Raw genomic sequence first — 72,089 nt, 5'->3', positions numbered from 1 at the left:
CTTTTTTTTTTTGGAAATTAATCTTTCTATCATCCAATCATCTTTTCAGCGAATTCGTTTTTATCTATGTTAAAAATATTAAACAAGTTTTTCATTTTTAAAAATTATATTTATTAGAAATCCAACATCAGTTGAAAATTATATAAATTTATAATAATATAAGTAGTTACAAATTTCACCTTACAACTTATCACGTCGAGGTTTTACATGAGACTAGACATTAATTACTGGTCTAACAATCGGTGAAATTATATGTTCAACAAATAGAAAATTTTTAGACAACAGACTTTGATATCATATTAAAAAATGTGCTTTCAGTTTAATTTAATTTTATAAAATCGAATTGTAAAGTGAAATTTGTACTCACTTTTTTTTTTATATATATATATATATATATATTATGAAATTGTCTTATCTCTAGTCGATATAGAACTTCTACCTATACATGTGATTGATTTTATTAAATGATTTTGTGTTTGATTAAGTCCGGATGCTGCAAGCCCCCGACAGAGTGTGGTTACAAATATGAGAACGAGACGGTGTGGAGCTCAGAAGGAGGAGTTGTGGGAAGCAACAACACAGATTGCAGAAAGTGGAGCAATGACCAAAACTTGCTTTGCTATGACTGTGACTCGTGCAAAGCTGGTGTGTTGGCTACACTGAAGAAAACTTGGAGGAGGGTCTCTGTAATCAACATCGTTGTGTTACTTTTCCTTTTCCTTATTTTCATAGTTGCTTATGCAGCCTACAAGAACAACCGCAGAATAGATAACTGTCAACCCTGCGGTGAAACCAAGATCATCAAGTTGCGACCCTAGCACCCTTTCTTATCTTACTATTTTGCATTTCTATCCCCGAGCCTTTTATGTACCTTTTATGCAATTGTTTTATTTTGTGCCTCCTTAAAAATACCCACTCCATTTTGTAATTTGTTGAAATTAAGAGTATTATGTGTTTGTAAGTTTTGTACCGAAAAAATGTTGGAAACAATTTAAATCTCAATTAACTTAGGTACGATAAAATTAAACATTATATAAGATAAAAATTTATAACATTTATTATTGTAATGTTTTTGGTTAAAAGAATTTTAAGCATTATTAATAAAACAATATTAATTTAGTATCTGAATGATATTCTAAAAAAACAACTAAATTAATGATAATTATGTTAAAACTAAGTGTTTTACAAAAATATGTCTGAAAATTTTAGCAGCACCATTGGAGAGTTCTTGCTGAACTGCAGTGGGTTTGGGATGTTTAATTGACACCTACATATGTCTGATATGGTTGCATTGTCTAAGCTAAAAAGGAAAGTGTATCCGAGAGATGAGGTAGTACTGTCAAATTTGATAACTCAAGAAACATACGTGGCCTGTTATTAATTTTTTATATGTATTTAATTTTTTTGAATAAAAATTAATATATCGATATCGTTGTATTTTAAAAAAATAAAATATGAATTTTTATTAATTATAATAATATAGGCTACAATAATTTGAGAAAAATCTCTTATGAGACATGGCCCTTCTTTTTTATATTTGTAATTTTAGTTTACACGTTTTTTATATTTGTAATTTTAGTGTACACGTTTTTAATATTTGTAATTTTCGTTCGAACACTGCATATACAAACGATGCGTGAAGACAAGTGGTACAAAACAATAATATATGTTTTTTAGATAAATATTAATTATTTACGAAAATTTACATTTCTTTTTCCGGTGTCGTAAATTCCCCCTGCTATACTTTATATCACTAAGAAGAGTTAATTTCAAATAACTGACAAAATCATAATTTGATTTTTCTTTAATGAAACACATATGTTCAATCAATTGTAATTTAAATAAGGGTTAAATATATTTTTGGTTTTAAGTGAAAATTGTAATTAGTTTTTATCGAAGTTTTGTTCAATTTAATCTTCCAACTTCACAACCGTGTGAATTTAGTCATTTCAAACAAATTAGCAAATTTTGTTAAATTTATTTAATGTTTTAAACGCATTTCATAATAGCATTTGAGATTTTTACACCTTTTATTAACTAAGAAAAAAATAATAAAACACATTTGAAATGTCAAATAAATTTAACAAAATATGATTAAAAGACTAAATTCATGCAATTTTGAAATTAAAGAACTAAATTAGGTCAAAGTTTTAAAAAAAACGTATACCAATTCTTATAAAAAAATAAGAGATCAATAACATATTTAACCTTTTAAATAAAAAAAAAATCTAAAAATCAAACGACTTTCATACATAACATTTGAATATACATTATCCGCTAAGCTTTTTATACTGTCTTTTTAAAATACACCTAAATTTTTTTATATAATATCTTTAAAATATATCGATATTTATTTTAAAATTTTAAAATATATTAAAAAGATTTTAAGTACTAATGTAATTTTAATACTGAATAGCCAAAGAACCCGCACGGTATATGGGACACAACTTCTTTAGTATTATAATTTTACTCTTTAATAAATAAAAAAATTATTTATTTAATAAAGTAAATGCTTAAACAATTTCGTTTATTTAAAAATAACTAAATATTTTTTCTTTTTAAAAATACCAATAACGTACAACTTTTACATTACTTTTAAAAAAACTATATTATTTTAACAACTTTTAATATCATTCTTTATGACCTGAAAATTATATTATTTTAATATATTAAAAATCTAAATACACGCGTTAGTGATGTGTTTTTGTGAGTATATACAAAAGTATTATATAACCACCATCCCAAAATTAGACTTAATTGAAGAAATCACATGACAGAGAGTAATTAAGGGAGAAAACACTTCAAAATTCAAAGATTTGACAAAAATGTGATTTGCATCTTTGACTTAATTGTTTCTACACCACTACTGGAGTAATGATACGAAAATTATTTAGAATACTTCAAAATTCTTTTTTCCCCATCCAAATTTAATATTATTTTTGTTAATCTATCCGAAACTACATGTACAATATCAATAAAATAAGCAATTTGTTTTGCATATAAAAATTAATTTTAATATATTCAAAAAATTAAATATATTTTTAGTTTGTCAATAAAATTAAAATTTATCTTTTGTTTTAAATTTTTATATATTTTAATTTCTAAACTTTAAAAATTAGTTTATATAATATTTTAATTCAATAAAATTATTATTTTTAGTTTATTTAACAATTTCACACATTAACATTTTTGAGTCTAACCGTATCAAATAATATATATAACCCAAATATTAGTTTGAACTATAATTTTAAAAAATTATTTAAAGTTTGAGAACCAAACTTGTCTTAATATTTTTAATATGAATAAATTTTAATTTTGGGTTAAAATATAGGAAACAAATTCTATTTAAAAATATTAAAATTAATATATTTTAAAATATTTATTACTCAAAATTTCAACATAATAATCATGCCATAAATCTTTGATTGATATTTAATTTCATTTTAAAAGTATTCCAACTTAGTTATATTTGTAAAATTTTATTAATATAATATATTTTTTTTAAAGTGTAATAGATTGTAAAATAACGGTAAAACAAATTTGTTTCCTTAAACTGCATTTACAAATCTGGTTCTTTTGGACAATGTCTTAAGTTGCCCAAGGTGAACAATTAGTACAAAACACAAAAAGAAAAAATAATAATATTTTGATGTGATTCTCCTTTTGTATTGGGAGCGAACCCTACAGAGGCATTTGAGAAAGGTGACGGGGACGGAGGAGCATCTTCCACCCATAAAAAAGAGCACTGAAACCCTAAACCCACTCTGTTTCAGTTTCAGTTTCAGTTTCTTCTTCAACAATGCCAATGGCCTATTGCATATCGCACTTCCCCAAGCTTCTACTCCTCCCTTCTCTTCCACACTCCCCGTCGCGTTCCTCCGCTCTCCTCCCGCCGCCCAAACCTCTGCCCCAAAACCACGCCGTTCCCAAAACCCTACGCGCATGCCCCTCCTCGCGCGTGAAACCAACGCCTCCGGTTCGATGCTCAAACATCGCCGTTGCAGAACCCGCCCCCAAAGTCGGGAAGCGAACCGATATCAAGAAGATCCTAATTCTCGGCGCGGGTCCCATCGTAATCGGCCAAGCGTGCGAGTTCGACTACTCCGGGACCCAAGCGTGTAAGGCCTTGCGCGAAGAAGGTTACGAGGTGGTTCTCATAAACTCCAATCCTGCCACAATCATGACTGATCCTGAAACCGCCGACCGCACCTACATCACTCCCATGACGCCGGAGCTTGTCGAGAGCGTTCTCGAGTCCGAGCGCCCCGACGCGCTCCTCCCCACCATGGGCGGCCAGACCGCACTCAACCTTGCCGTCGCCCTCGCCGAGAGCGGCGCGCTCGAGAAATACGGCGTTGAACTCATCGGCGCGAAGCTCGACGCAATCAAAAAGGCTGAGGATAGAGAGCTCTTCAAACAGGCCATGACGAACATCGGAATTAAGACCCCTCCCTCCGGCATTGGCACCACGCTCGAGGAGTGCCTCAACATTGCCAACGAAATCGGAGAGTACCCGCTCATCGTGCGGCCGGCGTTCACCCTCGGTGGCACCGGCGGCGGAATCGCGTACAACCGTGAGGATTTGTTGGAGATTTGCAAGGCTGGGCTTGCTGCTAGCTTGACCACCCAGGTTTTGATTGAGAAGTCTCTGCTCGGGTGGAAGGAGTATGAGCTTGAGGTTATGAGGGATTTGGCTGACAACGTTGTTATCATTTGTTCTATTGAGAATATTGATCCCATGGGGGTTCACACCGGCGATTCGATTACGGTTGCCCCGGCGCAGACTCTGACGGATAAGGAGTACCAGCGGCTGAGGGATTATTCAATTGCTATAATTAGAGAGATTGGAGTGGAGTGTGGCGGGTCTAATGTTCAGTTTGCGGTTAATCCTGTGGATGGTGAGGTGATGGTCATTGAGATGAACCCCAGAGTTTCCAGGTCTTCAGCTTTGGCGTCTAAGGCTACTGGATTTCCCATTGCAAAGATGGCGGCGAAGTTGTCTGTGGGGTATTCTTTGGATCAAATTCCAAATGATATTACAAAGAAGACACCTGCTAGCTTTGAGCCATCTATTGATTACGTCGTTACTAAGGTAAGCAACTTGGTTGTTGATGTGGCCATCATCAAATATAAATATTCACCAATGTGGCTTGGCGGTATGTTTTTTTTTTTTTTTTTTTAAATTCTATTCAGGTGATGAGTCAACTGCTCATGTAATTAAAATCTGTCGAGTTTATAATATTTAACATTAATGTTATGGAGCAGGACATGTGAGTATTTACACAATGTGTCAATGACAATGTATAATTTCAAATTTGTATTTTGTTTGCAACATTTTCGGAAACAAATTGGATTTACTTCTGTCATGTGATTTTATGGTGCAGATTCCTCGGTTTGCTTTTGAGAAGTTTCCTGGTTCTCAGCCAATATTGACGACACAGATGAAATCTGTTGGAGAGGCAATGGCAGTAGGGAGAACCTTCCAAGAGTCATTTCAGAAAGCAGTACGCTCTCTAGAATATGGATACGCCGGATGGGGGTGTGCCCAGGTGAAGGAGTTGAACTATGACTTGGAGCAGTTGAAGTATAACCTCCGAGTTCCTAACCCAGAGCGCATCCATGCCATCTATGCTGCAATGAAACGAGGGATGCAGATTGACGAAATCTTTGAGCTCAGTTACATTGACAAGTGGTTTCTCACACAGCTCAAGGAGCTGGTTGACGTGGAAAATTTCTTGCTGTCATACAATTTGTCTGATTTGACATATGTTGATTTCTTTGAGGTGAAGAAAAGAGGGTTTAGTGATAAGCAGATAGCATTTGCTACTAAATCTTCTGAGAAAGAAGTACGCAATAGGCGATTGTCTCTGGGTGTTACCCCGGCATATAAGCGAGTTGATACATGTGCAGCAGAATTTGAGGCTAATACTCCTTATATGTATTCTTCTTATGATTTTGAATGTGAATCGGCTCCCACTACAAGAAAGAAGGTCTTAATTTTGGGTGGAGGACCAAACAGAATTGGTCAAGGGATTGAGTTTGATTACTGTTGTTGTCATGCATCTTTTGCTCTTCAGGTTTGTTTTCTTCTCCTTTTTATTAATTGAATTAGATTCCAGGGCTTTTTGCTTTGAACAGTTTTGGCTAGGGTGCGAATGGTGCTGATGCTACTTTATAGTGATCCAATTCTGATATTCAGCCTTAATGATGAAATGTTGATTTTAGAACTTAAGTTGTGTCCCTGTCTAAGAGATCAGCTTGGTGTTTGCTTTGAAATCATTCAACCCGTTGTTTTGTTAACAGTCAAGCTATGTGGTTATTCTGATTTTTATGCAGTCGCCACTCTCTTAACATATTTCACTTTTGTCTATTTTGTAGGATGCAGGATATGAGACAATCATGGTGAACTCAAACCCAGAGACAGTCTCCACAGACTATGACACTAGTGACCGTCTATACTTTGAACCCTTGACTGTTGAAGATGTTTTGAACATTATTGATTTGGAAAGGCCTGATGGTATCATTGTACAATTTGGAGGTCAAACACCATTGAAGTTATCTCTCCCCATACAACAATACCTAGATGAACAAAAGCCTGCATGTGCCAGTGGTGTTGGTCATGTACGTATTTGGGGAACATCTCCTGATTCCATAGATATTGCCGAGGACAGAGAGAGGTTCAATGTGATGCTTCATGATCTAAAGATTGAACACCCTAAAGGTGGAATAGCTAGGAGTGAAACTGATGCCCTTGCCATTGCAGCTGACATTGGATATCCAGTTGTTGTTCGCCCTTCTTATGTTTTGGGTGGTCGAGCAATGGAGATTGTGTACAGCGATGATAAACTGGTGACATACCTTGAAAATGCCGTTGAGGTGGATCCAGAACGCCCTGTATTAATTGACAAATATTTGTCTGATGCCTGTGAGATTGATGTCGATGCACTGGCCGACTCACAAGGCAATGTGGTCATTGGTGGGATAATGGAGCACATTGAACAGGCTGGGATACATTCTGGTGACTCTGCCTGCTCTATTCCAACCCGAACCGTTCCATCAACTTGCTTGGAGACAATCAGGTCGTGGACAGTAAACTTGGCAAAACAATTGAGTGTATGTGGGCTCATGAATTGTCAGTATGCAATAACTCCATCAGGGGATGTATTTTTGCTTGAGGCCAACCCTCGAGCTTCTCGTACAGTTCCATTTGTATCAAAAGCAATTGGCCATCCATTGGCTAAATATGCTTCCCTTGTCATGTCTGGAAAGACTCTCCATGATTTACAGTTTACAAAAGAGGTCATACCTAAATATGTGTCAGTCAAGGAAGCAGTTCTTCCTTTCTCAAAGTTCCCAGGCTGTGATGTGTTTTTAAGTCCCGAGATGCGAAGTACCGGTGAGGTTATGGGTATTGACCCTTCATATAATGTTGCATTTGCGAAAGCTCAAATTGCTGCTGGGCAGAAGCTACCACTTTCTGGTACTGTGTTCCTTAGCTTGAACGACTTAACAAAGCCACATCTTCAGAAGATAGCAAAGGCTTTCGTTGAGAATGGTTTTCGGATTGTTGCTACCAGTGGAACCGCTCATGTTCTTAAATTAGCTAACATCCCTGCGGAGCCAGTGCTGAAGTTGCACGAAGGGAGGCCTCATGCTGGTGACATGATAGCCAATGGAGACATTCAACTGATGGTGGTAACCAGCTCAGACGATGCACTTGATCGTATAGATGGTCTGGCCCTGAGAAGGATGGCTTTGGATTACAAGGTTCCTATCGTCACAACAGTTAATGGAGCCCTGGCAACCGCTGAAGCAATACAAAGCTTGAAGGCCAACTCCATCAAAATGATCGCACTTCAGGACTTCATTGACGGTGAATTTAAACAGTGAGGAAGTTTTTGCGTTCAGCTTCTTTTCTCTCGCAAATGGTTAGACGATAGACACCAGTAAGCAAACACCTAAGCACCTGTGTTTTAACTCTGTATTTAGTACTACTCATTTATGCTAGTCTTGTGTCTACGCAAGCTCAACTATTTCCTCTGTTTTCTGAGATAATAAATTAAACAGTATTTGGGATGTGGCATCGTTTTAGATTGCTCTCCCTCATTAAAGCATATAGCCATATCGTTAATTGGTTTTGTATATTGACTCCTTATACTTGGGCTATTGCAGCATCACGTTAGACTGTACAACTTGCTAGATTTGGAAGTGCAGAAGAATTGCTTGGGATGCTTTCATTTGTTGAGTGAAATTGTCAAAAATATCGAAGGTCATGTAGTCTGTGTCCCGACTCTTGATTTAAAGTGTAGAAGATTTTGTAGTATTTGGATTTTTTAAAGCTTAATAATTATTCTCATTTTTATTATCATACTTCATTTTCAAAATCAAATATCTTAACAAATCAATTCAAACAAGCTGGTGCTTAGATTTGCGTCACACTGCATAGGAAGGTCTCATTATTCGAATGCGTGATAGTGCTTGCTTTTTATACTAGGGCCAGTAAGAGAAGTGAATTTAGTCCATATATTTACAAATATTAATTTGGGCGTGCAATATTTTCTAATATTTGATATAATCTTATTTTGAAAGTATTTTCTGAACGCGAGCTTTGTTAAAATTATCTGAGTTTAACTTTTCTGTATAATATGAAGTTTTCGTACTGTTAATAAAAAAATGTTCTGTTGCGTGACATTAACTAACGTAATTGTAATAGAAGTTCAATTTTTAATGAAGTTCTTGTGTAACTGAGTGGGTTTTCCACACTTAACTGTGGAATTGTATCGGATAAAATGATGAAATAATTGCACGCATGCGTAATAAAGTATATCAAAGTATATTTTAGCGACTGCAGTTTGTATCAAAGTATATCCTTCCCATAGAAACTAAACCATAATATCTTAGAACTTATCAAAGCATAACTATGAATAATAAAGATATTCGATATTAAAAACTATGGTTTAAATGTCACTCCATTTTGGGTCATAGATATTAACCAAACCAATACTATTATTATATTCACTTTTATAAGCTGACGAAAACTCACTCAATAACTGTGTATCCATATTCAACTGATTTCATCTTCGTTGTCGATAAAATTAGAAAATTGAGAAAACACTGAGATTGCAACCCTTGTTTTGGTTATGTTGTCAACTATGTTTTGGTTCTGTCGATGACATGCACATGTATCTGTTTGCTCCAAACAAATGCACAATAACGTTGTTGAGTTTTGATTTTTACGCTGTTGGTTCTCACTTTTCATGTAAGTGAGGCTTCCAAGCTCCAATAAATAAAGTATTTTGATTTGAAAATGGAGGAGAAAAATTGACCTCTAAAAACGTGTCGAAGGGCGAAGAAAATTAAGTAGCATGGTCCTTTATTCTAGATAAAATGAATTAATCATATACCTGGTTTCCACCTGCAATTTGTCAGCTTTTATCGACGGTCTAAGTGCGCAATCCTTATGAATTTGGAAAACCTTTCTAACTTTTTCTCTTTTACTAATACCAATAATTTCATAAATTGTATTCACAATTAATATTAAGTTAAAAATAGTTTGGACTCATTGTAAGCTTAATTAACTTATTCATTTAAAGTTTATTATATTAAAATTCCTTATTTGTTGGATTATCTTATTATTAGAATGTTATTGGACTATTTATAAATATTTAGTCTTATACTTTATATATATATATATATATATATATATATATATATATATATATTTGTGTAAAGGATGTATTAAAAATTTGAAATCAATTTATATTATGAAAATGAGTATAAATGTCTTCTTAGTTCATAGCATAGAGTTAGATTTAAATTTACCTATTAAACATATAATAAATTTATGTTTTTTAAAATGAATTTCTTTAATTTTTTTAATTGAATATTCAATTTTTTAATATTTTTATTTAAATATTTATATCCAACTATGACTTTCATGTTATCAGTATTATGTAAATTTCATAAATAAAATTGCTCTATCAGTATTATGTAATTTTGGATTAATATTTATGTACTAGTCTTGAAATTAACGCTGAGTTTTGAAAAATTAAATTAGTTCGATATTTTTAATAAAAACCAGCATAATTCTTATTATTAACACACTTATAAAAGAAAAATAAAATATAAGATAACCTCCTTCATTTTGAAATCAGTTTTATTTATGAACAATTACAATTTTTCATTTGCATTTTTGAATTACGATCTTTCAATTTACACTTTAACGATTTACGTTTATTCTTAATCGGGAGGATAAAGATAAAGTGAAAGAATAAATGACTGAACAAGTAGAAATAACATAATATATTTTTGTAATAATGTTACAATTTTCATATTCATTAACTATTTTTTGAGAATTTAGATTCAATGCTTGTACAATGTCTTTTAATAAATCAAATATATAGCAAACTTAATATTTTCAATTTGATTTAAAATGTTTGAGTGTTTTATGTGTGGATCAATGCCACCAAAATCTTAAAATCACTGGATTCTTGGGTTATATTGACTATAAAAACAATTCATGCATTTTTAAAAAAAATCTTATTTTTGGTATTTTTGGTTGTTAATGATGGAATAGTAAAGAAATAAAAACAAAAATAAAGTGAAGAATGATAGATGAAAAAGAAAATGATGAGAAATGACTTGTAGGAATGCAAATTGTAGAAAAGTAATTTATCAACGATATAATCCAAATTGCTTCAATCCGCATTCATTTTGTTATTTCTTCTTGATTGTGACTTTTTAGGTGTGTTTAAAAGTGTATATACAATTTGGTTTACATTTGATCTATTTATTCGTATTTCTCCCCTATTTTGATAGTTATTTCACATAACAAAATAAAATAAAAAAAAAAAATGCATGAATTGAAATAACTATCCTAAAATTATCCGTTCTGTGTTGCCTGTAAGTACTGCAACAGTTATTACACATAAACCCCCTCTGAAATTGGCTTCAATTATTAGTTTCGATTACTTTTATTTGCTTCGATTTAGTCTCTTTTAATATCTTTTACTCTAACCAATTTATATTTCAACAATATCCTTTTCTCGATTCTTTTAGCAGAGGGTATCAAACACATTATTATTGGATATATTCTCTTGAAAAAAAAGTGTCGTTGAAGAGTTCTCTTTTAACTAAACCAATTCAATTTAATTGAAGGGAAGGGAAGGGAAGAGAAAAAGAGAAAATGATGAATGATAATAAATGGAAGTAATAAAGAAAATTGGAAGGACTAATGGTATAATTAATAGTAACAACCAACATTCAATATCATTGATTTCTATATATTCCTTGCAGGAAAGGACAAGTGATGATGGTCATTCCCTCCTTCATCAACAACCTCAACAACTTTGCAATTTTCAACTCATGTTTTACAACAAAACATAATTAAAACACATGTTTATCATAAACAACAAACACATCCACATAAACAGCCTAATAAAGATCACACCAACATCGTTTCGTTTCGTTTCATGTATCCCAAAACCAAACAAAAACCAATCACATCAACAACAACAACGAAACCCTTCATATTTCATATATGGTAGTTTTAAAATATTGAATTTCTTTTCTTCCATTGCGGGGTTATAATCTTGTATTGTATTGAGTTGTGTAACTTAGATAAATTTGGTTGTGTGACATGACATGTGATTAGTTATTTATAGCTATTCTCTAATGTATAAATTCTTCACATAAAAAGAAAGGAAAATTTGTCTTGAGTTTATAAAGCATGAATTTTTAAGTGATATATCACCTAAATATTTAAAAGGTTTTACTTCTATATTTAAAAATAAAAATGAGAAAATAGAAGAATCTTTTGATATTAAGTTTAGGAAAAAGTATTGATGTTACATAGGGATGGATAATAATCATGTCCACGTAGATATTGTCTGAATTCATTCCGAATTTTTTGAATTGAATACGCAGATGTACATATTTTCATCATAATACACGTCCTATTTAAATTATTAAAATATTTACAAATAATTAAGTAACCATATATATATATATATATATATATATTTTATTTTTTATTTCTTCTAATTATTTGATTTGACATAAAATTATTTGCATCTCCAATATATTTTTCATCTTATCATAACCTTTATGTAATTATGTATGTAAATTAAAAAAAAAATATGTCTCACATTTGAATATTTTTATTATTTTTTAATATTTTTATTTATTGTATATTTTTCTTTCACGTGAGAATGTTTAATACTCTCAATTTAAGTATTTAATATCATAAACCTTTCATTTACTAGACAATATAAACAAAAAAATATCTTTACTTATTATTATTAATTTTTGTTCATTTGAAGAATTCTTTTGTTTTACTAAAAAAATTTTGTTATTTCTACACCATTTAGTACCTATGTTGAAATTTGAAAAGTTTTGTCTTAGATCTCTGAGATATATTTCATCTTATCATACCCTTAATTATACATTTGTTTTTCTCTGTGCAATTTATTTTAATAGTCTCTCAAATTGTTTATAAGACCCACATTTATTAATTTTTTAATATTTTTATTTGTTGTTTATTTTCATCATGTATAATACTATTTTCATATATTTTATCTAATTATTTTTTAATTTCTAACTCATTATCAATCATACTGTAATTTTTTCACTGTAATTGTACAAATAATTTTTATTTACTACAATATAAAAATTTAATGTAATTGTCATGAATATTTTTTATCACCATCCAACATATATTTCAGTTCAAAAGATACAAGATCTATAATAAAATTTTATTATTATGTTTATTATTTGTTCTTTGCGCATTTTGATCAAGTGATGTATTATAACTTTTATTAGTGTATAAAAAAAAGATTTATTAAAATTTAAAAAATTGAAGTAAACAAACATTTAAAATATATTTTTATTTGAATATTTGTTTTTTTTTAAAATATTTTTTAAATTTTATCAACTAGATTTCATTAATGTTTGCAAATTTAATAAATGTTTTAGTTATGATGAAATTTTATTTAATATTCTAATCTAAAATGTGAACAATTATAATTTATTTTAAAGTATTTGATATCAAATAAACAATCATCCTCATAATATTGAATATTTGATAATATTATGTTTCATTTACCATAATTTCTTATTATTTTATAAAAATTAATTAAAATTAATATTGAAGTAATAAGAAAACAGGTATGAGTATGAATACGAGATTATACCCGTTACTCGGTGTGGATGAAAATTGAACAAAAAATTGATACATGTTGGCTTTATGTATGAGAATGAGGATAATTTGTTCCAAGAAGATAAATATGAGATAATGAAACTCATTCCCTCTTCGCTCCGTTGTTGTTCCTAACTAGGGATGTCAAAAAAATTCATACCTGTGGGTATCCGCGGATAAAACCTGCAACGGGTATAAAACGAATATTAAAAATGGATACCTGCTACCCGCGGGTACAAATATTTTTGATACCCACATGTTAACGGGGCAGATACGGGTATCATAGTATTCGTACCCGTGGATATCCGTACCCGCTAAACTTACACCTCTTGACATTTTTCTCTTTCTTTTCTTTGAAATTTGGCATATACATCAAACCTTATATAGACAATGATGTTTATGGTATGCTTGTTGTCAAATGATGGAATAAAAATAAGAATATTTGGCATGTGACAATTGAGGTTTATTATTTTCTTATTTTGTTTATTTTGTAACAACCAATCGGAGAGAGTGAGTTTGTTAATGAAAACACTAATTAAAGAATTTTCATTGGGTTGAACGTCATTTTATATCTACTTTTACAACTATTTGGACTTGTATCAACTTGAGTTTACTTGAACGTTATTTAAAATTTATGACAATAATGTATTTTATTTAAATTTATGATTAAATATTTATTTTTTAAATAATTTTGCAAATACCCGTGGATATAAAAAAAAAATAGACGGATACTCGCACAATAGATATCCGACATATATGGATACGGATACGAGACAAATATTTATCCAGCGGATAGGATACGTGGGAGCTATTACCTGTACCCTACCCGCCCCGTTGACATCCCTTCTAACTCTATAAAATTAGAAAATAAGTGATAAGTCATCAAATTTATAGTCACATAATAAAATCAAATCAAGATTTTTATAACAACTCAAAAAGTTACGGCGAAAATAACAATCAATTATATATAAGATTTTATTAATTTTATATTAATTATTGATAAGTAATATTTAATATTTAATAGTAATTAACTTTCTCTACTTTAGTTCATATTATATGAATCATAATTAAAAATTAAAAATTAAAAATTAAAAAAAAAACTAAAATTTACATTAACCTCTTCTCAATCATATCCTAAATCTACCTGTCAAACCATTCTCGACTATTTTTCATTTGTTTACAATAATTATAATTAATATTTTGTTTTAATTTTATAAATGGATAAAGTTCTATTGAATCATTTGTTTTAAGGTAAAATTCATTTTTTGAGTTTAAATTATTCTCATTTCGTGGATCAACATTATCTTAGTTATAATGGATAATATAATTTTGTTCTTGTCACGGTGATATGTTGTTTTGCGATTCTGATTCCTGTAGATAAATTGTGATATATATATTTTTTCATGAATTAGTTTGGTTAAATTATATTATAATTTATTGACTTAAAGTCTTCAATTAGTTTGTATGCATTATATTGACTAATTGTGTTATTGCTTCAATTAGGTTGGACCGGTATTTAGTTTTATTATAAGAAAATGATTTTTGCTTGACAAATTTTATTGTTTGTTATTTTTAAACCTTGATCCAATCCAATTTAACGTAATGAATTTTTATTAAATTGAGTGATAGTTTGTCTAAATGTGACTCAACAAAGCTCCTATACACCCCCTAATAAATATACATTTTTTCTAATTTATTTGAAACTATGTTGTTAAATTTTTGCTTGTGAATTTATTTTTCTATTCAAAATTGTATTTTAACTATGAATTAATTTATCATGAAAATTTTTAAAACTGAAATTATTAAATCTCGTTGTTTTGAAGTTTCTTTATAATTTTATATATTATTCCTTTATTATATAAAATATTTTATTGTATTGCTCGGTTCCAGTGGTGATTTAAAACTTTAATTAATTGTATACATTTAAAAGTGAAATATTAATCTCTTGGTAAGTCTAGTGTTTCAGTCATTTATAAAACGTATTTTTAAAATATCAAAGAATAGTTAAAATTTGATTTAAAAGAGTAAAATGTGTAAATATATGTTGTTAAGTATTCTGAATTATGTCCAAATATACTTCCATAAATCATTAGAGAAGATACTACAAAAAAAAAAATGAAAAATAAGACAGTCGATTTATTTCTGTAGATAATTGATTATTTTATTCTTCCAAAACTTATTTGTAAATCAAGAATACACCTATAATATTCTGAAAAACAATTGATTATCTCAGGTTAAACAATTTAATATTCTTATAAATAATGTGAAAAACCAATCATCCTTAGAAATATTTGATTGCTCTTAAAATTAATTATCACTATAAATAATTTATTATTGTTAGTATCATGCAAAGAAATAAATAAAAAAACTTAAAATAAAAAAATAGAAAAACACATAAATGAAAACTTAAAAAGAATTATATAATAAATAAAATTAAATATATACAACATAAATAACATGTAAAAGTACCATCAAATATCTGAAAAACATTTAATCATTAATTTATAGCATTAATATTTTGTGTTAGAATGGTATAATTGAATTTAGATTTAATTATGCCTTTGGTCCCCATTTTGGAGTCAAAATCTCATAATGGTATCCAAATTTTTAAAAGTCTCAAATTGGTCCATTTTTTTGGTTAAAACGTCTCACGTTTATCCTTTCCGTTAAGTTAAGGTTGACGCCGTTAGAGGGAGTGCCACGTGTCAGTTCCTCGATTTTTTGAATTTTTTATTTTTTATTTTGAATTTTTTTTTTAAATTGCCACGTGTTAAGCTGTCATCGTGCCACATGGCAGTGACAGGGTGACGTGGCAGGGACAGTGACACGTGTCAGTATTATGCCAGGTGTCATTCCCATAGTCTCAATTTGGTCCCTTTATTTTAATTTGTCTCAATTTAGTCCCAATTTTTGTAAAAATTAGCAATTTTGTCCCTATTCAAATTGAAACAAAAATTAATTTTATATAAATATTATACAAATATTTTTATTAAATTTGATATTTTTATTATATATTTTTAACATAGCTAAGTTTATTTAAAATTATGTTTCACATTCAACTTTACTTAAAATTGTTTTCAAATTTTAAATTTATATGTGTTTTATTGTTACATGAACTAGTTAATTTATGAATTTTTTTTCTATTAACATTATTTTCTATTAACAACTTTTAAACCATTTTAAATAAAGTTCAATGTAAAATATTAATTAAATGAACTTAATTTGGTTAAAAATATTTACTTGAAATATCAAGTTTGATGGAAATATTTGTGTACATTTATATAGAAATTAAATTTGATTTCAATTTGGAGAGGGACAAAATTGCTCATTTTTACAAAAATTGAGACTAAATTAAAATAAAGGGACCAAATTGAGCCTAAGGATATGACACCTGGCGTAATACTGACACGTGTCACTGTCACTGTCACATACTCTGTCACTGCCACGTGGCACGATGATAGTTTGACACGTGACAATTTTTTTTTATTTTTTTAAAAATATCCAAAAAAAAATTAAAATAAAAAAAATTCAAAAATAATAAAAAATTCAAAAAATTGAGAAACTGACACGTGACACTCTCTCTAACGGTGTCAACCTTGACTTAATGGAAAGGGCAAACGTGAGACGTTTTAATAAAAAAGGAGACCAATTTGAGACTTTTAAAAATTTGGATACCATTTTGAGATTTTGACTCCAAAATGGGACCAAAAACATAATTAAACCTTGAATTTAACACCTGCATGAACCCTTAAAACACTAAAAGAAATCCTCAATTAGAAATCAATATTAAAAATAAGAATATTTAGTTATTATAATAGTCAATTTAAATATCAATTTACAAAATAAAAAATTATTGGTTACTAAAATAATTAATGTTATAAATAAAAAAATTATAATTAATCATTAATTAATTAAAAATTAATTTAGAAACTAAATCATTTTGATAGATAAAATTTAGATAAATAATTTTTAGTGACTAACTTTCTTTAGTAATCAAAACCACGATAATTAATTTTAAAGATCAATTTAATTATCAATTTTAAATTTTTATTCATAATAGTGGTTTTTTTAATAATCAATTATTTAGTAAATTAGTATCTAAAAATTAATTAATATAATTACTAATAATCATTATTACTAAAATTTGTCACTTTTAAGAAGTTTTCCTGTATTCAAAGTTATTTATCAAAAATAATTTAAAATAAAAACACTTTATTGTACAAAATATTTAGACTATATTAAATATCTTACTTTTTTTAATATAAGTAGTGTGAATGACCTAACGGTTTAATCACTTTTTTAAACCTAATGCCTCTGTTCGGTCCCATTCTTTTCTAAAAATGACGTAAAGTGAAGTTTATGTATGCTCTACCACAGGGCTACTACGATTCAATGGGAAACAAAAAATCTTAAAAATTACAAAAGTCCAACTATTTCCACTGCAAACTTCAAACCTCAACTTTATTTTTTTCCCCCAACGCGTGGAAAACTTGATCCTTTCGAGATAACTATTGTTTTAGAACTAATTTCCAGTATTGGATAATGTCTGCTACAACAACCAATTCTTATTCATTTTAAGAATCATTACTTGATTATTAATCTATCATTAACCTAAAAAATTCAATTACTTAATCACGAACGGTTCGAAGAATGTAATGTGAGCATAATGCATTAAAGTTACAAACTTTTCTGTAAGAAATGTTTAACTACATTAATTCTTAATCTTATCATCATGCACACATTGTATGTAAAAGGACTTAATTAATGATGGATATAGCAGAAAAGTCCACTGCAAAACCCGGGAAAAATTTAGGCATAAACGGAGCAAAATTCAATGATTTGAAAAGGTGGAACTTAATGGCAAAAAACTTTGATTATAACAAGTTTATCTTTTTTCCCTTGTGTTCAACGAGCTGAACGGTCCTCCACCAACCTTGCCCCACCCATTACATCTCGTGCAAACATGCAGACACAGACATGTATACATAAATTTCTGCAAACAAAACAAAACAAACACTTGGTTTTTGTTTGGTTTGGTTTGGTTTCTTACACAGACTTTCGTGAATAAATTATAAAACGCCATCGTCATTAGGTGTTAGTTAAGAAAGTAGATAGCACGGTCTCACCGTGGTGGCAGCAACCCCAATAACTCTGTCCAAACGCACCGTTTCTGTCCAAATCACTGCCACTTGTCACCACCAACACAAACACCCGCGTATTTCTTACGTCATTATTACGTAGGATACTGTATTTAAACTGAATTTTGGTATGCACTTTAGTAACAATGGTGTGGGCCATGTGCATGTTGTCCTGAACTAGAATTCTAGAACTCAAAAACTGGACCCCTAAGTGCTGACCGGCACACACATTCCAGAGAATGTGATTATTTATACCGTTTCATTGAACGCGTCAATGGGGTTAACTGTGTAAAGTGTTAATTTTATCCAGCATTTGGTTCAGAAATTTACATGGGTAGTGCAGACCAGGTGTTTGTCAAAATGTATGCATGCATTTTGTTGAATATAATGGTTTAAATGAAATAATAACTAATGAAAAGAAGACGTGTGGCACGTATTAATGAGCAATTACTGCGTGGTTTAAGCAGTTTAATTGGAGTATGACTTTTTTTGCGTTGGAAAGAAGTACCATGACTACTGACTAGGGTCCAAAAAAGCTGGAGGGTGAATAAGACATGACTGTCACCCTTTCTTTTTTCTTTTACTCATCAGGAAAAGTCACTTTACTAGACCTAAGCAAGTTAGGCATAATATAATGTTTTTTTCTATGGAAAATATGTGCTAGAATTGCTTCCATGTGGAAGGGTCTAGGTCTAACTTAACTTGCATTGCAGTGATTGTTATTATTATTATTATTATTACTTGATGGTGTTAAAGTGAAAGGAAATGAAAAAAAAAAGGAAGGAACAAGCAGAATATATAAAAAACGGTTTTGTCAAACTTGGTAAGAGTTTTCATACAATAAGCCAAAGGAGGCATCATAATCGCAACACCTAACAAGAGAAGTGAGAAAAGAAGAGAGAGCGCAGCCAGTTTTAACGAATTTCATACGCTCTTGCTATCTATAAAACCCAAGTTTTGGCTCCCAAACAACCCCACGCTTCTTCACTCTTTGTCCCTCAAACACACCAAGTAGAAGCCAAACACAAGACAACAAAATATTCAGGGTCAGCAATGGAGAGTGACGCAAACACCCTCTCTTCCTCTCCCACATTCTCTCACTCCTCCAATACCCTTTCTTCTTCTTCCCCTCCCCAACTTGTCATGACCCCTTGTGCTGCATGCAAAATCCTTAGGCGAAGATGTGCTGAGAAATGTGTGTTGGCACCTTATTTCCCTCCCACCGAACCCGCCAAGTTCACCACTGCTCACAGAGTCTTCGGTGCCAGCAATATAATCAAGTTCTTACAGGTAAATAAGTGAATTTTAACCCTAACTCAACTAGTTAATTTCGACTTTCAACACATTTACACCAAGACATATACATATCTAATAGATAACGGATAGAACAATAAATCGAACAAATAATATTTTTAGCATATGTTCTAATTCATAGTTCTGATACTATGTTAGGAAACAGATTTTTATACACCTTAATGCATTGTATTGAGGATTGAAGAACTAAATTGATGACATTGTTGTTTTGGTTGGATTTGCAGGAACTTCCGGAGTGTCAGAGAGCTGATGCAGTGGCGAGCATGGTTTACGAGGCTGGTGCAAGAATAAGAGACCCTGTATATGGAAGTGCAGGTGCAATTTGCCAGCTCCAAAAGCAAGTGAATGAACTTCAAGCACAGTTAGCAAAGGCACAAGCTGAGGTTGTAAACATGCAATTCCAACAAGCCAATCTCGTGGCTCTAATTTGCATGGAAATGTCACAGACTCCACAGGAATCACCCCAACAATCCGTCGACAATTTCATCACAAGTCCTTCCCACAGCAGTGGCTATCAGAACAATCTCAGTTTCTTTGAGGATAACACCAACCTAAACTCTCTATGGGAGCCTCTTTGGACATGATTATCATGAACCAGATTTATACTAGACATTTCATAAATGTTCCCATGACATTCTCCTAAGGAGAGGTTCAAGGAATCAAGTAGAACTAATAAATTATAAAAGTAACTTTGGCAGCTATAACTCATGGGTAGGAAGATTTTGGAGAAATTAATGGTCTTGCTTTGCACAATGTTGGCAAAGTGATGGTTTTTTTTGAAACATGTAATGGTTTCAATATTGAAGAAAACAGGGGAAGTGTTATGCTTTCGTGTGTTTGTATGCACTGGTATTTTAAATCTGGAACACTTTTTTTGGTCACCTACCATAATCATTCAAAAATTGATCTCTCTCATGAATGGTTAGTTCCATGTCAAAGCAACTTTTGACCTTATGACTTTGGATTCGTTATGGTTCTACCAAAACAAAAAAATTCCTTTGTGGATATAATGTCAATCAAAACACAAATCTAGGCAATATCAAGATGGAAGACCGAACAACCACAATGCAAGAAGACAATTATTACGTTAATTAACAGTGATTTGCAACTTTATTTGACCTCTTCGACCATATTTCAATAAACTTGCTATATTAAATGAGTGATTTTTCAGAAGGGATAAACCAGAGAGGTTTAAATGAGTTAAATTTGATTGATAGATCCTTTCAATATTATTGTGTTGAGTTAAGTTGTTCAACTCTTAAACTTACATAATCCACCAACTTGGTGAATGAAAGACAAGTTGGATTGCATTGACTCGTTCGGTTGAGATTTTATTGTTAGATGTTTTAATTTTTAATGGATTGTTTGGTTATAATAATATTTTTTTTACACAGTTTGGTTAATCACTGACAATTTTTATTTATTTATTTTGCATTATTTACAGAGAAAATCCATCCCAAGAGAATTTAAGGATTTGATGGTTTAATCGTGGTATCATGTTTAGTTATGATTTATACCATTATGTTAGACTTTGACAGTATGATAAGGAGGGAAGTTTAAGCTTAACTCAATTTTACAAAATCAATTTATAAAATAAGATTTATAACTAATTTATATATTATGAAATTGTTTTATCTTAAAAAAATGTTGTTATAAATGGACAAAAAAGAGTAATATTGGTAAGAAGCATCGGAAGAAGGCAAAGGTGTGAGAAGAATAATGAAAAGATGTTTGTGGGTTATGATGGCATGTGTGTGTCTCCCATAAACGCGTTTTGGGGGCTATAATTTAAATCATGTGCTGCCCACGTGAGGTGATATTTATAAAGCAACCCAACCATACAACATTGTCAGCTGTCGGCAACTTATTGATGTGTGTGTCACTCCGGGCATCGTCGATCGTTTGGAGTGTGTGCCATCAACATTTGCTTTTTATTGACTCAAAGTGGAGACACACTCACACTACATCTGTTAAATAGTCAATTTTTAATGGTTAGCGTAAAAGTTTTTGTTTTTCCAAAACTCATTTCTTCATAAACAAACCGAACCATAAACCCTGCATGACGACAATACTATCTGCATCATATTTCCATAAGCCTGGTTTACGTCAAGTACAAGTGTCCGGTTATATGTCAAAGTAATGTAAAATTGATTTTTTATAAAAACAGAAGGAGTAGTACGTGTTTGATTTGCACGATCAATTAAAAGGAATAAGATTCATGTTAAATGAAAACCAACTAATTATTACTTTTACATTAAAAAATTAATTCGATCGAAATCAATTCTCCGACATCGAACCAAACACGTAATATTCTAAAAACTATATGTTTTTCATCACAGCCCGTGGTTTTGTCAGTTGACTCAAACGTGAGAGGTTTTACTTTTTTTCTAATTCCTGAGGAACATGAGGTGCGTCCTTTCAGTGATGTACATATTTTAATGAATGCTAACCAAATTAAGTAAACAACTTGGTTCAATTCAATAACATATCTATTAACGAAAAGTTTCTTTATCCATTTGTTTCCTGCGCAGCATTGTTAAAAGAATAAAAAGAAATGGTCATGAAGAAACAATGAAATAATATAGAAGAAGTAGTGGCATTAGGTTGAGTCTGAATGATATTGAGGTGTGTGTGTGTGTGTAAATGGAAAGAAAGAAAGCATGCACAGAGTTTGAAACCGCCAAGACGACGAAATTCCAGAAGTGAATATTTTGTTCACACATGAGTGAGATTGGTTGAAGAAATTGAAATGGTTAATTAAACTTGTATTGAATTGCATGCAGAGAAGAGAATGTGTGGTGGTTGTTGCAGAAAGGAAGATTATTAATGATATTCATATTTGGTTGTTCAGGTGGGAACGAAGACTTGGGAAAAGGGAAACAGATAATGCCATGTTTTCATCTTTTTCTCTTTAATTAATTTGCCTTTAGTTTTTGACGCGTATCTATGGATCTACCACCCACTTTTTTATTGCAATAATCAATACGCAGTCTTTTCATATATCCGTTTTCATATATATCTTCACTTTTTTTCATAAGTTCTTTATAGCTCCTAAAGGTATAAGCCATAGAACACCATCCATAAATAATGAAAAAAAGTTATTATACACTATTTCACAATCATTTGATAATTTGTACAAAAATAAAATAATTTTAATAAAAGTTAACTTATATATTTTTAAAAAAAAGAGAAAATAAATCGTTATGAAAAGTAGTATGAAATGGTAGTAAAAAAAAATGATATCAAAATACCAATGTCCATAAATAATCTCCACTTAGGTTACATTTGGACCACCCTTCTAACTCCAAATTTTACTTTAAACTTTTAAAAAATAAGATATATAGAAAAGAAAATAATTTTTTAATAATTAAATTTTAATATCATTCTCTTATAACATGATATAACATTTTTTAAGATGATTTTCTATTTTGTCATTTTTTTATTATTTTTTATATTCTAAAACCACTTAAAAAATATTACTTCAAATTATATAAAAAAGTTGTCAAAATATCATTATTCATATATAAATTTAGTTTGTCTTCAACCCAATTTCTCTTTCAAAACTTTAGATGGAAGAAAACTTTACAAAGTTTATTGTAATCGATCGATTTACTTTTTATCATTCATTGTTTTTGTTTCCAGAACGATATCAATATTTTTCTGAAAGGAAATATTGAAAATGTATTTTCTTCTTCTCTTTCTTGTAGGAATGTTTATATGACTTGAAATTAGAATTGTATTTTTTTTTTCTGGGTCAACAAGACTCCAAATTGTTTGACTCTGGTGGAAACATAATTAATATGTTATGATTTTTGAAGTTGTACATTTCAATTCTATTAAGTATGAAATAAATGTAACATTTGCTATTAAAATGTTGGCACAACTGGTTAATCTTTTGACAAGCCCATTTTATTTTACTTTGTATGTATGAACAATAATTGACTTGGGGTGTTTATTTTGTACATGTTAAACTCTCTTTTAAATAGTTTATTTAAAAAAAAAAAACATTAAGTATGAAAGTTAAAACTTATATTTAATATAATGATTGATGATATGATATTATTTTAACACATTTAAATTAAAATAACATCCATTTGTATTTTGGAAAATCTTGAAGGTTCCAAAAAAATTATAAAACGAAAAAAAAAAGTTAAGCTCTTATTATTTTCAATGTATTTCAAAAATATATTTGTAAGTAAAGAAATAAAACTGAAAATATTATTAATGAAACTCATTTTAGTGATAGATCATATTGGATAAACCTTCCATTGTTACTCTAAGAATATTGATTAACAAAATGCTATTTTTTGACATTAAAAACAATTGTTTTGTCTTTCTATTTAGAAGTTTACAATAAGAATAATTTATCTTTTACATTACACATTGAGAATTTAACTTTGTTAAACTGTTCATATAAGTATTTTTTGTTATCATTGTCAGATATATCTTCTCCTTTGTTAATTGTATCAATTGACTCCAGTACCTACCAATTTTTTCTCATTCATCTACAAATTGATTAAATCATTTAATTACTAATATATATATATATATATATATATATATATATTATACACACAATTTTTTATTAAAATTATTATTTTTTATATATACCAATATAATATTACACTTTTTAAAATATAATATTAATATAAGTATTGTTTACAAAATATAACATCAATAATCATGATATACCATTATAATTTGATAATATTTTTTATGTAACTTAACTTAATTTATATATAAATTATTCAAAATGCAGCATTTAATAAAATTAATATTAATTTAATTTATGCTCTTCTTTGTAAAACAAACAGAAGATTGTTTTAATCTGCGATAAATACTTCAGTCAATACTTCAGTCAAATTAATGTTATATACGGTGCTAAGAATTATAATTGTAAATTTGTATGAAAATAATTCTAGACTTCAAAAAGTTGAGGTAGTTATGTTAGCATCATCGAGGTCAAAAGGTCAATGATATACTTACATGGAAACAGATAATTTTTATTTTAAGTTAAATTATGTTTTTTTTTTTCTATTCGTGTCGGAAAATATCAATTAAGTATTTTTATGTATCTTAATTTGGATAGTATTTTAAAAAAATTGATGTAATTAGTTTTTTTTTTGTCAATACCATGTCAACAATGTTAAAGAGATGTTATATGTGAAAATTCATAGTTTTTTTAATTTATAAAAGAAATTAAAATTTTTTAGGTGTCAAGTTCACGTCGTAAGTGACAAGTGACAGTGTGATGTGATAGTGACAGTATTATGTCGTCATAGCATTAGTTTCAATTTGATCCATCTTTTTTTATTTTGTCTTAATTTAGTCTTAATAAAAATTGAACAATTTCATCTATTTTCAAATTAAAACAAATTTAATTTTTATATAGATAATATAAAAATATATTTATTAAATTTAATATTTTTAACAATATTAATTTTTATTTAAATTTTTATTTTACATTAAATTTTATTTAAAATTATTTTAAAGATGTTAATACTAAGTAATGTTAATGAAAAAATAATTTAAAATTAATTTCAACTAATATGAAAAATGTTTATCAATTGCATTTCATAAAATAAAATAAATTTATCAGCTCTTTCAACTCTTCTAAAATTTATATTTTATATTGAACTTTATTTGTATTAATATTTTATTACATTATACACTAATATTATTTTTTTTGAATTTTTATTTTAAATAATTGTAGATTTTTAAAATGTATAAAATTCAATAATTTATATACAAGTTTTTGAGTTTGTTTAAAAATAATAACTATATGAATTCAAATGTAAAATTTTAAATAATTTAAATTTTTTTTATAACATTTTAAATAAATAAATTTGAAAATTGAAATTTTTTTTAATTAAAGTTCAGTATGAAATATAAATTTAAATAAACTTAATGTTGTTAAAAATATTTAATAAACATGTTAATTTTAATGAAAATATTTATATAAAAATTAAATTTGGTTTCAATTTGGAAGGGGTGACATTTTTTTCTAAAAAAAAAGACATAAATTGAGATAAATTAAAAATACAATAACCAAATTGAAACGGACTCAAAGAGTAACATCTAGCGTGACAATGTCATGTGACATTTTCACTGTCACGTCATATTATCAGTGTCACTTGACAGAATATTAGCTTGACACATGAGAATTTTTTTAATAAAAAAATAAAATTAAAAAAATTACTAACACGTCTTTAATGTTGTTAGTACACTACTAACAAAAATAACCTAATTGAATCAAGTTTTTCAAAATATGAACCAAATTAAAACCCGTGTTTGGACTAAATTGATTTCCACAAAAAATAACGAGCAAAGCATAATTTATCTTTTGAAAATAAGTTGACAATTAAAATGAATGGGGATAAAGAGGTATTTTCACAAAATAAATAAACATGAGAGCTTAACCATCCAGATCGTTGGCCCATAACTTTGGCCAATTTCTTTTCAACATCCATACTTTCTTCTGCACCTTTCCTTTTTTCACGCATAACGAAACTGCACATTATAATATCCATTATAATTCAGGAATACTTTTTATTGTGTAATTTTAAATTTAAAAAAGTAATTTTGATTGTACAACTTAAAATTTATTATAAATTATATAATTTGAAATATATTTATGTTTTGATCCCAAATTTATCGACGGTCATTGTTAGGATCAATTATTGTGTATTTGAAGTATTGTCCGTTTTTGAAACTTGAAATATCAGTCACGATTTTATTTTTAAAAGACATTGAATATTTAAATTCCTTTTAAAATTGATTTCTAAACTATACGAGACTAATAGGTGTATGAAAACAATTTAAAAATTTAAAAATATACTCTAAATTACATAAGAAATACGCTAGATAGTATAATTTATAATATATTATTAAATTGTACAGTCTAACAATACATTGTGGATTGTATAACTTTAAATATATTATCTGAAAGTATATTTAAGATCGTATAATTTAAAATATATATTTGAATTGTATAATATGAGAATATATTTCAGATTATATAAATTATAATACACAATTTAAAAATATGAAAATTTGAAAAGTATTTTCATATCTAAAAATATATTATAGATTACGTAATCTTCAATTTGGAAATGTATTTTATATTATATATTTTTAGAATACATTTATAAATTATGCAATCCGAACATAATTATAGAGTATACTATTCAAAATGCATTTTCGAATTCAATGATGTGATTGTATTAACTGAAATATGTTTATAAAGGCTGCAATATGAAAATATGAGTTATGTGCGTAGTTTAAACTTTTCTAACACCTCATGGAGGTTATCTAATTTTTTGTTATATTATTTGATAAAAGAAATATAATGTTTTGAACAAAAATTGAGAAACTAACCTATGTACACTGACTAATCACTAATTTTTAATTAATTTGAATAAGTTTTTTTTTTTTGTGTAATACCAAAATAATTATACACAGTTTACACATTTAGCTTAAATATCTATAATATTCAATAAAGGTTGGATTGTGTTATCTCAAATATGTTTCTAAATTCCACAATTTGAAAACTTGAATTATGGGTAATTTAGATTTTTCCAAATACCTCATTGGAGGTACACGAAGAAAGCATAGGATGGATGGAGAAATTATCTAACTTTTTTTGTCATATTAATAAAAAAATAATAATGTTCTCAACAAAAAGATTGAGAATTTAACCTATATACACTTGCTAATCACTAATTTTAGAGTGGATCAGAATAATTTATTTTTCTTTGTTTTGTGTAACACTAAAAATAATTATATATTCAATAAGAGATTTGTATTGTCAAAGTAATTCAAAATGTTAACATACGCATGCATACATTTTTTTTTTTCATACAAACAGTTAATTCATTCGCTAGTGTATATTTTCTTTTCTTTCTTGTAGGAATTGAAATATAGTTTGAAATTAGAATCGTATTTTCTTTTTTCTCACTCAACAAGATTCCAAATTGTTGACTTTGCGTGGAAACCCAATTAATATATTGTGAATTTTGAAGATGTACATTGTTTCTATTCAATTAAGTATAAAATCAGTGTAACAATTGTTATTTTGACAAACCCATCTTGTTATACTTTGTATATATGAACAATGATTGACGTGCGGAATTTATATCTTAAACTCTCTTTTTAATAGTCTATACGAATAGGAAGTTAATAATTGAGGTTAATTATTTTATAAATTTTGTTACGGATTAATTTGTAATTTTTTTTACTTTTATATTTGATGTCTCTCTTTTTTGTACCTCCATCTCTTACTCTCTTCCTCTTTCTATCTCAATTTTCATCATCAATCTCTTATTATTCTTAAAAATAAATTACGCTAAGACAAGATTGAGGAGTTAAGAAACATTTTGGACTAAATAATTTTTCTTTTGAGTAAATTCATTTTATACCCCATTTTTTTTGAAGCAATATGTTTTATTTGTTAGAGATTATAAAATCATGCTCTAATTGTTTATCAAACTCTTTTTTGTGTAAATAAAGCTATTTTAGGCATTGAAGTTAGGTAAGGAAAAAGAAATATTAATAATATATTTTAAGGTAAATGATACTAATCATTTAGCAGTTGTTAATTTTCTTAAAATATTGAGTCTTGGTTTTAAGATTTAATCGGGGATATTTATAATTTTATCATTTCCTACAAAAGACGGAGGCTGAATTTTGAGCAAGCACTATAATCATCTATATTGAAAGGGATATTGCAACAAATTTTAATTCTGATTAAATTATTGAAGATTTTAAGTTATTAAAAGAGCATAAAAGTAACTTTTTGCTTGTTTAAATATATTATTGTTGATGATAAACTTTATGTACACTTTCATATATATATATATATATATATATATATATATATATATATATATATATATATATATATATATATATATATATATATATATATTATTCATATGTTTTGGATTATAATATCATGTGTGATTGTTTTGAACAGAGAAAATGATGTCACAAAATGAAAACTTTTTTGAATTAGAAAAAATAATTTATATATAAAAAAGAAAATGTGTCCCCCTAAAATTTGTGTCCAAGTTCTGTCACTACACAAAAGTATTTTTTATTATGCTAAGTTTTTGCAATTCGGTCAGGCTATGTTGTTTGTAATTTGTGGTTTGATAGTAATTTTGTATTTTTGTGGTTTTGGTTTGTATTTGGAGTTTAACATCATTTTGGATTGTATTAAAGTTTATTTATATTTTAATCATTTTTTTTTCTGAGCGAAGAAAAAAAAATTAATTTTTTTTAATTAAGTGATCCAATGAGTCAATCCGCTTAATCCACAAACCCGTAGTGGGGCAAGTCGAGTTCGAATATTTTTGACTCACTAACAAATGAGTCAGGTTGGATCAACTCATTAAGTTACCAATTCATGATGGCTGGAACAAAACAAGTCGAGTGGCCCAAGCCGAGTGGCCCGTTTTGACATTTCTAAATAAATCTTCTACTGGTACTCTAAAAATATTAATTAATAAAAATCTTTTTTATTTTTTTTAATTTGTCTTTTTATTTAGAGGTTGAAAATAAGATTACTTATTACCTTTTTAATTACTCATTTCGAATTCAATTTTGTTAAATTATTCATATATATATATATATATATATATATATATATATATATATATATATATATATTTGTCTAAATATATATGTCTAAATATACTCATGATCATACACTTTCAAAACTGTCACAAGTTTCCGTCCCTCTAAAAACCTAAAAGATTTGATGGTCATCACAAATATCCTTCATCCAAGATTTAATTTTAGTTAAATAGGACATCAAATGATGTCGAAGTTCAGTTACCATTACTGGTTGATCTATCAATGTTGTTACTTTATCTGTCAATGTTTTTACTTGACCATTCACTGTTGTTACTTGACTATTCAAGAACTCAATTTCCAGTGCGTAACATAATTATATAGGAGGTATAGACAGAGAATGTTTTGGGGTATTCAAGAACTCATTGTCTGAGAGGTTGAAACAAGAACTGTCTAAGAGGTTATGAGAAACATTAACATGAACAATCTAAGAGATTGAAAAGGTTATAGTAGAAACAATCACAGAGGATGAAGGAACATCAGGGGAACTAAGAGAATCAAAAATCTGTTGTCTCTTAGACGTTAATATCTCCAACTCATCCATCCTTTTGTACTCCCTAATTTGTAATGGTAATACTTTCCACTTTTTAACCTCTCATAATTTTAAAAATAAGGTTTCATTTTTTAATTTCTTAAATTTTTAGATTAGTAGTGTTAGTTCTAATCTTTAAAATTTTCATTCCAATTTTAAACTAATTGTAACATTAAATAAAAAATATTTAATAAATATTTTAATTTTAATAAAAAAATTATAACATTTATATAAAAATTAAATTTGATCTCAATTTGGAGAGAGACAAAATTGTTCCATTTAGAAAAAATGGATTAAATTAAATAAAAATAACTAATATAAAGACCAAACTGAATATAAAACGTTAATTTTGACATATGACATACTACTAGGTTGACATATAAATCTTTTTTCAAAAATTAAAAATAATTAAAAAATAAAATAAAATAAAAATAAATAATAAAAAAATCCGGAAGTGTGTAATTTAAAGTATAATATTAATATAAGTGATAAGATTACGTTGTTATTGTTTAACAAAATGTAACATCAATGATCATGATGATATAACATTATAGATTGATAGTTGGTGGTATAATCTATTTTATTTCATATATAAAATATTAAAATTATAAGAGTTTTAGTAAAAGTTATATAAATTTAATTTGATTCCTCTTCTTTATAAAATATAATGAAAGTTTTTTATTCTTCGATGAATACTTGATAAGAAAATTATCAAACACAACCCAGATCATGACATTACTTTATTAAGAATTATAATTTTCAAAATTATTGTATCAAAATAATTATAGACTCCAAAAAGTTGACTCTAGCTATGCGTAATCATCAAACCAGAGAAAGACCTTTGTTTGGGGAAAAAGAGGATTTTTTTCTCGAAATAAATAAACAAGGGCTTAACCACCCCCCAATATTGGCCCAATACTTTGGTAAATTTTTTCAACACCCATACTTTCCAAAAGATCAAATTATAATTATCCATATTTAGAGTCTGCATGTCTAATTAAAAACGATCAGAATGATCATATTTATATATACATGATTGGCCTAATATTCTCTTAAATAAATATTTCCCTAGCTGCAATAAATGTCTCAACAATATATTCCTCTACAAAGAATTTTATTATTTTGTATTGCTTCATGTATCCATTTCAATATTTTAATATTGAAGGCCTGTTAAAAGCAGAGATTTTCAAGCATAGACTATGTCTGTCCTTCATCGAATTTTTTTCTCAACTTAAACATACGTCTACTATATATATATATATATACCTGATACATGGTCAGAAAATTCATTCAGACCCTACATGGCCGACACGTGTCTCGTGCATATCTCTCTCTCTATAAATTCTCTTCATCAAGCAATCACAATGCATCCAAAAGAACTCACTGAGGTTGATTAACAATGGGAAGCAGTGCGACCCTTTTGGTGTTATTGTTCGTTCTTGGTAATGGCGTGGCAGTAACAATGGGGCGGTTCTTGAGAACAGAGGTGGAAGTCATAGAAGAGGATCTTGACGAAGAGTTCTTCTTCATGAAGAAATCGGAGATCGTGGTCAACACCAGCGCTGGGAAGATTGAAGTGTTTCATGGAGTTCCCGAGAGGAAATTGCAGATTGCTATCGCTACTATGGACCAATGTCCCTTCTGATTCATCACTACGTTGTTGCCACTAGAGTCATGTACGTGCGTTCAGGTATCGTTATATATATATATATATGCTACCATGCATGCATACATTTTAGACTGCATGAAATTTGAATAAGAGCTTCTCAAATTGTGTAATCATTGTGAAGTTGTTTCACTCGTTTGGGAATTTGAGAATTTGGATTAAGTTGGTGATTGGTTTCAGGAGAAGCAAATTTGGGATTCATATACAAAAACAACCAGAGGCTGACGCAAATGCGTCTGAGGGAGGGAGATGTATACCAAATTCCAGTTGGTTGTACATTCTATATAGCGAACGAGGAAAGTGATCAAAAGCTTGAAATTATCAGCGGCATTGAACCCTTAGAAGGCTTCAGAGATGATGTTTTACAGGTACATGGCCTCATAATAATGAAAAGCTTTCTGGTTTTTTATAAAGAAAAAAATATGCAACTGATTTTACTCTGATAAATCTTCCTACTTTATGTGTTGCCTGCAGTCTATCTATATTGGAGGAGGAGCAAATTCAGGATTTTCTGGATTCAAGGAAGAAATCCTTGGAGCTGCTTTTAACGTAAGTTAAGAACTTTATTGGTTACCAAACAATTTAGAGAACATGCACAACAAAAACAACACAAAAAAACTTAATAAAGAATCTAAACTCTGCACACACAACACCACATAACATAAACAATTCTTTGATAAACTCACGTATAGGTATCACAAAAAGAGTTGGGAACAATCTTCAACGACCAACGGATCAGACTGATTGTGCCTTTGCAAGGTTCACATGCCACAGGCACATGGAGCAAGTTCCTTGAGCTTAAGGAGGAAGAAAAACTGCAACAGCTACGGGAGATGGTGCAGCAAGGACAAGAAAACGAAGAAGTGGAGAAGGAGGATGAGGAATCTGGTGATGATGAAGAAGAGCAGCAACAAACAAGTTGGCCATGGAGGAAGCTCTTCAAATCTGTATTCGGGGAAGAAATGAAGAACACGAGGGAGAAGATTACTGAAGACCCCCCTCGCTCTTACAACCTTGATAAGAGAAAACCAGATTTTGAAAACAAATATGGTTGGAGGGTTGCTGTAGATGGCTCTCGGTATCATCCACTCAAAAGTTCAGGCATTGGCATCTATCATGAGTATCTCTCAGCTGTATGTATATTTTGTAACGATGAATTAAGCTTATGAAATGTATTATGAAGAAGAAAACTTTGTTGCAACATATTTTTTTGTTGGTATACATGGCAGGGATCAATGATGGCACCCCGTGTGAATCCAATGGCAACGGAATATGGCATAGTGGTAAATGGTTCTGGTAGGGTTCAAGTTCTGTTTCCAAACGGAAGCAATGCAATGGACACTAACATCACAAAAGGTGATGTGTTCTTCATTACAAGTAACTTTCCCTACTGCGAAATAGCACACAAGGGTGAATCACTAGAGCTCTTGGGGTTCACCACCTCGGCTCAGAGGAATAGGCCAGTGGTTCTGGTGGGTGCCAGGTCGGTCGTAAGGACCATGGAGGGACCCGAGCTTGCAACTTCGTTTGGGGTGAGTGAAGAGGAGATGAAGCACTTGGTTAGGGCACAACACGAATCTGTGATTCTACCAACTCCGTGACCTGCACCTGCACATGAGGAAGTGGATGCAATTCTAAAGCTTGCAAAGGAATGAAATGGTTATAATAGTTTGTATTTGGTCCAACTTCCAAAGAAATAAAACTTATTAAACTTGAGACTTAAGAAGATAATTCTCCAATCAACGATACAACAATTTTCACTCTGACTCATGAAATTGAAGGTGGAAGGTGGAGAAAACTACAATGTCGAGAGCTAAGTGAAAGACCTCTTGTCCACTGGTCAGCAGAGGAATGTGGTTGTGAGAAACTTCCTTATCACAATTTGGAGCACCAACCTTCCCTCCTCGTGCATAAGTCAATTGCCAGTTTAACAGGCGCTCTGAAATCTTCTGCTTTTGGTTTTGAGTGTCTAAATCGTAATTGAAGTGATTGTGCACTCAATGAATCTCAGTATACACACCCACACTACACACACAAGCTATCACCCACAAACAACTTTAAAATTTTGAGTTACAAGCAAAACTCAAACTGCATAAGACAACTACAAATAATACAACCATTAAGACTAAAAAAATGAAAGTTATTTAATTCTCTACTTGACCATGGGAATGCAGAAAAATTAATTATGATATAAAACATGCATGAAACACAAAAACTATCTTCATAACATATAAAAATTGAGCAAGTAACAGAGCATCACCTTTCATAAAATTTTTACAAGTAACACAATATCAGCACTAAAGCCAATACGTACAAACTTAAAAAAAAAAAAAAAAAAAACAAATTTAAAAATGACATGAAACCATAAACCATAAATTTCAGAAATTTCATATTAACCTATTACGAAGTTGTACCCACGAACAACAGAAACAAACTTTCGGATAAATATGGTGTGAAGAATCAACAATAGAATGAACACATCAGAAACTTCCCTTCAAAATGCAAACTCTAAGTGAAAATTTGAACAAATTTTCCTCACCTGCGACAAAGAAATACATGTGTTACCATCGCTGCTGCACAACAATCACATAAGACACACTGTCACTGATGCTGCACAAAGAAAGAATAATGGAAGGTGGGCGCCTTTCTCCTTTCGCCGGTCATTCTAGCAACAATAACGGTGGAGCGAAAATAGCTGGAAGGGGGAACGAATGAGAGAAGACAAACACTCTCGACCATTTCTGCAGAACGGAGGAGAGAAGAAAGGTGAGAAGAAAAGGAAAAAAAATAAAAAATTCTTTTCACATCATTTGATCATAATAGGATAAAATAGTTTTAATAAAAATTAACTTTTATATCTTAAAAAAAAATAGTTATGAAAAGTAATGTGAAATGATAGTAAAAAAAAATGGTATTAAAATATCAGTGTAAAAAAAAACTAGGTTAGATTTCAAAATAGGGTGACTTTCTCCTTTCTATCTTGCCATGTAGACAAAGAAAATTTAATTCAAAATTCAATTTACAATGGCCACCAAGCACGATGGTCAAGTAGTAAGTTGTAAAAAAGGTTTTTTTTTTTATTTATTTCGGGATTCATTTAAATTTAAATTTATAAAAATGAGTCTGTTAAATGTGTGTAAAATAGGATCAAGTTGTCATGGTGGAGGACGACATTAAAGGTGAAGTCGTACTCCACCATGCTGATTTCTTTTTCTTTTTTCCAAAAAACAATATTGTGCTTAGGGAAGCCAGCTTTTATTCACTTTAAAAGTGAAGTCTCTTGAACATGACGACTTCACTTTTTAGTTTTTTTTTTAAATTCAGTTTTATATTTGGTTTTAAAATATATTATTTAGTTATTTTTAAATATTTGTCTATAGTAAAAATATAAAAAAAATTGTTTTAAGAAATTCTAAAATACTTAATTTTTAAACTTTAATACAAAATTAAAAAGATAAAATGATACAAATTAAAAAATATTAAAAAATCCTTCAATAATTATATTTGAAAATTTAATCTGTTTAGGGTTTTTTTTTTATTTGTGTTTTAGTTAGTCTACTAACTATCAAATAAAAAGTATCATTTAATAAAATACTAAGCTTGTAAAATCAAACAAATTTAAAGTTTAATGTTAAAAAAATTGAAAAGTGAAGTCGTCATGCATAAGGACGACTTTACTTTTGAAGCGAAAAGAAACCGGTCTCTCACAATACAGTTTTGCTTTTTGAAAAAAAAAATAAAGAAATCGGCATGGTGGAGGACGACTTCACCTTTAATGTCGTCCTCCACCATAACGACTTGACCCTATTTTACAAAAAAAAGTTAAACGAACCCATTTTTACAAACTTAAGTTTAAATGGACCCCGAAATACAAAAAAAAAAAAAAACTAAAAAAGGTGTTATTAATATATCATTGTCCTAAAAATGTCACCAAAAGTTCCATCGTTCTTAAAACTCGGTTTTCTATTGAGCGAAATGGGTACTTTAAAAAAATGCGGTAAGTCGTGTTTTAAGAAAACGACTTAAGCATTGAATTTGAAAGAAGTTATTTTTCTTAAAACGACTTTTGATAATGACTTTCGAAATTAGAAGTCGTCTACTCCGTGACTTTTGTGTAAATATATGTTACCAAAGTTGTGTGACTTGAATTATGTTATGCGATCATCGATAATTCAGTTTGTGTTACGTATTTATGTCTGACACTTATCCATATCCAATATTTCAGGATACTTTATTGATATTTATCAATGAAATATCTAATATATAAACCAATAATGTTTTTATGATGAAAATAATTTTTAAATTTTTATGTTGAAAATAGTTAAAAAATTTGATTTTAATTTGGATTTACACAAGAATAATCATATATTTCTCATGTTTTTAAAAAAATTGTATATTTTTCAATATGCGTATATCACGTGTTGTGTCCTATTATTTTAAAAATTAGCGTATCGACGTATTAGATACATGTCGTAATGTCATATCTGATACACGTATCATATATGTGCATCATAATCAATCATAAATCTTATATACTATAAGAATGACTTTTTGTGTAAATTATTTTGAACCAAGATTGTGATAGTAACAAACGAATTGTGATTGTGTCCTTTACAATTGAAAGTCATTTTAAGTGCACGTGACTTTCATGAAATAGAGTTTGCACCGAAGTAGGCCTCATGATAATTGTGTTTGTAAATATATATTGTCTAGAATTCAATTTGAAGGATTTAAAGAACAAATGGTTTTTGGGTGTCTTAGAGGAAGTTGACATGGTGCTTGGATTTTTGTGAGCATCTATAGTTCAAAGTTTTTCATATTTTTTTTTAAAGAAATCATTTTGTTGTTAATTTAACTTTAATTTATATAAAACAGTATAAATGGTTTAATATTTACCTCCATATATTTATTTATTTATTTTCATAATAAATATATTTTGTCTAAGTTTGGTAAGTGTCACCATGTAATATATTCACATGTTCAAGTAGTTATTTGATCCTTATATATATAGCCTACTCAAGAGTAAAGCGAGTAAAGCACTAGTTTTAGCCTCAAGGATAACAAAGACCTCATCAATTTTTTTTTACTACTAATATTTCTCTATTAAATTAATTATAAAATTATGTTTAAGAAAAAAATGCCTCAAATTTTGTTAGTAGTAATTCATATACCTTTATTAAACTAATTATAAAATTATGTTTAAGATAAAAAAGGTCTCAAAAAAATATTTTATTACTAATATAGCTCTATTAAATTAATTATAAGTTTATATTTAGGAATAAAATTTAGTTAAATTATTATTAGTGTATGTTTATTTTTATTGGTAGTAAAAATGACAATTAATGAGTTAAAACATTAAATTATAATTTTGTTTACAAGAAAGATGATGATTAATTATCTTTATTCTCTTATAATCAATCTTGATTCTATTTTCTTCTTTTATGTCTCTATGACTTCTCTTACCCCTCCTTACTTTATTTTCTTTTCTCTAGGAGTCATTTTCTTACGGTTTTGGCAGATTACATCTCATAAATCTCTTAGACCTCATGTTGTCCGTGTATACAAATTTTTTCATCCTCATTTATGGTTAGTATGTTTTTTCTTTTGCTCTATGTTGTTATTTTTATTCTATTTTGGATTTGTATTAGAATTAGAAATGAGTTTTTTTTTTCAGTTTTGTTTTTTGTTACTTTTAGATTTCCAGGTTTTGAGAGTATTTTTTGCATATATATTGAGGAAGAACTGATTTTTTTTACAAAACTTTTAATTATATTATGGTTTAGTCTTTTGTGGATAATAGATTCATTGGAACATAATTTAAAGTTGAGTTTTCTATAAAAAGAGAATTCAAGTTTTAATATGTTTTTTCTTTCTATTTGTGTTGTTGTTATTTTTATTCTATTTTGGATTTGTATTAGGATTGAAAATGTGTTTTTTTTGCCTAATTTTTTCCAGTCATTTTAGATTTACGAGTTCCGAAAGTTATTTTTTTGCATATATCTTGATGAAAAACTGAATTTTTTTACAAAACTAATAATTAAATTATGGTTTGGTCTTTTGGTGGATAATAGATTAATTGGAGCATAATTCAAAGTTGAATTTTTTGTAGAAAGATAATTCAAGTTTAGGAAAAAAAAATACTTAGTATCAAGTTGAGAAGAGCAATATTTTTTGTTTTATTTTTATTAATGATTAATCTTAAAATAAACAACTTTGCAGTATGGTACAAAAGTTTAATATCCGTTGGGTTTGGGTATGGAGATGAGGATGAATTTTTTCTACAGGGATGGGTATGGGATAACGAAACTCGTCCCTGCCCCGCCCCGTTGTCATCCCTATTTGCAGGTTTAAGAAAAAAAGTTGAGACTTAAGAACAAAAAAGAGACTTGAAACTTCAAGATACTCTGCAAGTCTACTATCGAGTTTATTTTTTTGACAGCCAGAACCAGATTTCATTGGTTTAATTCATTCGTTCTATATATTTATCTTTAGTAGTGTTTTATATATTATCAATTTTTTTCATAATATATATATATATATATATATATATATATATATATATATATATATGTCAACTAGAAAATTTGAATAAGGCTATTTAAAAATTTAAAAGAAAAAAAAGAATTGAGGCTTTATTTGCATAACAAAAAGAAGCAATGAACAGAAAATAGCAAATATCTTGTGTATTACGGTATGTACATATTTCATTTTTGAAAAAAAAAAGTTTAAACCTTGAAAAATGTTTAAAACATGATAATTTGTTGGACATTGATGAATTTGATTTAATTTCATAATTAAATATCTTAAGGAAAATTACAAGTTTGGAAAATGATAAACCAATTGACATTCTTAATTATATAAAATTAATATTTTTTTTCAAATAGAATAATGTTAATAATTCTAGTGTTGGTTGTTTTAGTCGAAAGGAATTTCTCAAAACTAAATATAATAAAAATTTATTTAAGATTAACAAAGTCTCAAGGAAGATTGAACGGATTAGTCCTATTATATATTAAGAAGGAAATTTAATAAATACTTTTGCATAAAAAAGTTTAAAAATTAAATTTTAAATAAAATATCTCATTTTTAAGTTTTGATTTAGATCTCTCAGATCGTTGAACCACCTATATATATATATATAACGCGAGTATAAAATAATTAAATGATAATATGTGAAAAAAAATTAAGAATCAATTAACAAAACTGAACGAATAGAAATAAAATAATATAATTTAACCTATTAATATAAGTGATAAAATTACATTGTTATTGTTTAACAAAATTTAACATTAATAATGATGATGATATAACATTATACATTGATCATTGGTGGTATAATTTATTTTATTTTATATATAAATTATTAAAAATATAAGAGTTTTAGTAAAAGTTATATAAATTTAATTTGATTTCTCTTCTTTATAAAATATAATAAAAAAATTTAATTCTTCGGTAAATACTTGATAAGAAAATTATCAAACGCAATCCAGATCATGACATTACTTTATTAAGAATTAAAATTTAAAAATATTGTATCAAAATAATTATTGACTCCAAAAAGTTGACTAGCTATGCGTAATCATCAAACCAGAGAAAGACCTTTGTTTGGGGAAAAGAGGGTTTTTTCTCGAAATAAATAAACAAGGGCTTAACCACCTCCCATTATTGGCCCAAAACTTTAATAAATTTTTTCAACACCCATACTTTCCTTTTTGCACACGTAACAAAAGATCAAATTATAATTATCCATATTTATATTCTGCATGTCTAATTAAAAACAATCAAAATGATCATATTTTATATACATGATTGGTCTAATATTCTCTTCTTAAATAAATATTTCCCTAGCTGCAATAAATGTCTCAACAATATTTTCCTCCACAAAGAATTTTATCATTTTGTATTGCTTTTTCATGTATCCATTTCAATATTTTAATATTGAAGGCCTGTTAAAAGCAGAGATTTTCAAGCATAGACTATGTTTGTCCTTGATCGAATATTTTTCTCAACTGAAACATAATCTATATTAATAGTTATTGATATTATAACGTTATTAAATTAATAAAAAAAAATTACAAAAGAAAAAAAAGAAAAGAAAATAAAAGTAAATAATTTTGTAAAAATTTAGAAAAATAATAGTTAATTTTTAAAAATTTAACAAATAATTATATTTTAAAAGAATAGTTAAAATTATGAATATTATAATTCTTTTTATTCTCTTTATATATATATATATAACACATGTACGATATTATATTAATAAGTGATAATATTATAATATTATTAAGTTAATATATATATATATATATATATTAAAATTATATTTATTAAAAATAAAGTAAAATATATCAGAATAGATAAAAGAATAATTATTAATAAATAAAGAATAAGAGAAGAAACACAAACAAAAAGTTTATGAAAATAACAATCAACTTTTAAAATTTAATAAATTATTATATTTAAATGATAAAATCAGAAATTTAAAAAATTGAAACAAAGAGAATCTTCTTGCGTATTATTATAGATATAAAGTTATATTGTTATAGTCAGAAAATTCATTCATACCCTACATGGCCGACACGTGTCTCGTGCCTATCTCTATAAATTCTCTCCCTCAAGCAATCATAATGCATCCAAAACCACTCACTGAAGTTGATTAACAATGGGAAGCAGTGCGACCCTTTTGGTGTTATTGTTCGTTCTTGGTAATGGCGTGGCAGTAACAATGGGGCGGTTCTTGAGAACAGAGGTGGAAGTCATAGAAGAGGATCTTGATGAAGAGTTGTTCTTGATGAAGAAATCGAAGCTCGTGGCCAACACCAGCGTTGGGAAGATTCGAGTGTTTTATGATAGCAGAGTTCCCGAGAGGAGATTGCAGACTGCTATCACTACTATGGAACCAAGGTCCCTTCTGACTCCTCACCTCGTTGCTGCCACTCAAGTCATGTACGTGCGTTCAGGTATCGTTATATATATGCAAGCATGCATGCATTTTAGACTGCATGAAGCTTGAATCTGAGAGCTTCTCAAATTGTGTAATCATTGTGAAGTTGTTTCACTAGATTGGGAATTTGAGAATTTGGAAGTTAAGTTGGTGATTGGTTTCAGGGGAAGCAAAATTGGGATACATATACAAAAACAACCAGAGGCTGACGCAAATGCGTCTGAGGGAGGGAGATGTATACCAAATTCCAGCTGGTTCTGCATTCTATATAGCGAACGAGGAAAGTGATCAAAAGCTTGAAATTATCAGCGGCATTGAACCCTCTCAAGGCTTGCGAGATGATGTTTTCGAGGTACATGGCCTCATAATAATGAAAAGCTTTCTGGCTTTTTATATATAACTTTGAAAAAAAAATATGCAACTGATTTTACTCTGATTAATCTTCCTACTTTATGTGTTGCCTGCAGTCTTTCTATATTGCAGGAGGAGCAAATTCAGGACTTTCTGGATTCAAGGAAGAAATCCTTGAAGCTTCTTTTAACGTAAGTTAAGAACTTTATAATCTAGAGAACATGCACAACAAAAACAACACAAAAAAATTTAATAAAGAATCTAAACTCTGCACACACAACACAACATAACATAAACAATTCTTTGATAAACTCACGTACAGGTATCACAAGAAGAGGTAACAGTCTTAATCAATCAACAGAAGGGAAAGTTTGTGCGTTTGAAAGATTCACAAGCAACAGGCACATGGAGCAAGTTCCTTGAGCTTAAGGAGGAAGAAAAACTGCAACAGCTACGGGAGATGGTGCAGCAAGGACAAGAAAACGAAGAAGTGGAGAAGGAGGATGAGGAATCTGGTGATGATGAAGAAGAGCAGCAACAAACAAGTTTGCCATGGAGGATGCTCTTCAAATCTGTATTCGGAGAAGAAATCAAGAACACGAGGGAGAAGATTACTGAAGACCCCCCTCGCTCTTACAACCTTAATAAGAGAAAACCAGATTTTGAAAACAAATATGGTTGGAGGGTTGCTGTAGATGGCTCTCAGTATCATCCACTCAAAAGTTCAGGCATTGGCATCTATCATGAGTATCTCTCAGCTGTATGTATATTTTGTAACGATGAATTAAGCTTATGAAATGTATTATGAAGAAGAAAACTTTGTTGCAACATATTTTTTTGTTGGTATACATGGCAGGGATCAATGATGGCACCCCGTGTGAATCCAATGGCAACGGAATATGGCATAGTGGTAAATGGTTCAGGTAGGGTTCAAGTTCTGTTTCCAAACGGAAGCAATGCAATGGACACTAACATCACAAAAGGTGATGTGTTCTTCATTCCAAGTAACTTTCCCTACTGCGAAATAGCACACAAGGGTGAATCACTAGAGCTCTTGGGGTTCACCACCTCGGCTCAGAGGAATAGGCCAGTGGTTCTGGTGGGTGCCAGGTCGGTCGTAAGGACCATGGAGGGACCCGAGCTTGCAACTTCGTTTGGGGTGAGTAAAGAGGAGATTAAGCACTTGGTTAGTGCACAACACGAATCTGTGATTCTACCAACTCCGTGACCTGCACCTGCACATGAGGAAGTGGATGCAATTCTAAAGCTTGTAAAGGAATGAAGTGGTTATAATAGTTTGTATTTGGTCCAACTTCCAAAGAAATAAAACTTATTAAACTTGAGACTTGAGAAGATAACTTGTGCTTAAATATTTCACCAAAAGTTCCATTGTTTTTAAAACTCGTTTTTTTTCTTTTACTGAAATAGCGAAATGGGTACTTAAAAAAAAAACTTACGGTAAGTCGTGTTTTAAGAAAATGACTTAAACATTGAATTTGAAAGAAGTTAATTTTCTGAAACGACTTTTGATAATGATTTTCGAAATTAGAATTCGTGTACTCCATACATGATTTTTGTGTAAGGACAATGATATTTTGACTACTAAATTTTGTCAATTTTTTCTTACAACATGATGTTTTATCTTTTAAGTGATTTTGGAAGATTGAGAATGAGAAAAATAAAAAATGAAAAACCGCTTAGAAGATGACATCTAAGATCGTAAGAGAAAGTTGTCAAAATTCAGTTGTCAAAAGATCATTTTCCTTTGTGTAAATATATATAACCAACCTCGAGAAGGAGTTTCAACTTTATGTTTTGCAATCATCTATGATGTACCAACATTTTAATTTGTGTTACGTATCTATCTTCGACAAGTTTGATAAATTTTTGGTATTTAAGTTTATTAACTTCTCTTATTTGTCTATATTTCATGTGTTTTGTGTTATTTCTTAGAAAGTTCGTTAGTGTTATGTGTTTTGTTGAGTTAGGAGTGTTTTTCTTTTCATGGGTTATTGTATAGGAAAATGGAAGACTACAAAGTTGTCTCTTAGGACCATATCGCCCAACCAAAGTTCCATCACTCGCCTAGTGAGCAGAGACATGGCAGTTGCACTACAGTTTAACTGACCTCTCACCACCCAGCGAGAGATAAGGCTCGCCCAGCGAGAAGACAAATTATGGTTGGTTAAGTGTCGAGAATGAAACAAAATGAGTAGTTTTTTGGTGTGGAAACACAGAGAAACTGGCAACTTAAGTCAAAGGCACATTTTGGGACGAAACTACAACAAACTCTTCCATCTACTCATGCAAATTCATCAAATTCGTACGTGCTAGATGATTAGGAGTTGTTAATCTCCATTTTCATTACGACTGGATGTAATTAATTCATACTCTATGTAACTTTTCCTATGCAATATAATTTCTTTCATATTCAATTGTTCTATCTTGATTATTAATGTGTATGATAGGAATATCATGTTATTTGTTGTTACTGAATCATTAGAAAATGAATTGGAACTAGACATGGATATAACACCCAAGAGTTATGTTCTAGGGATAGACATTATCTAGAAATGTGATCTTAATGCAAATTATATGCTAAAATGGCTAAAGAATTAGAGTTTTAACATATGATTTAGAACTTGCTTCTAAGATATTAGAGTAAGTATGCTTCTAACGTGAATGTGAGTATGTAGAAATATATATTGTGTAGCATTACATTAATTTGATTCATGAAGTCCAATCCTAATGAAGCTTTTTACCAAATCACATATTTATTTTTATAATTTTGCATGCTTTTATTTTACTTTTGAATTAAAAATGTTTTTCACAATTGCTAAAATCAGTAAATAATCACAAGTAGAGTAACAAACACAAATCCCTTGAGAAAATGACACTTGGACTACCATTTTACTACTTGGAACGAATCGGTATACTTGTCAATAAGTTAGCAGTATCCGTATCCAATAATTTAGGATACTTTATTGATACTTATCAATGAAATATCTAATATATAAACCAATAATACTTTTATGATGACAATAATTTCTAAATTTCTATGTTGAAAATATTTAAAACATTTGATTTTAATTTGGATTGACACAAGAATAATCATATATTTCTCATGTTTTCAAAAATATTTGTATATTTTTCAATATACATACATTACTAAAAATTGTCATGTTACATAGGATTTTTGTTGCAAATTTGTTAAAAAATTTGGAAAGAAAAGACTTTTTTCTGTGATTTTTTCTAAAAATCTTAATTGACAGATAATTTCTTCGTAAGTAATTATTTTCTATAAAATTATAAAATTCATAAGTATTTCATATAAAATTTGTTGTGGAAAGTGTTTTATACAAAATATTTTACAAAAAAATTGGCAGCAATTTACTGCAAAAAAAAATTCATAACAAAATTTATAAGTATTTCTTACAAAAAAAAACACAAAACAAAATTGGCACATATGAGTTATTTTAGTAGTGATATATCACATGTCATGTCCTATTATTTTCAAAATTAGTGTATTGATGTATCAGAAAGGTTTCGTATTGTCGTATCTGATACACGTATCATATGTGTGCATCATAAGCAATCATAAATCTTCTATACTATGAGAATAAATTTTTGTGTAATATATTTTGAACTGAATTCGTGATAATAACAAACAAATTTTGATTATGTCTTTTGCAATTGAAAGTCATTTTAAGTGCACATGACTTTCTTGAAATAGAGTTTGCACTAAAGTAGACCTCATGATAATTGTGTTTGTAATATATATATATATATATATATATATATATATATATATATATATATATATATATATATATATATTACCTAGTATTCAATTTGAAGGATTTACATTGATTCTAAAGAACAAATAGTTTTTTGGATGTTTTAGAGGAAGTTGACATGGTGTTTGAATTTTCGTAAGCATATATAGTCAATGACGGACCTTAAAAGGCCCGTAGGTGGCCCCTCAAGATTTTTTAAATTATTTTAAAAATATTGTTTTAAAATATTTTATGTTGATTTTTTTATTCTTTTTAGAAAATATAATATTTAATGTTAATAAAAAAATTAAACCTAATAAAAATAATAAAATTTATTGAGATAATCATCCTAAGTTTCTCACGTGTTGTATTTATTTTCTACTCTTGCATCTCTTCTTTTGTTGTTTTTTGTTTTAAAAGTTAGACATAAATTCATCTCCCTCGCTCTGAGTTCTCATTAGAGATGGCAAATAAACCCGTGTCCGTGGGTATCACCCGAACCCGTCCCCGTTTTGACGGGGAATCCCTGCTTTGACTGGGTATGGGTATGGGTATGGGTAATACCCGAAATTTTCAACTGGGGATGAGGATGGGGATGGAGATATATATATACCCGCCCAAATACCCGTCCCCGCTTAAATTACTAAACTATTTATAATTTATTAAATAATCTAAAAAATATATATAAATAAATAATATATTTACACATAAAATATAATATAATATAATATAATATAATATAATATAATATAATATAATATAATATAATATAATATAATATAATATAATATAGTATATATACATATAAATAAAATATACTTTTATATATATATATATATATATATATATATTTACACATATACATGTAATATAATATAATATAATATAATATAATATAATATAATATAATATAATATAATATAATATAATATAATATAATATAATATAATATAATATAATATAATATAATATAATATAATATAATATAATATAATATAATATATATACATAATAATATAATATAATATATATAATATATACGTATAAAACAAATTAATCATTTAACTAGTGAGATCTTTTATAAACAAATTTATAACATTACAAATTTATAAAAATTTAAAAGAAATATATATATATATATATATATATATATATATATATATATATATATATATATATATATATATAAAAGCATAAAATATCTACGCATATACATATAATATATATACATAATAATATAATATATATTATTATATTTATATTATTATATAATATAATATAATATATACTTAAAATAAATATATATCTATAAAAATATATATATATATATATATATATATATATAAACATAAGATATCCACACATATAATATATATACATAGTAATAATAATATAATATATAATATAATATAATATATATAAACAATTATATATATATAAACATAAGATATCCACACATATAATATATATATATACATAGTAATATAATATATAATATAATATAATATAATATATATATATATATATATATATATATATATATATATATAACATATTTCTCATTTTCTTTGTTTTTTGTTATACACTTTGTTTACTCTCTCAATTGTCTGGTTTGTTTTTCAAGATTTAATTTTGAAGGTAATTTTTCTTCTTCTTATTACATAATTTTTACTCTCTGTACATGGTTATGTTCAAATAGGTGTTCCTCAATTTCATTCTATGAAATAATTTTTAGGTTACACATTTGATTATCTTTATTTATTTATTTATTTTCATGAAAATGTTTGACTCTTATTTTGTAGCTCTTCTTTTTGTTACTTTGGTTATACACTTTTTTACTCTCTTTTAATTGTTTGGCTTGTTCTTTAAGGTTTAAGCAGATCTTCAAGGTACTTTTCCTTTTATCATAATCTTAATTATACATTTTTTTTTCCGTTATGTTATGTTCAAATGAATATTCTCAAATTTGGGTCACACATTTAATTATCTTTACTCCTTTATGATAATTTTATTTATTATTTATTTTTTGTTTCATGATAATGTTTAATTCTCAATTTTAAGTGCTCAATTGCATAAATCCTTAATTTAATTCAAGATCAAAAGATGAAGAATCTATGTTTAAATTTGAATTATTATTAATTTAATTTTGTTATTTGTGCTATTTCGTGGTATAATATAAATTTTTAATAGTATAAAAAATATTTGAAATATTTTTAAACTTGATTATTGGTTTTTCTTTTATATTTTGTTAAAAAAGAAATTAACCTTTTTACTTTGTTTAATTTTTTTTTGTTACGTATGTTAGTTTCTAGAGAAAATGAGCACAGGAGATCAAGATTTGCAGGTACCAAGTCCACCACAGTGTTCACAACAACCAACTCCCTTTCAAAGTTCCAAAAATGACAGTCAATCTCCATTGAATCCATCTACGCAAACACCTTCAGAAGTTCATGATGAAATACATTCAACAACACAAGTAGAGCCTGAGAAAGGGAAATTGAAAAGTGTTGTGTGGGAACACTTTGAAAAGATAAAAGTTGATGGAAAATACAAAGCTAAATGTAACTATTGCAAGAAAAGAGTATGTTATTTTAATATTGAATATTTGACATCATGAAAATCAAAAAGAGTATGTTATTTTAATATTGAATATTTTGATAGTATCATGATTCCGTTGGTGTGATTTTTAAATTTTTTTTATAAAAAATATTTAATTGATATATGGAACAATAAAAAAATGGGTATGGGTATGGGTATAAGAAAATACCCGTTACCCGGTGGGGATGGGGATGGGTCAAAAGTTGTATACCCGTTGGGTTTGGGGATGGGGATGGGGATGAATTTTTATTATGGGGATGGGGATGGGATCATGATACCCGTACCCGCCCCGCCCCGTTGCCATCCCTAGTTCTCATCCATTATCTTTTAAGATAAAAAAGGTAACTCTCATCTCTTGATAGAAAAATATTAGTTTGATATTTAGTTTTCTTTTCATCTTATGTGTTTTTTGTATATATATTTTTATTAATATAAAAAGAAAAGTTATATACTATATGCCTTTTGTACATAACTAATATTTATTTTTTGTTTTAAAAGTTAAACATAAATTCATTCTCCTCTCTTTCAGTTCTCTTTTAAGATAAAAAAAGGTAACTCATTTCTCTTGATAGGAAAATATTAGTTTGATTTAGTTTTTTTTTTTCATTTTGAGTTTTTTGTATATTTATTTTTTTATGAGCATAAAAAGAAAATTTATGTAATATATACTTTTTCATAATCATATCTTAAATGTGACTTGATTATCATATCTTTTTGTAGTAATTACATATCTCAATTTTTGATTATATTGTAATAAATTATTTTTTAGTCTTAAATTTTCTTTCAATAGGTATATGGATGAAGAATAAAATAATAGATTCATTCTTTTAAGTGATAAAAGGAAAGATACCCTTGAAGATGAAAACAATACAAATTTACTTCTTCACCTATTTTCAAGTATGATATCAAGAATTCAAGTGTTGAATTAGAGAACCATCTCTTAAGATTCGTAGAATTAAGAATTATAAGTGGAAAGTTTCATATTAATTATTTTGAATTATAGACGTAATGTTTCATATTAATTCTTTTGAGCTTATTATAAGAAAATTTTCTCAAATATGGAATTATCCAAAAGAAAGAGATAAAATTAGAAAAACTTATTTAAAATGAATTTCATATAAAATGAAATTTCAAAACTATAATTTTTTTAAGGAAAACATACAAGGATTTCAATACTAAATTTTATATACTTTTTTTTATATTAATAATAATAATTAAATATATAAAATTTGAGTATATTATTTTGGTCCCTTTAAACTTTTTGATCAAGATTTGTCACTGTATATAGTTCAAAGTTTTTCATATTTTTGTAAAAGAAATCATTGTGTTATTAATTTAACTTTGATTTATATAAAACAATATAATTGATTTAATGTTTTAGCTATATATATATATATATATTTTATAATAGATATATTTTGTTTAAATTTGGTATATTTGCATATTCAAATATTTATTGGAGATTTTCCTTGTATATATTTAACACAGGTATAAAATAATCAAATGGTAGCATGTGAAAAGAATTAGGACTGAATTAACAAAATCAAACAAAAATTAAAATCAAATATGTAATTTAACCTATAATATTATAAGTGATAAGATTACGGTGTCATTATTTAACAAAACTTAACATCAATAATCAACATGATATAATATTATAGATTGATGATTGGTGGTATAATTTATTTTATTTTATATATAACTAATTAAAAATATAAGAGTTTTAGTGAAATTTATACAATTTAATTTGATTCCTCTTCTTTATAAAATATAATGAATTTTTTTTCTTTGATAAATACTTGATAAGAAAATAATCAAACACAATCCAGATCGTGACATTACTTTATTAAGAATTATAATTTTAAAATTATTGTATCAAAATAATTATAGACTCCAAAAAGTTGACTAGCTATGCGTAATCATCAAACCAGAGAAAGACCTATGTTTGGGGGGAAAAGGATTTTTTTCTCGAAATAAATAAACAAGGGCTTAACCACCCCCCATTATTGGCCCAAAACTTTGATAAATTTTTTCAACACCCATACTTTCCTTTTTGCACACGTAACAAAAGATCAAATTATAATTATCCATATTTATATTCTGCATGTCTAATTAAAAACAATCAGAATGATCATATTTATATACATGATTGGCCTAATATTCTCTAATTAAACAAATATTTCCCTATCTGCATTAAATGTCATAATAATTTTCCTCAACAACACTTACACATCATAAAATAAAGAGAATATTAAAAGAAGAATTTTATCAATTTGTATTGCTTCATGTAACTTGAGATCCATTTCAATATTTTAATATGGAAGGCCTGTTAAAAGCAGAGATTTTCAAGCATAGACTATGTTTGTCCTTGATCGAATTTTTTTCTCAACTGAAACATACGTCTACTATATATATATATATATATATATATATATATATATATATATATATACCTAATACATGGTCAGAAAATTCATTCATACCCTACATGGCTGACACGTGTCTCGTGCCTATCTCTCTCTCTATAAATTCTCTTCATCAAGCAATCACAATGCATCCAAAACCACTCACTGAGGTTGATTAACAATGGGAAGCAGTACGACCCTTTTGGTGTTATTGTTCGTTCTTGGTAATGGCGTGGCAGTAACAATGGGGCGGTTCTTGAGAACAGAGGTGGAAGTCATAGAAGAGGATCTTGATGAAGAGTTGTTCTTGGTGAAGGAATCGAAGCTCGTGGCCAACACCAGCGCTGGGAAGATGGTAGTGTTTTATGATAGGAGAGTTCCCGAGAGATTGCAGATTGCTACCACTACTATGGAACCAAGGTCCCTTATGATTCATCGCTTCCTTGCTGCCACTAATGTCATGTACGTGGTTTCAGGTATCGTTTTATATGCTTGCATGCATGCATTTTAGACTGCATGAAACTTGAATCTAAGAGCTTCTCAAATTGTGTAATCATTTGGAAGTTGTTTTGGGAATTTGAGAATTTGGAAGTTGAGTTGGTGATTGGTTTCAGGGGAAGCAAATTTGGGATACATAGACCAAAACAACCAGAGGCTGACGCAAATTCGTCTGAGGGAGGGAGATGTATACCAAATTCCAGCTGGTTCTGCATTCTATATAGCGAACGAGGAAAGTGATCAAAAGCTTGAAATTATCAGCGGCATTGAACCCTCTCAAGGCTTGGGAGATGATGTTTTCCAAGTACATGGCCGCATAATAATAAAAAGCTTTCTGGTTTTTTATATATTTATAACTTTGAAAGAAAATAAAAAGTATGCAACTGATTTTACTCTGATTAATCTTCCTACTTTATGTGTTGCCTGCAGTCTTTCTATATTGGAGGAAGAGCAAATTCAGGACTTTCTGGATTCAAGAAAGAAATCCTTGAAGCTGCTTTTAACGTAAGTTAAGAACTTTATTGGTTACCAAACAATTTAGAGAACATGCACAACAAAAATAACAAAAAAAATTTAATAAAGAATCTAAACTCTGCACACACAACACAACATAACATAAACAATTCTTTGATAAACTCACGTATAGGTATCACAAGAAGAGTTGGGAACATTCTTCACCGGCCAAAAGATGGGAGTGATTGTGCCTTTGCAAGGTTCACATGCCACAGGCAAATGGAGCAAGTTCCTTGAGCTTAAGGAGGAAGAAAAACTGCAACAGCTACGGGAGATGGTGCAGCAAGGACAAGAAAACGAAGAAGTGGAGAAGGAGGATGAGGAATCTGGTGATGATGAAGAAGAGCAGCAACAAACAAGTTTGCCATGGAGGATGCTCTTCAAATCTGTATTCGGAGAAGAAATCAAGAACACGAGGGAGAAGATTACTGAAGACCCCCCTCGCTCTTACAACCTTAATAAGAGAAAACCAGATTTTGAAAACAAATATGGTTGGAGGGTTGCTGTAGATGGCTCTCAGTATCATCCACTCAAAAGTTCAGGCATTGGCATCTATCATGAGTATCTCTCAGCTGTATGTATATTTTGTAACGATGAATTAAGCTTATGAAATGTATTATGAAGAAGAAAACTTTGTTGCAACATATTTTTTTGTTGGTATACATGGCAGGGATCAATGATGGCACCCCGTGTGAATCCAATGGCAACGGAATATGGCATAGTGGTAAATGGTTCAGGTAGGGTTCAAGTTCTGTTTCCAAACGGAAGCAATGCAATGGACACTAACATCACAAAAGGTGATGTGTTCTTCATTCCAAGTAACTTTCCCTACTGCGAAATAGCACACAAGGGTGAATCACTAGAGCTCTTGGGGTTCACCACCTCGGCTCAGAGGAATAGGCCAGTGGTTCTGGTGGGTGCCAGGTCGGTCGTAAGGACCATGGAGGGACCCGAGCTTGCAACTTCGTTTGGGGTGAGTAAAGAGGAGATTAAGCACTTGGTTAGTGCACAACACGAATCTGTGATTCTACCAACTCCGTGACCTGCACCTGCACATGAGGAAGTGGATGCAATTCTAAAGCTTGTAAAGGAATGAAGTGGTTATAATAGTTTGTATTTGGTCCAACTTCCAAAGAAATAAAACTTACGGAAATGATATTTGAACATAAATTTTAAACTCATTTTTTACATGGGTGATGTGGCAGACTTTTTTTATTTTTAATTTATTTTTTTAAATGAAACCTAAGCCATTGTCATGTGTGCGGAAGTTACTCTGAAAATTCTTTTTGCCAAAACGAAATCAGACATGGAGAGAGAAAGTTGAGTGTTGGTGAGACAGGGAGAGAGAAAGGCGTTGCAGAGTGGAGCGTGAGAAAGTCGGAGGAGAGGCGGTCAAAGTGTTATTTGTGCGACAGAGGGAGAGAAACGCGTTGCAGACAGAGAGAGAGGCGGAGAAAGTGTTGTTTGTGCGAAAGAGGGAGAGAAATGGGATTATCTTATTTAAGATGTCTTTAGGTTGTTCTTTAGATGTTGTTAAGTGCATTTTATGTTGAAGTTTGTATGGTAAAGCAAAAGCACCACCAACACTGTTCTGTTCTGTATGTGATGTTATTCAAGTTATTAACTGCTCCAATTTGCTTCATATTGGTTTCTAAAAACCATTTCAAAATGCTGGAAAAAACCTCCGCTCCCAGAGGTGGGGAGTGGTCTGTAATTGTATGGGGAGTGGTGGCAAAGATGTTGGTCTTCAGAACTTCGTAAAAAAAAAAAAACGAACACCCAGCATAAGGTCAACAACAACATCACCTCAGACACATGCAAATAAAATGAAATTAAAGTGAGTAAGGGCTAACATGGGCTTTGTCTTCCTTGCTTGGAGGCATAGGCAAATAAAAAAAATCAAACAACCACTCCAGATGTGGGGAGTAGTACCAAATTATATGGGGAGTAGTGGCAAAGATTTTGGTCTTCAACATTTCGTAAAAAATATTCTAACACCCAGCATAAGGTCAACAACAACATCACCTTACATACATGCACATAAAATTATATTAAAGTGAGTAAGGGCTGACATGGGCTTTCTCTTCCTTGCTTGGGGGCATAGGCAAATAAAAAAATCAAACAACTACTCCCAGATGTGGGGAGTAGTACCAAATTATATGGGGAGTAGTGGCAAAGATTTTGGTCTTCAGCATTTCGTAAAAAATATTCTAACACCCAGCATAAGGTCAACAACAACATCACCTCACATACATGCACATAAAATTAAATTAAAGTGAGTAAGGGCTGACATGGGCTTTGTCTTCCTTGCTTGGAGACATAGGCAAATAAAAAAATCAAACAACCCCTCCCAGATGTGGGGAGTAGTCGCAAATTATATGGGGAGTAGTGACAAAGATTTTGGTCTTTAGCATTTCGTAAAAAATATTCTAACACCCAGCATAAGGTCAACAACAACATCAACTCACATACATGCACATAAAATTAAATTAAAGTGAGTAAGGGCTGACATGGGCTTTGTCTTCCTTGCTTGGAGGCATAGGCAAATAAAGAAATTAAACAACCCCTCCTAGATGTGAGGAGTAGTCGCAAATTATATGGGGAGTAGTGGCTAATATTTTGGTATTCATATTTTGGCTAATATTTTATGAATTGGTTGTTATGATTATTTGTTTATGAGAAGGTATTTTACGAAATTATGAAGACCAAAATTTGTGTCACTACTCCCCATATAATTTGCTATTACTCCCCACATCTGGGAGGGGTTGTTTGATTTTTTTATTTGCCTATGCCTCCAAGCAAGGAAGACAAAGCCCATGTCAGCCCTTACGCACTTTAATTTAATTTTATGTGCATGTATGTGAGGTGATGTTGTTGTTGACCTTATGCTGGGTGTTAGAATATTTTTTACGAAATGCTGAAGACCAAAATCTTTGCCACTACTCCCCATATAATTTTGTACTACTCCCCACATCTGGGAGTGGTTGTTTGATTTTTTTATTTGCCTATGCCCCCAAGCAAGGAAGAGAAAGCCCATGTCAGCCCTTACTCACTTCTTTAATATAATTTTATGTGCATGTATGTGAGGTGATGTTGTTGTTGACCTTATGCTGGGTGTTAGAATATTTTTTACGAAATGCTGAAGACCAAAATCTTTGCCACTACTCCCCATATAATTTGGTACTACACCCCACATCTGGGAGTGGTTGTTTGATTTTTTTTATTTGCCTATGCCTCCAAGCAAGGAAGACAAAGCCCATGTTAGCCCTTACTCACTTTAATTTCATTTTATTTGCATGTGTGTGAGGTGATGTTGTTGTTGACCTTATGCTGGGTGTTCGGTTTTTTTTTACGAAGTTCTGAAGACCAAAATCTTTGCCACCACTCCCCATACAATTACAGACCACTCCCCACCTCTGGGAGCGGGGTTTTTTCCAGCATTTTGAAATGGTTTTTAGAAACCAATATGAAGCAAATTGGAGCAGTTAATAACTTGAATAACATTACATACATAACAGTGTTGGTGGTGCTTCTGCTTTACCATACAAACTTCAACATAAAATGCACTTAACAACATCTAAAGAACAACCTAAAGACATCTTAAATAAGATAACCCCATTTCTCTCCCTCTGTCGCACAAACAACACTTTCTCCGCCTCTCTCTCTGTCTGTAACGCGTTTCTCTCCTTCTGTCGCACTAACGACCGCCTCTCCTCCGACTTTCCCACGCTCCACTCTGCAACGCCTTTCTCTCTCCCTGTCTCACCAACACTCAACTTTCTCTCTCCACGTCTGATTTCGTTTTGGTAAAAAGGATTTTCAGGGTAACTTCCGCACACGTGACAATGGCTTAGATTTCATTTAAAAGAAATAAATTAAAAATAAAAAAAAGCCTGCCACGTCACCCATGTCAAGAATGAGTTCAAAATTTATGTTCAAATATCATTTTCGTAAAACTTAATAAACTTGAGACTTAAGAATATAACTTGCTTAAATATTTCATCAAAAGTTCCATTGTTCTTAACACTCGGCTTTTTCACTGAAATAGCGAAATGGGTACTTTAAAAGAAATGGAAAATGATTAGTTAACTACTTTTTCTTACAACTTCTCTTACCACCTAATGTGGATTCATCTTGTGCATTTTAATTTTAACTTTTAATATACTTTTAAGCTATTGAAGTGTTAGAGGAAATAAAAAAGAGAAATGATAGGTTGACACCCACATTTGACCACTTTCTTTACCACCTTCATAGGTTACAAGTTAATTTGTCTTGAGTTACAAGTTATTTTTAAGGTGGTAAAAAAAGTGGTCAAATGTGGGTGTCAACCTATCATTTCTCAATAAAAAAGTGCATTCGGCGCGTGGGTGATCTTTTGGACAGAAAATCCCCATTCTATTAGGCTTTCTAGAAGCTGCCATTTTCGGAACCCATTTCTTTGCACCCACCAAGTTTCCTAGAAGCTTCACACAGAACCCATTTTCCCTTCTTCTTTGAACATTGTCACCCATAAGGTAAGAAAATAAAGCCCCTTCCCTTCTAATCTGCACATTGCAACCCATAAAGCTAGCAAACGAAACCCCTTTTGTTGTACTCGTTACATTGCAAACCATAACCCTTTCTAGCCCTTTCTCCCCTTCTTTTCTTTGGACTGAATTTTGCAAGCCCTAAACAAAGGGTTTTGGTCGTAACTTTTGTCCGTCCAATGCACAAGACATTGGGGGTTTTGCGGAGATGAATGTTGTTATTGATTTACTTCGTCACCTAAGCTTAGGTTGTAAGATAAGTTTTAAAATGTTACAAGCTAATTTTTTCCCAAATAAACATGCACTTGGTTTAGAACAGATGGGATGGGGTCTGGTATTGGTGTGCATAGTTGGGGTCCAACCTTTTAGTAAGGGGGAGAATTGTGTGTTCTTATGTAATTCCAAAATCTGTCAATTTTAATTTGTGCAAAAACTCTTTCGTGGGTTACACCTTAATTGCTCTTGGGTTGCAAGATAAATTTAAAAATGTTGCAGGCTAGTTTTTACCCAAATGAACTTACACCCAGTTTTGAAGAAATGGAACGGGGTCTGGCATTTGTGTGCACAGCTCGGGTCCACCCTTTTAGTAAGGGAGAGAATTGTGTGTTCTCATGCACTTCCAGAATTTGTCAATTTTATTTTGTGCAAAAACTCCTTTGTAACTTAGGTTGCAACATAAGTTTAAAAATGTTGCAGACTAGTTTTTTTCCCTAAATGAACTTACACCTAGTTTAGAAGAAGTGGGATAGAGTCTAGTATTGGTGTGCACAATTGGTGTCCACCCTTTTAGTAAGGGAGAAAATTGTGTGTTCTTATGCACTTCCAAAATCTGTCAATTTTACTTTGTGCAAAACTCCTTTATGGGTTACACCTTAATTGTTGTTGGGTTGCAAGATAAGTTTAAAAATGTTGCAGACTAGTTTTTCCTTAAATGAACTTACACTTGGTTTAGAAGAAGTGGAATGGGGTCTAGTATTGATATGCACAATTGGGGTCCACCTTTTTAGTAAGGGAAAAAAATTATGTGTTCTCATTCACTTTCAAAATCTGTCAATTTTATTTTGTGCAAAAACTCATTCGTAGGTTACACCTTAATTATTCTTGGATTGCAACATAAGTTTAAAAATGTTGCAGGCTAGTTTTTCCCTAAATGAACTTACACATGGTTTAGAAGAAGTGGGATAGAGTCTGGTATTGGTGTGCACAACTAGTGTCCGCCCTTTTAGTAAGGGAGAAAATTGTGTGTTCTCATGCACTTCCAAAATCTGTCAATTTTACTTTGTGCAAAAACTCCTTCGTGGGTTACACCTTAATTGCTTTTGGGTTATAGATAAATTTAAGAATGTTGCAAACTATTTTTTTCCCAAAGGAACTTACACTTGGTTTATAATAAGTGGAATTGGGTCTGGTATTTGTGTGCCCAGTTGAAGTCCACCCTTTTAGTAGGGAAGAGATTTGTGTGTTCTTATGCAATTCCAATATTTGTCAACTTTTTTTATGCAAAAACTCCTTCATGGGTTACATCATAATTGCGCTTGGGTTGCAAGATAAGTTTAAAAATGTTGCAGGTTAGTTTTTTTCCAAATCAACTTACACCTGGTTTAGAAGAAGTGGGATTAGGTTTGGTATTGGTGTGCACAACTAGGTTTGGTATTGCGTGTTCTCATGACTTCTAAAATTTGTCAACTTTATTATGTGCAAAATCTCCTTCGTTTAAAAATGGGAGGGACTTCATTCACTAGCTTTATGGGTTGCAGTGTGTAGAGTAGGGAAAGGGTTTCGTTTTCTTACCTTATGGTTGGCAATGTTCACCGAAGAATGAAAAAATGGGTTCAATGAGACTTGGTGGGTGCGAAAAAATGAGGTCCCAAAAATGGCAATGGAAAAATGGGTTCTAAGAGAATGGGAATTTTCTGCCCGAAAGATTACTCACGCGCGAAATGGACTTTTTTTATTTCCTCTGACACTTCTACAGCTTAAAAGTTAGTTAAAATTTAAAATTAAAATGCAAAAGTTCAACCCACGTTAAGTGGTAAGAGAATCCACGTTAAGTGGTAAGAGAATTGATAAGAAAAAGTAGTTAACTAATCATTTTTCAAAAAAAATAATGTAAGTCATGTTTTTAGAAAAGGAGTTCAACATTAAATTTGAGAGAAGTTATTTGTCTGAAAATGACTTTTGATAATGATTTTTGAAATTAGAAATCGGATACTTCATGAATTTTGTTTTAATATAAGTAACCAAGGTTGTGTGACTCGAGAACGAGTTTCAATTTTATGTTTTGCAATCATAAATTGTCTATAATAAGAATGACTTTTGTGTAAATTATTTTGAACGAAGTCGTGATAATATCAAACGAATTGTGATGGTGTACTTTGTAATTGAAAGTCATTGTAATTGTCCATGACTTTCTTGAAATACAATTTGTATTGAAGTCATACCCCATCATAACGATTTTGTGTTTGTAAATATATATATATATATATATATATATATATATATATATATATATATATATATATATATATATTTTACTTACCATTCAATTGGAAGGATTTACATCGACTTAAAGCACAAATAAATTTTGGGTGTACAATAGGAAGTTCACATTGGTACTTGCATTTCTATGAGGATACATTTCATAATTTTTCATATTTTTAACAAAACAAAAAAAAAAATGTGTTGTTAAATTAGTTATTTTAATTTTAATTCATATATAGTTTAATATTCTACCTTCGTATATTTATTTATATTTTTTTTTCATAACAAATATATTTTGTCTAAGTTTCGTAAGTACTGTCATTAAAATATTTGAATGTTCAAATATTTATTGGAAATTGTTTATTATATATATATATATAAAAACGTGAGTCTGAAATAATCAATATATATAAATGTTTCATGTTTCTTCTTCCATTCATTCATGATTCTAGAAACTTGTTTCCCATGATAATATGACCAATCTTGATCAAATTCATTAACTATATCACCAATCTAATAAAATTAACAAAAAGAAAAATCATCTACTAAGTATAATATTAAAATAATATTATTAAGGAATAAAAAGTTTAGTATTAGGTGGGTATAATTAGATGACCATAAATAGAATTGTTTTTGTGGCATCACACTAAAACTTCATACAATACTCAAATCTCACTTCTTAACCATAAAATAAGAGGGAAATAATTGAAATAACTTTCGTATGATTTATTGTGAAATTTGATGAGAAATGATAACTTAATCATCTCAATTTATAGAACCATAACTTTAATGATTTTGCTTAATTTATACCCATCGATCTCATTTTTTTGCCCATTTTAACTCACTATTAAAAGTCACTTCTCATAACATTCATAATTATTCACTTGTAATCCATATTCACACCAAATTAAATTTCTCCAAACTATCCCACCAAATTAAATTATTTGAAACTACCACACCAAAAATCATCTAATATTAATTAGAAAACATACATTTCTTATAATACAAGATTAAATATGTTTTTATTCTGCTCATTTTTATGAAATTGAATTTCTTCCATTTCTCAAACATTCAATCATTTTTTCAAATTTTACTAATGAATGAATTTATTAAATTTTATTTAAAAAAACTTAATAATAACCTTAAAAATATATATTATCCTTTTTCCCCTCAATTTCTAATTTTTTTTAATATATATTTATTACATAAAAGATATATTGCACAAATACCTATATGTACATATACACGAGTTTAGAATATTTTAATCCAATAAAAACATACTCTTTTAATTTCAACTTCTATTATTTCGAAATGTTACAGTTTTCTTTATAAATTGAATTTTAAGGATTTACATCCATTCTAGAGAGTGTAGACGAAGAAGATATATGAAGCACGCGCATAGCACGTGGCTGAAAGATCTGCAGACAAACATTTGGAGGCGGTGGAGAAGAAAGGAGTAGGGTTGATCAGAGACGACGACCATGGCTATCAGAACTCACACTCATACTCAAACTGCAATAACCTTTCTCATTTTCTTCTCTTTCTTTCTTCGTACTCAATCCGAGGTTATAACCTTAACCTCTGATACATTTAACGATAAGGTACGCCCCCAATTTCAAAAATTGCACTGTCGAGGGTTTTTTTTTTTTTTTTTTTGGTTTTCGTTTGTAAGATCACAATAATTTTCTGTCGCAGCTAGTTCAAGTTGTTTAATTAGGGGTTAGATTGCGTGCAAAATAGCACTGATGTAGAAATGTGTACGATCTCATTTCTCAATTACTTTTTTTGTTTATGTCTAGATCAAGGAGAAGGATACTGCGTGGTTTGTGAAATTTTGTGTCCCCTGGTGCAAGCATTGGTGATTAATTATTTTCTATACTGCAATAGCCTACACTTGATGCTTACTGAACCTGCTGGTATTGTTGTTGTTTGCTAACTTTTCACATAATGGTAATTGTTGCCAGCAAAAACCTGGGCTCGTTGTGGGATGATTTGGGAAAGACAATGGAAGGAGAAGATGAAATAGAGGTTGGGGAAGTCGATTGCGGCATGGAGAAAACAGTCTGTTCCAAAGTTGATATTCATTCGTATCCTACCTTTAAGGTTTTCTATGATGGTGAAGAAGTAGCAAGATATCAAGGTAATTCGATTTTTTTTCACCCCTTGTCAAATGAGACTTTATGGATTCTGCTCTGTTAATTCCCCTGTATTCTTCACCTCAATTCACGGCCCCAAGTTTAGGCTTTTTCTTTTAATGACCATCAATGACCAATTATGATTCGTGACTAGTTTATGTTTTAGTGTGTTACATGCCTTGTTTTCTTGTGTATAACTTGCCTTGGATTAGGATAAAAATAGTGGAATTCTTTTGGGTTTCTTACTTGTCAAGTTTGGAAAACCAAACAAGGGATCAACTCAGTCATTGCTCTATACAATCAATCTTTCTGTGCACGTCTTGAATGTGAAAAGTTAAGCCAATACGATTGTTCTAACTCCTAACCATTGCATATCTCTTCTGCCCACGAATGAATGTTCAAAGTGGCACCTTTCACTTGTGTTAAGTAATGATGATGATCTAATGAGTTTGGTAGTTGTCAGAAGGTTGTGGTTTATGCATCTATAGCAATAACATAGGGTATCATGTATCCTCACAGCATGTGTATCTTAATATCTTAATATCCTATCATTAAGTTCAGTGATTCAAAGCTTTTCTACTGTAGTTTTTCCCCATCACATTTAGCAGTTATTCAAGTCACTGGTACTTAGCGATACAGAATTCTGCAACGTGCGAACTACCTTATAGCAGTGGATTTAAGAATTTTTATGATTTATTTTCATTTTATTTAATCAACCCTGAAGGAAGAAATATTTTCTTTAATTTGCAAATTGTGGTATTTTTTTTTCACTGTTAGGTTATTTTAGGGCCTATTCCTTTGAGTTTTATATGATTTATTTACATGAAACATGTATTAGCTACTCTTTCCGAACCAAACCTACTATGAGAAGTGGTAGTTCATAAATCTAATCTTATTATTTGCTTTGCAATCGGTCAGGTACAAGGGATGTTGAATCAATGAAAACCTTTGTTTTGGAAGAAGCTGAAAAGGCAGCAGCAAAAGCACTTGACAGCGATAAAGAATTATAACAACTTTTGAGGTATGCTATTACCATGACAGCCACCCCCTGTGCCTTTATCTTCTATCCTCTCAATGTAGTGGTGTAATAATAGTGCCTAAGGAAGCACAGTGTCAAATCAATGTGTTTGATAGCCATCTTTCTTTGTATTTAGCTTCTAATACTTATTTTTGGGAGAGCTGCAAGTTAGGATATTTTTTGTGAATTAGTTATCTGTTTAGGATGAATTAACTTGAAGAATGGTTAATTAAGTCAACTTATGAACTATTTCATCAATCTTTTGGTAATCATCTTAAATTAGAAATGAACTTCCCCTCAATCTAAATTATAATTCTTCCATCAAATTTTCATATACTTGTATATGGCCTGCCAATGATTCATTGTAGTTTCTTCAGGCGTAGTCATCATCTGGATTGCAACTAGCTCTTCACTGTAGGTGGTGCACTTCCCTGATTAGTAATCACCTTCAGGTTCAGGCTGAGACATTCATTTTTCTATGTTCTGATCAGCGTTTGTTTGTTTCACCTAGCAGCTGTAACTAATTCCGTACACTACCACAATTTCTTTCTTTTATACTTCACAATTTTCATTTTTAGGTTTTTTTATACTCTAAAAAGCTGATAGTGACTTATCAATGTTAAAAGTTCCATTCGATACTATAATTGTTAATCTTTAATCAGGAATTATACGTTAGGTTCAGGATTTGTTAATATATATCATTCAATCTTTTGAATGATATGCTCTATTTTTTTTGTGAGATTATACCATCCCACTAGCCTATATGGCCTTCTTATGTGCAAATTAAAATATGTTGTAGAGATGTGTTGATTGACAGACAGTGCATGCACTTTTATTGGTGGCACAGAACAACTCAATGGATTTTGCTCTAGTATAACCCCTTAAAGTAAGTTGTTATCATCTCCTTCGAGAACTGGGGAGTAGTGTATCCTCCATTTGGTCGACTTTAATGTTCAAGGACCCTTAAGCTGAGCAGAGGAATGATTTCTTAGGATGGAGCATAGTCATTATTTGTGCTGTTTTGGATTTACCACACTAGTTTAAGTAAAAAAAAAGGCTAAGTTTTAAGTTTTTGCTTCGGAAAATATGGACATTTAAGCTTGACACTAGCATCTGATAGCAAAAGATTGAGAACTTCGACATGCACCTATAGGTAGACACACCTACTGAAAATCATAGTGAGACAAGGGGATAAGGAATGTGGGGTAACTATCAGTTGTTATAGGATGATATGACAAGCTAATCACTTGTTATTTTGAACCTTCGAAAATTAATATTGCTTCTGCAAGTTCTTATGCCTATCAGATAGTTGAATAGATGGGTAATTTAGCCTTCAAAATTTCTTCACCTAGCTTCCATTTCATGGCCTTAGACTTGGATGAGTTCCCCCGACAAAATTTTTAGGAAAAAGAATATGTTTTTCTATGTTAACGCTAACATTTTAGAAGGATTATATAATAAATATTCTTACAAATTGATTTATGGTAAGCTCATTTTAGTTTATAAAATATGATTTTTATTTTTTCTTTCTATTCTTTATGAAGAAATCTTTCATTACAAACTCTTAGTCAATAATAATAGTAATAATAATAATAATAAATAGTTTAAGATTTTTGTGTACCGCAACTAAGGCGCAATGCCACTTGAATCTCAAATCTCAAATCTTTCTCTGCAGTAACTACAAATTACTACTTTTCGAAAACTCGTGCTTTACAATACAACAAATAACTTAAGAGAATGAGAAACTAAGTTTATGAGGGAATTTTTAACCATATAAATGGGTCACAGACGTACACTTGGATAGTAATTATTATCTCATGTTTCATGGATGTTTGTTGTATTTATGCATTTTACGAATGTTTTTGAATATCCATTTTATACTGAAATTAAATTGGAATAACTTATAACTTATTTTGTATAATTAGGGATGTTTGAAATTACATGTACTCGTCTCTTCCTTACAATTAGTAGATTGAGAAAAGTTTTTGTTTATTTTGTGTAAAAATATATTGTACATATATCCGTGGGTCTGGATAAAATAACTATTAAGTTTAAGAAAAATTAAATTTATTGAATGTAAAGGTTTTTTTCTTTTAATGTTTTAGATAAAACAACTCAAATTTGTTGATTTAATTTTTATTTATTTGAATAGAGTATTTTATTTGCTATTAAATATTAAATATAAAAAGTATTACTACGTATCATTTGTGATGTCAATTTCACTATACATGTTTTTAAACATCGACTAATGATAATTACCAGAGACTTCAATTGAAAAAGAAAATCGAATATAGATTTATTGACATTGATCCAGAAAATTCTCACAATCAGAAGTGTGGTGTCGGCTGTCAAAAAAATAAGGAATTCCTGGATCAAGAAAAAAAGAATGTGTGGTGAGTCAAAATATATATATATATATATATATATATATATATATATATATATATATATATATATATATATATATATATATATATATATATATATATATATATATATATATATATATATATATATATATATGAGAAGCTAATCATTTGTTATGTTCAACCATCCAAAATAAATATTGCTTGTGCCTTATTTGAGCTTCCAAATTTCTTCATGCAGATTCCATTGCCTTGGTCGATAATAATAACAATTCAAAATTTTCGCGTGCAGCTGCCATGCAGCATACACCAGAACCAGAAATATGCAGTAAAAATAAATACATGAAAAATATTTTTTTAATTGATAATTATTTTTTCAAATTTAAATTAATATTTTTAAATATTTTTTTTATTCCAAAATCATTTAAAACATAACATTTTTGAATTATAATAGAAAGTCGATAAAATATCATTTTTTTTTTATCAGAAAACCTTTTAATTATATACAGATTATTTTCCTCTGAAATACAGCAGAAGACATATCAGGGTCCTTGAACTCAGCATCAACAAAGAAATCTGTTGGTCTGATAAATTCAAAATCTCAAAATGTTTCCATCAGAAAACTGAAATAGATACATTCTAGATCTTTCACACTACCAGAAAAGACACATAATGCACTTAAAATGAAACCAAAAGGGAATATTCAAACCATGAAGGCCTAGTGTATGATTTCACATACATAGCAGTCTTCACTTCAAAGGAAAAAAATCACTTTCACAGTTTGCACAGGGAAGGTTTAGTATGCAGAAGATATGACGCTGACAAGCTTTGTTCATACATTCTCAACTAAGAAAAAAAATAATGTAAGTGACAGCGTCATCTCTCCTGCGTAGCAAACCTTTCAATGCCATCACCACTCCTTCATTCTTCACCATCACTGTACATCTGTTTCTTCAATTCTATGCAAGTAGACCAACTAGTGTGCAATGCTATATATACACCAGAATTTTTACAATTTTTTATTTTCTTATCCAAATTTGCAGCTTTCTTGAACTCTCACTACATTGTGCTAATTATATTGGGTGGATTCCAACCACAATACCTTGTTCCATTTGCTGCATCATTGTTGTTTGTATGTGTTTATGTGGGTCACCATTCAATTGTTTGTACGTAAATGTTTGATTGGGATAGAAGACTGCATGTGGTTTGAATTCCAATACCTTAAATAAGGATAATGATATTTCAACAAAAGTTTTTAACAAGTATTTGACAAAGGTGACGTGGCAGCGATTTTTTTAAATTTTAATTACAAAATGGTTAGTTCACACGTGCAGCGGAAAGAGAAACCAAAATGAAATTAAATGTCAGTTAGAGAGAGAAAGTGAAGAGAGAAAAGGGGGAAAGTGAGGCAGGGGGTTGTGAAGTGAGAAAGTGAAGAGAGAAAAGGGGGAAAGTGAGCCCACCGGAGTTTGTGGTTCAGTGAAAGTGAGATTTCAGGGGGTGGAGGATAGTTATCAGTGAAAGCGAGAAAGATAGAGAGCAAGAGGGATAAAGCGAGAACGAGAATGAGAGAGTGATCGGAGTTAAGCATTGCAGATTAGTGGTGGATAATTGCAGTCATTGCGCTGTTTGGGTGGGTTACTGGAGGCAGGTCGTAGAAGAAGTCATCGACGACAAGGAATTTGTCATCCCGAGCGTACACAACTGTATAAACAGCTGACGCCGATGTGGGTAGTAAGGACGTTGTATGTGGGGAGTTGAAGCAAAGTTTTTTGAACAAAACTGCAGGACAAACCAATAAACCTAATTAAAATGTGGTAATTGTAAGCAATATATGTCTGACTGAATCGAATATTATTGATGTATTTACTAAATTTAAAATCATTGTATTGGGTTTTTTTTGCAGCTTTCTTAGTAAAGTTTGCCCAAACTCCCTAAACATATATGCATAACTCCCCACGTCTGCGTGACATGTTTTACACATGATTGTGGAGTTTAAAAAACACAAAATTCAGTGAAAGTAGTGTTAATTGGAGGTCTGGACTTCGTCAATAATTTGCATAATTGTTTATGCTCCAATAAGGAGATCTAAATAAAGTTGTGTACAATATGCAAGCAATACTGATTAAGTTGAACTCCACTCCCCAAGTAGTTGCACTTAACTCCCCACTTACCATTACAGGTTTGAATTTGGCCTCTAGTAAGTCTACACTCCCACCAAATTACTTGAATTGAGATTGGATAATGGAAAGGAATATTTGTTGGGCTAAATCAAACACAAATGATGTGTTTACACATTATATTAATTGTGTTTGCTTTTTCTGCAGTTTTGTTAAAAAAGTTTGCCTTTACTCCCCATATATGTATGCATAAGTCCCCATATCTGCGTCAAATACTTTTTACCGATTTGTGTAGTTGAAAAAGCACAAAATTTAGCGAATGCAATGTTAATTGGTGTACTGGACTTCGTGATTGACTTCGTCATTGAGTTACATCATGGCCATTACTCGAATAAGGTGATTTAGGAAGAGTTTTTATTCAACGTGGAAGCAGTATTGAAAAAGTCTGACTGTACTCCCCACATAGGGGCGAGTAACTCCCCTTTTTTGTAACAGGTTTTTACTTGGGGTCCTCTGAGGCTACACTCCCACTAAATTAATTGAATTGGAACTGGGTTATGCAAACGAATATGTTTCTTAACGAATGAAATACGAATAACGTATTTACCAAATTTTAAATAAGTTTATTGGTTTGTCTTGCAGCTTTGTTCAAAATACTTCGGTGCAACTCCCCACAAACAGCGTCCTTACTACCCACATCTGCGTGAGCTGTTTATAAAATTGTGTGCACATATTAAATCCACATACTTCACTTAATTCAAATTTAATTGGTCCATTAGACTTCGTGATTGAGTTACTTGATGGTCAATGCTCAAAAAAGGCGACTTAAGAATAGTGTTAGTTCAATGTTGAAGCAGTATTGCAAAAGTTCATGTGTACTCCCCACATAGTTGCGAGTTACTCCCCGCTTTTCTATCACGTTTATAGTTGGGGTTCTGTGAGGGTACACTCCCACTAAATTAATTGAATTAGAATTGGGTTATGCATACAAATATTTTTCTTAAGTCATGAAATAAGAATAATGTATTTACCACATTTTAATTAGGTTTATTGGTTTGTCCTGCAGTTTTGTTCAAAAAAATTTGCTTCAACTCCCCACATACAGCGTCCTTACTCCCCACATCGGCGTCAGCTGTTTATACAGTTGTGTGCACATATTAAATCCACATACTTCCGTTAATTCAATTTTAATTGGTCCATTAGACCTCGTGATTGAGTTACTTGATGGTCAATGGTCGAAAAAGGCGACTTAAGAATAGTGTTTATTCAAAGTTGAAGTAGTATTGCAAAAGTTCATGTGTACTACCCACATAGTTGCGAGTTACTCCCTGCTTTTCTATCAGGTTTATACTTGGGGTCCTGTGAGGCTACTACTCCCACTTAATTATTTGAATTGGAATTGGGTTATGCATACGAATATTTTTCTTAAGTAATGAAATAAGAATAACGTATTTACCACATTTTAATTAGGTTTATTGGTTTGTCCTGCAGCTTTGTTCAAAAAAATTTGCTTCAACTCCCCACATACAGCGTCCTTACTACCCACATCGACTTCAGTTGTTTATACAGTTGTGTACACTCGGGATGACGAATTCCTTGTCGTCGACGACTTCTTCTACGACCTGCCTCTGGTAACCTACCCAAACGGCGTCAATGACTGCAATTATCCATCACTAATCTGCAATGCTTAACTCCGATCACTCTCTCATTCTCGTTCTCGCTTTATCCCTCTTGCTCTCTATCTTTCTCGCTTTCACTGATAACTATCCTCCACCCCCCCTCCGGCGAAATGGTTGCGGGAATCTCACTTTCACTAAACCACAAACTTCGGCGGGCTCACTTCTCTCCTTTTCTCTCTTCACTTTCTCACTTCGCAACCCCCTGCCTCACTTTCTCCATTTTCTCTCTTCACTTTCTCTCTCTAACTTACATTTAATTTCATTTTAGTTTCTCTTTCCGCTGCACATGTAAACTAACCATTTCGTAATTAAAATTTAAAAAAAATCGCTGCCACGTCACATTTCTCAAATACTTATCAAAAATTTTTGTTGAAATATCAATTATCCTTAAATAAGTGTCGTTTCGATGATACTAACGTCATTTTCTGTCACTTCAACATTCACAAAAAGCTGCTGCGTTACTGCAATAATGGACTTGTCGGTGCAACTTAATGATTGTACTCGTAATGTTGACCAAGTCTTTCATTTTCTTTGGTGTAGTGAATTTGTGCAATGACATTCTGATTCTCTGTTCATGAACATGGGAGGGTTGAAGTTTGGAAAAGGAAGAATGAAGATGTGTGTAATATCTATCCAAAGATATTTTGTTTGCCTTTGTTATGGAGGATTTCTTCTATTTGCTTCTCTTCATAAATGAGATTAATTTATTTTTAATTCAGATTTGTTTGCACAAACTTTCAGGTAAGCACTTTTACGAAAGAAGAAATAAATCTAGATAAGTAAGTAATTTTTTTGTTATGAACTGAAAATAATGTATATATAATTTTATTTATAAAAACATCTTGAATATAACTTTTTTAAATTTTTTATTTTAGACTTGTAGTAAATTAATTTTAATTTAACTAAATAATTATTTAATTTTTCTTTGACAATGCCCTTTAAATAAAAAGTAAAATGGGAAAAAATAATTGAGGAAAAGTTCATTGAATATTAATGAGACCGTACAAGTACACCAACACATATCATTTTTAAAATACTTAATTGCACGGTTAGCTCATAACATTAAGAGAGATGTACGAAAGACTATTTTGCATTAAGAAAAAGGTCATCTAAATTGTAAAGTTTTTATCTGAATAAAATATTTTTCAATTTTTTTTAAGATTTAGAAATCAGAGGTTCTATAAAGTATGAAATCATAATGTTTAAGAAAATGATGGACTTGCAATACTTTAAAGAACTTAATGCATTCAGAATTTGTTATATTATTGATTTCATGTAGTGCAAAAAATAGTTCATGATGAGTTTTTTTCTAAAGTTTGTCTGTGATTATTATTATTTTTTAAAGTGTATTGATAAATTTGTTTGTAATTTAACTTCTATTTTTAAATTTCTTGGTAATTCAATTCTTCAAAATTAATGTTAATTTTAATGAGATATTTGTTACGAGTTAATTAGGGTTAATATGTTTTTAGTATTTAAATTTGAACGCAAAGTTGGAATTCGTTCATGTTCTAAATTTTAATCGATTTTATCCTCAAGCTGTAAAAATGAATAAATATAATCATTTTAATATAATTTTGTGAATTTTTTTAACATGTTAAATGTTTCAGGTTGACATTTGAGTTACTTACATAATTTGACATGTTTAAACTCAAATGATAGTATGGGATACCTCAACAGATAAGTGCTAAAATTATCCATAGGACTTGATTCCCAAAATCTCCAACATCACACAATATCAAGTTTTAAAAGAGTTATTCAGTTGTGTGACCTATTGGCAAGTGGACCAAGTCATTTGTAGTCGAATAGAGGTTATCGTAGTCACGGAGATTTAGCAAGCATATTGGTAGTTTGTTTTTGGGATTTTATATTTGAAAAATATCGATAGTAAAATATATTATATAGATCATAGTATATATTATATAGATTAAGTGAATAGATGTTATGAGTGAATTTCATGTCATCCTTTTCACAATACAACTGTTGATTTTGTCTATGTACTTACGCAAACCATTCATTATCATAAGAGTTTTCTTTGAATGTAACTTTAGGTTTATTCTTGGCACTTAGAGCCTAGGACCATCAGTATGATTCTTCAGTGACTGCTTAAATGAATCACCTGCATTAGGGTTAAGAATTGATAACCAACTAGAGCCTTAGATTTATTTCCTAGCATTCAAAACCAGAAGCTAGACCACAACTTGGAACCAATTCTTACTCAATCCCAAGTCATGAAATAAAATGAGTGATCAATTCATCCAACAACAAGCACAAGTTAACTCACTAACATATTGAATGAAAGCATATATAAATATCGAATAAGTAAAAGTACAAAGAATTAGAATTTATTACATCCAACCTCACGAGAGAGTTCAACTTCTCATAGAATATTGCATTGCAATCCTAACAACATCTAGACATAAGATTTACAATGAAAGCATCTCTCTCGAGTCTCACAACACTTTGTCTTACTGTGTCTACATCTTTCTACACTATATGTGTCTCCACTTAATGCCTAAAATGAAGATATGAGATATGTATTTATAAATTGTCCAGGGTGGTGCTCAACTCCAGCTTTGGCGCTTGAGCCGCAAAGGTTTTATTCCAAATCCTTCCAGACTGCCTTTGTTAGGGCTTAAGCCACACATTTTGAGCTCGAGTTGTAAAAGATACATTCCAGATCCTTCTAAAGGTGAGTGCTTAAGGTTTCCTCCTCTTAAGGATTTTTTTTATGGCCCAAGCCCCGTGCTCTTATGCTTAAGCTTCTAAGATAACTTTTCTGGGAAGGAGTCTTCATGGCTTAGCCTTAGGTTTAGTGCTTGAGGTTTTCCTTTGCAATGAGTTTTCTATATGACTTGAGCCTCAATTCTACTCCTTAACTCCATCAGTCACAATTTGCCCATAATTGAATGATGCTTTATATGCCCACAATTTTACACTTTAACTATGTGTTGATGCTTAAAGTTGCAGAACAAACTAAATATGGTTTAATCAAGCTGAATCTAAACAAGTTTAAAACAAGATAAGTGCTAAAATTATCTTAAAATTCACTTAATTTGGGAATTTAACATTAACATGCAAAAATTTAACATCCTCGGGTTAAAAGAACTATATCCATTAATTTTTAAAGTTTGGAGATCAAAATATACCAAAGTTTGAAACATTGACGAATTTCAATTTCATGTACAAGTTTAGGGACAAAAAACATATTTAACTCATTAGTTAGATATGAGTATGAAAAAGAAAATAAGAAGAGGAAGAAAAAAAAAGAGAGAATAAAGAGGATTAGGAAAGGGTGGAGGAGGAGGTGGCGACAACAAAAACGACTATGGCAGCAATAGAAATGGCAACAACAGTAACGACTATGACAACAGTAGCAGTGGCAGCGGTAGTCGCAAAGGTGGATTGACCACGACACAACAAATGAGGAGAATGGGAAGGAGGGAGAGAAGGAGGTGTCAAAGGCAACAAACACAATGATGACAACGATAAAGAAGGAGGAGAAGAGGATGAGGAAGAAAAAGAAAAGAAAAAGGAAAAAGAAAAGGAGGAGGAATAAGAAATAAAAACAAATTGCATTATTTACCAAATTCGTCTGTAATTACTAACAAATATTTACCAATAAATAATTACTAACTTTTTCTTATCGGCAAAATAATTACTGACTTATTTTGGGCATCAGTAACTACTGACGAATTTTTCTAGCAATCGATAAAATTTATCTATGAGTGTTTTACCAACATATTTTTTGTTGTCAGTAATTTTATTTATCAATATATTTTGTCTGTTGGTAAATTTGGTTTTTCTTATAGTGATATGATAAAAGGTTTTGGTGTATGTTTGTTAAATGCTTAGTAAAAAAAAGGAAGTGAATGGGTATTTTTTAGATTTATCTAGATCAATGTGACAATCTATTTTCACGTGTTTTATGCACATATAAAATATAAGATTGATTACAATATGTCTTATAAAATCGCTCAAAAGAAACATTAAAATCTTGTAAAATGTAAGTTAACTAATGAATTTTACAAGTGGTGGTCATCATTGTCCTGTTCTAAGCTTATCAATAATTGTTTGATGTAGTGTTATACTTCTTTGACTTTCAATATATAAGATTATTTATAAAATAATTATTAAAACCATTAACCAATTGTCTTGTTTAGTATTGGTTGTCCAATCATATCACAAAAGACTTTCAAGCGAGGAATGCTATTTGAAGGAAAGAATAGTCTAAGACTTTGTGTTCCGTTATGTTAGGTTCTACAAGGAGGGGGTATCACTGGGGAGATACAACACCAATGAGACCTAAGCCCAACTACATAAGGCATTGACACCACTCGCAACCCAAAACCTTAAGGCAATGGGTTTATGGGTCTTTATTCTTATATAGTGCTCAACTTTCTCATTTCTAGCCAATGTGAGACTTAGAATCACACTTGGATTCCTAACAATCTCCCCCTCAAGGGTGAGTCCCTTCAACCACATTGGTACACTCCCCCTCCAGCGAAAGCATTCCCAACCACGAGTACTCCTTGTACTGCCCTTTTCTGTACCGCCGTTCTTCTTAACGGGACACACTTACCTGGAACCCTTACTTGGGACTCTTGCCAGGAAGACTTTCGATACTAGGACCATACTGGTACTGCACTCGTCTGAGGAGCAATAATCAAAGAGCAGCAATAATAAATCACCAAAAGCACAAATAAAGGCACCAAAATTTTTAACGTGGAAAATCCCTCAAATCAAGGGTAAAAACCACGAGTCGTCCAAACCAAAGAAACAGCTCCACTATGATCAACAAGAGTACAAAAGAGTCTCAATCAATAGCACAAATTAGTGCAAACACCCAACCAAATAACAAAGCAACAAAGCTTTCAAATAGAGAAGAACAAGAGAGGAAAACCTCTACAAATCACTGTTGCAGTGCGAAATTAATATCTCCCAACTCAGACCTCGTATCAAAGATCTGACCGGTCAGAGTGAAGAGCAATGAGTTTCAAACCTGCTGTAAATATTTCAGCCCGATCCAACGGTGAACGAATCCACAGCGCCGAATTTACTGCGACAGCTCTATGAAAAACGTGAACATAATTTTTCTCTCTACCTCTCCCTCTATGTGTTAGGGCTTTCAGTGTGTTCTGACTCTATTGTTCTGCCTCTCTCTTTATTTTATAGCCCCTCTCCACTAGGTTAAGTGAGAC

General features: G+C 30.2%; 7 protein-coding genes and 1 long non-coding RNA gene across 12 annotated transcripts in view; 7 read left to right on the top strand and 1 right to left on the bottom strand.

The window, feature by feature from the left end:
* The window catches only part of LOC114185822 (tetraspanin-3-like), a 4,256-nt gene extending 3,302 nt beyond the window's left edge, over positions 1–954 (top strand). The window contains exon 2 of the mRNA XM_028073754.2: positions 486–954. Within this exon, the coding sequence (XP_027929555.1) occupies positions 486–818 (333 nt within the window). The 3' untranslated portion in view covers positions 819–954. The remainder of the gene's footprint in view (positions 1–485) is intronic.
* Positions 955–3,660: 2,706 nt separating this feature from the next.
* Positions 3,661–8,368, top strand: CARB (carbamoyl phosphate synthetase B). Of its 2 annotated transcripts, XR_003604358.2 has the most exons (4): positions 3,662–5,092; positions 5,385–6,077; positions 6,379–7,946; positions 8,173–8,368. XR_003604358.2 is itself a non-coding variant. In XM_028070411.2 (3 exons), exons 1-3 carry the CDS (start codon positions 3,800–3,802, stop codon positions 7,888–7,890), a joined length of 3,498 nt encoding a protein of 1,165 aa, XP_027926212.2. In that variant the 5' UTR covers positions 3,661–3,799; the 3' UTR covers positions 7,891–8,142. The 2 variants fall into 2 exon arrangements, 1 of the variants encoding a protein (XP_027926212.2); XM_028070411.2 differs by lacking the exon at positions 8,173–8,368 and having other exon boundaries at positions 3,661–5,092; positions 6,379–8,142.
* A 10,864-nt stretch (positions 8,369–19,232) lies between these two features.
* On the top strand, positions 19,233–20,477 carry LOC114183811 (LOB domain-containing protein 1-like). Its single transcript, XM_028070960.2, has 2 exons — positions 19,233–19,623; positions 19,872–20,477. Exons 1-2 carry the CDS (start codon positions 19,387–19,389, stop codon positions 20,229–20,231), a joined length of 597 nt encoding a protein of 198 aa, XP_027926761.1. The 5' UTR covers positions 19,233–19,386; the 3' UTR covers positions 20,232–20,477.
* Positions 20,478–31,176: 10,699 nt separating this feature from the next.
* On the top strand, positions 31,177–33,830 carry LOC114184045 (vicilin-like seed storage protein At2g28490). 2 transcript variants are annotated; one of them, XM_028071279.2, is made up of 5 exons: positions 31,177–31,502; positions 31,659–31,846; positions 31,953–32,027; positions 32,171–32,611; positions 32,708–33,830. In XM_028071279.2, exons 1-5 carry the CDS (start codon positions 31,445–31,447, stop codon positions 33,077–33,079), a joined length of 1,134 nt encoding a protein of 377 aa, XP_027927080.1. In that variant the 5' UTR covers positions 31,177–31,444; the 3' UTR covers positions 33,080–33,830. The 2 variants fall into 2 exon arrangements, with proteins under 2 accessions (XP_027927080.1, XP_085529198.1); XM_085673072.1 differs by having other exon boundaries at positions 31,229–31,488.
* Positions 32,651–34,612, bottom strand: LOC146886534 (uncharacterized). Its single transcript, XR_014994978.1, has 2 exons — positions 34,018–34,612; positions 32,651–33,516 (listed from the first exon to the last, which is right to left on the bottom strand). It is a non-coding gene; the product is annotated as an uncharacterized LOC146886534 (long non-coding RNA).
* A 5,500-nt stretch (positions 34,613–40,112) lies between these two features.
* On the top strand, positions 40,113–42,131 carry LOC114183854 (vicilin-like seed storage protein At2g28490). Of its 2 annotated transcripts, none has more exons than XM_028071014.2 (5): positions 40,113–40,438; positions 40,587–40,774; positions 40,890–40,964; positions 41,135–41,533; positions 41,630–42,131. In XM_028071014.2, exons 1-5 carry the CDS (start codon positions 40,141–40,143, stop codon positions 41,999–42,001), a joined length of 1,332 nt encoding a protein of 443 aa, XP_027926815.1. In that variant the 5' UTR covers positions 40,113–40,140; the 3' UTR covers positions 42,002–42,131. The 2 variants fall into 2 exon arrangements, with proteins under 2 accessions (XP_027926815.1, XP_027926814.1); XM_028071013.2 differs by having other exon boundaries at positions 41,096–41,533.
* A 7,559-nt stretch (positions 42,132–49,690) lies between these two features.
* Positions 49,691–51,744, top strand: LOC114183853 (vicilin-like seed storage protein At2g28490). The gene is made up of 5 exons (XM_028071012.2): positions 49,691–50,028; positions 50,167–50,354; positions 50,480–50,554; positions 50,697–51,137; positions 51,234–51,744. Exons 1-5 carry the CDS (start codon positions 49,734–49,736, stop codon positions 51,603–51,605), a joined length of 1,371 nt encoding a protein of 456 aa, XP_027926813.1. The 5' UTR covers positions 49,691–49,733; the 3' UTR covers positions 51,606–51,744.
* A 7,178-nt stretch (positions 51,745–58,922) lies between these two features.
* Positions 58,923–61,367, top strand: PDIL5-1 (PDI-like 5-1). Of its 2 annotated transcripts, none has more exons than XM_028070701.2 (5): positions 58,923–59,171; positions 59,370–59,428; positions 59,535–59,710; positions 60,624–60,726; positions 61,101–61,367. In XM_028070701.2, exons 1-4 carry the CDS (start codon positions 59,052–59,054, stop codon positions 60,713–60,715), a joined length of 447 nt encoding a protein of 148 aa, XP_027926502.1. In that variant the 5' UTR covers positions 58,923–59,051; the 3' UTR covers positions 60,716–60,726; positions 61,101–61,367. The 2 variants fall into 2 exon arrangements, with proteins under 2 accessions (XP_027926502.1, XP_027926503.1); XM_028070702.2 differs by having other exon boundaries at positions 61,092–61,367.
* Positions 61,368–72,089: the final 10,722 nt, after the last annotated feature.

This window comes from Vigna unguiculata, chromosome 5, assembly GCF_037176805.1.
Source record: "Vigna unguiculata cultivar grain cowpea cultivar isolate G323 ecotype 2 chromosome 5, ASM3717680v1, whole genome shotgun sequence".
Taxonomy (NCBI): Eukaryota; Viridiplantae; Streptophyta; class Magnoliopsida; order Fabales; family Fabaceae; genus Vigna; species Vigna unguiculata.
Note: the sequence above shows the minus strand (reverse complement) of the source record. Positions and strands in the feature narration are given on the sequence as shown.

Coding starts and splice junctions, on each gene's coding strand:
- CARB (XM_028070411.2), top strand. CDS start 3,800: ATGCCAATGGCCTATTGCATATCGCACTTCCCCAAGCTTCTACTCCTC. Junction 5,093..5,384: donor TTGATTACGTCGTTACTAAG/GTAAGCAACTTG, acceptor TTTATGGTGCAG/ATTCCTCGGTTTGCTTTTGA. Junction 6,078..6,378: donor ATGCATCTTTTGCTCTTCAG/GTTTGTTTTCTT, acceptor TCTATTTTGTAG/GATGCAGGATATGAGACAAT.
- LOC114183811 (XM_028070960.2), top strand. CDS start 19,387: ATGGAGAGTGACGCAAACACCCTCTCTTCCTCTCCCACATTCTCTCAC. Junction 19,624..19,871: donor ATATAATCAAGTTCTTACAG/GTAAATAAGTGA, acceptor TTGGATTTGCAG/GAACTTCCGGAGTGTCAGAG.
- LOC114184045 (XM_028071279.2), top strand. CDS start 31,445: ATGTCCCTTCTGATTCATCACTACGTTGTTGCCACTAGAGTCATGTAC. Junction 31,503..31,658: donor AGTCATGTACGTGCGTTCAG/GTATCGTTATAT, acceptor GATTGGTTTCAG/GAGAAGCAAATTTGGGATTC. Junction 32,028..32,170: donor TCCTTGGAGCTGCTTTTAAC/GTAAGTTAAGAA, acceptor ACTCACGTATAG/GTATCACAAAAAGAGTTGGG.
- LOC114183854 (XM_028071013.2), top strand. CDS start 40,141: ATGGGAAGCAGTGCGACCCTTTTGGTGTTATTGTTCGTTCTTGGTAAT. Junction 40,965..41,095: donor TCCTTGAAGCTTCTTTTAAC/GTAAGTTAAGAA, acceptor ACTCACGTACAG/GTATCACAAGAAGAGGTAAC. Junction 41,534..41,629: donor ATCATGAGTATCTCTCAGCT/GTATGTATATTT, acceptor TATACATGGCAG/GGATCAATGATGGCACCCCG.
- LOC114183853 (XM_028071012.2), top strand. CDS start 49,734: ATGGGAAGCAGTACGACCCTTTTGGTGTTATTGTTCGTTCTTGGTAAT. Junction 50,555..50,696: donor TCCTTGAAGCTGCTTTTAAC/GTAAGTTAAGAA, acceptor ACTCACGTATAG/GTATCACAAGAAGAGTTGGG. Junction 51,138..51,233: donor ATCATGAGTATCTCTCAGCT/GTATGTATATTT, acceptor TATACATGGCAG/GGATCAATGATGGCACCCCG.
- PDIL5-1 (XM_028070701.2), top strand. CDS start 59,052: ATGGCTATCAGAACTCACACTCATACTCAAACTGCAATAACCTTTCTC. Junction 59,172..59,369: donor CTGATACATTTAACGATAAG/GTACGCCCCCAA, acceptor GTTTATGTCTAG/ATCAAGGAGAAGGATACTGC. Junction 59,429..59,534: donor GTCCCCTGGTGCAAGCATTG/GTGATTAATTAT, acceptor AATTGTTGCCAG/CAAAAACCTGGGCTCGTTGT.